The sequence below is a fragment of the Phyllobates terribilis genome, unplaced genomic scaffold, assembly GCF_046119375.1.
Source record: "Phyllobates terribilis strain yellow unplaced genomic scaffold, ASM4611937v1 Scaffold_745__1_contigs__length_728145, whole genome shotgun sequence".
NCBI classification, from domain to species: domain Eukaryota; kingdom Metazoa; phylum Chordata; class Amphibia; order Anura; family Dendrobatidae; genus Phyllobates; species Phyllobates terribilis.
The window spans coordinates 201,574-273,662 of record NW_027363505.1 but is presented as its reverse complement, the minus strand read 5'-3'; the positions used below and the strand labels follow the sequence as shown (position 1 = coordinate 273,662).

At 48.8% G+C, this 72,089-nt stretch overlaps 1 pseudogene; it reads left to right on the top strand.

Annotated features, from left to right (window-relative positions):
• Positions 1–35,709: 35,709 nt before the first annotated feature.
• On the top strand, positions 35,710–56,661 carry LOC141238510 (mitochondrial fission regulator 2-like; annotated as a pseudogene).
• Positions 56,662–72,089: the final 15,428 nt, after the last annotated feature.

Genomic DNA, 72,089 nt, shown 5'->3' with positions numbered 1-72,089 from the left:
AGGCCCCTCAAGGAATTTATCTAGATGTGTGGTAAGCACATTGAACCCCCACAATAAACACTATTTTATAGAAAAAATAATTGTTTTTGCATCACTCTATTCTGAGAGCTATAACTTTTTTATGCTTTTTCCTGATGAAGCTGTTTGGTAACTTGCTTTTTGCCGGACAAAATGGCATTTTCAGCCGGTTCCTGACTGTAGGGCATTTTTTGTGAGATAGTAACATAGTAACATCGTTTTTAAGGTTGAAAGAAGATTACGTCCATCTGGTTCAACCCATAGTCTAACATGTTGATCCAGAGGAAGGCAAAAAAAAAAACCCATGTGGCAAACACTAAGCTCCACATTGGGGGAAAAAATTCCTTCCTGACCCCATACGACAATCAGACTAGTTCCCTGGATCAACGCCCTATCAAGGAATCTAGTATATATAACCTGTAATATTATACTTATCAAGAAAGGCATCCATGCCCTTCTTAAATTTTAGTAGTGAATCACTCATTACAACATCATGCGGCAGATGGTGGCACTTGTAAGCTGAAATATGTGCCGAATTCATTAGGTGGCACACACGCTGTTTTACACACTGTATTGTGTGTTGTATATGTGCATGAGGCCTAAGTATGAAGCAGTAAAATGTCTATGTAGAGTAGCAGTAGGGTGGGCCCTGTGGAATCAATCTCCCCTCTGGGCCCGAGGAACTCCAGTCCGACCCTGCTCATAAGTGAGTAGTTCCTTCAGGGGTTTTATCTGAATTGCCTTTTTTTGGGACTTACATGGAAACTCCGACATAAGTGCTCAGCGCAGAACGCAAGATAAATGTGACCTGAGTCTTATTTCGATTTTTGGGAGGTAGAATGAACAAATAGACAGCAGTACAAGAACAGTTCATATTTTTATTTTTGCACCGTTCACTATCCGATAAGTGATAAGGCAGCTTAATTCTTTTGGTCGGTGCGATTACAGTGATACCAGATATATATAGTTTTTTATGTTTTGCTGCTGTCACACAGTAAATATGTTTTTTATTAAAAAATGTTTTTTTTCTTCTCCTTATTCTGAGAGCTATAACTTTTTTATTTTTTGGCAAACAGTTTTATGAAGACTTATTTTTTGCATGACGAATTGCAGATTTTTTTGGTACCATTTTGGGGCACATAGTAATTTTTGATCGCTTTTTAATCAGACTTTTCAGACACAGAATGAACAAAAACCAACAATTCAGTTATTGTCTTTAGATATTTTTTTGCATGGTTCACTGTGCAGTAAAAGTGATAAGACAGATTTGTTTGTCGGGTCGGTATGATTACAGTGATACCAGATGTATATCATTTTTTTTATGCTTCGCTTCGCTAGTTTTACACACTAAAAACTAAATTTGACAAAAAATAATTTATTTTTGCATCATCATATTCTGAGAGCTGTCATTTTTTTATTTTTTTGCCAAATGAGCCATATTAGGGATTGCTTTTTTAGGGACTATTTGACATTTTCATTTATACCATATTTTTTTTATATATGAGTTTTTGATCGCTTTTAATTCAATCTTTTGTGTGTCAGTATGATGAAAAAGCAACAATTTTGGCATGTTTTTTTGTTTTTTTTTACGGCGTTCGCCACACAGAATAAAAAACTTGACAGTTTTATAGATTTATGTTTACATCTTTTGTTTATTTTTGCTTTATTACAAAGGCTGCATTTTTAGTGGTGAATTGGCTTTTTGTGATTTGTCAGCGTTTCTTTTGTTATTTTTTAAAAACTTTTTAACATGCTTTATTTAACTTTTTTTATTTTTTTCACTGTGGGACATGTATAATTGATACTTTGATCTCTGCAGTGAGACCTTTCAGTTTCTCACTGACTCAGCCTGTTAGGCTGGGGTCACACAAGCATATAAAAAAATCAGTCCGATTTTCATCCAGAAAAATGGTTTAATTTTTTCCTCACTTGTCATCCATGTGCAGTCCGTATACAATCCATTTTTTTACTCAGAAGATTTTAATCTTTTACAGGACCATTTACAGCTTGCTATGTTACAGAATTGCAGTGTATCCGTAAAAATCCGATGCCACTCTAATGGTCTGAATGGCATCCAATATTTTTTCTTGCACCCATCCGATTTTGAAGTGAAATCACATCATGCTGCAATTTTTTGCTCACTCTGAATACAGCTCAGAAAAAAAACCTCAGATCTGCACTACCTCATTGAATAACAGCCTCCTCAGGACTGGGAAATTTTTTGTAACAAAATATGTAGTTTTATACTGTGAAAATTATTAACATTGTATACAGTGGGGAAAATAAGTATTTGATACACTGATGATTTTGCAAGTTTTCCTACCTAAAAAGAATGGAGAGGTCTGTAATTTTTATCGCAGGTACACTTCAACTGTGAGAGATTGAATCTAAAAAAAATCCAGAAAATCACATTGTATGATTTTTACATAATTAATTTGCTTTTTATTGCATGAAATAAGTATTTGATACAATAGAAAAGCAGAACTTAATATTTGGTACAGGTACAGCTGTGGGGGTCGTGATGACATTCCACTCGTCCTCCAGTCACTCCAAATTAAGGCTATGAGCATGGGTCAACCATTCAAAGAATGAGTCAGACAACAAGCTGGTTCAAACTCAGAGCACGCTCAAAAGACTACTACAGACAATGTTCTCAGCAATGTTCTGTGTTTATTCCTACATACACAAACCTAAATACACTACATAATGGGGAGGGAAAAGGGGTTGTCCGGGGCGGGGTAAGCCATGAAAGTCCAGTGTCTGGCCACTCCTGATTGGTCCACATCTCCTTATCTCAGTCTCTGGGCAGATATTGCAGCCGTCAGCTTATAATCTTGTTTCGTTTCTCTGAAATAAGTCTTGGCAACACTGGAACTGTTTTAGTTTAAGTTTCGATTTAAGTAATACGTAGCAAGGAAAGCTTATTGTTATAAGACACAAAATGGTGGTTAGTACATTAGCAAAAAAGCGTATAAAAGTTACAAAAGTATAAAAGTTACAAAAATATATATTCTCTTTTACCCCGACATTCCCCCCTAAACACTAAGCTTTCCCTTGCTTCGGGGCCTTTGAGACTGTCCATGTGTGGGGAGAGGGGAGGTGGATTTCTTCACCCAATCATCTTAGAAGCTGCCCCCTTATGGGACGCCCCCAGACAATCGAGCCCTATCCTGGATGACACATGGAGTTCTCCCAACTGTCCCTAAACTAAATCTCTCAATTGAACTTTGTCATGGGGGGGCTGGTCAGGCTTGTTCAAAGGAGTGTATTTCTCCATATCTTCTCTTGATTCAGAAAGGTCCCGGAGGTTGGGACAGCATTGGTTATATTTTTCCTGTATAAGGGGACTATGCAGCACAGGACCACCAGGCCCAATACTAGTAGACCTCCCATTACTAGACAAACTTGTTGGAGGAATCCCTTGAGCCCTCCCAACCAACCTGAGAAAAAGGAGGTATCTACCCCTGTGTGGTAGCTGTCCACCCTGGGACAGACAGTAAGCATATGGAAAGGATATAGAAGAAGGTAGTCATCTTTTATAGACTCGTTCTGTCTCTCTTGCAGTGGGAGGCGTGAATCCAGGTGCTCTTGCCCTCAAGCTTCAGAGCCGTCGGGGTGGTGAGAAGCACAGTGTACGGTCCCTCGAACCGCGGCTGGAGGCAGTCTTTCCGGACAAACTTCTTCACATACACTAGATCGCCTGGGATGAAATCATGTACTGCATCACCTATAGATTCTGGGAGAGAGGCAGATACTGGAGAGCGGGTGTTAGTCAATTCTCTAGACAAGGCAATCACAAATTTTACCACTCTATCATGTGTTTCAGACAACTCTTGGGGCCTAATCTCTCCTATCTTGTGTGGGGTCCCAAACAAAATTTTATAGGGAGTCAGCCCATGTTTGGCCTGAGGAGTGTGTGTGATATGATACAATACTATGGGGAGTAGGTCGGGCCAGGGGAGGGGATGATCTTAGGTCATTTTCAAGAGCTGGATCTTGAGTGTGGAATTCATCCTTTCCACTTTGCCTGAACTGGCAGGATGGTATGGAGTGTGGAGGCCCAAATCTGTTCCCAACATGTTCCAGAGTTCTTCGTAGATATTTGCTGTGAAAGCTGGTCCTTGATCCGATTCTATGACTTGGGGAACTCCAAATCTGCAGGCAATTTCGGTGATCAGTTTCTTGGCTGTGACTTTAGCAGTCATGTTGACAACCGGGTAGGCCTCGGGCCAGGCTGAGAACATATCCACGGCTACCAAAACGTACTCCTATTTTCCTGCTTTAGGCATTTGGATATGGTCGACTTGTATTCTCTGCCAAGGGTAGTCTGGTTTAGCCAGGTGTTGGAGAGGGACCCGTGCCGTACACGTTGGGTTGCAGGTAGCGCAGACAGAGCAGGATTTTGAGTATGCAGTCACAGTGGAAGAGATTCCGGGTGCAAAGTACAGTTTCTTGATACATGCCAAGGCTTGATTCTTTCCTCTGTGTGTAGGCCCGTGAGCCCATGCTGCCACAGCTGAGTACATGCGTCTAGGCAAGCAAGGCTTCCCATCCACTTGGTAAAGAGTCGAGTTGACCTTTGAATCTTTGCGACCTGCCAGCACAGCTCCTGCCGCTTTCCATTGCTTGACTTCTTCAGTGGGGGTCTTCCTTTGTTCCTCACACAATTTTTCTTCAGGCATCCTGACCCCCCTGGATTCCACTCGTGTCTCCGCTGGACTTGTATGATCTTCCGCCGGCTGTTCTTTGGCTCTTGCTCTAGTGAGCGCCACAGCTATGGTTTGCAGGGTCTCCCCCATCTCTTCTTCCTTTTCCTGCCACTTTGATGACACATTCTCCACTGCTGCAGTCTTGGCTGCTTGGTCAGCTAGGTGGTTGCCCCTGGCTTCCCTGGAATCTAGTCTTCCATGGGCCTTGACCTTGATAACAGCAACCTGAATGGGTAGCTCCAGGGCCTTCATTAGGGCCTTAATCCATGAGACATGTTTCACTGGTGTACCTGCAGCTGTGATGAATCCTCTAGACTTCCACAAGAGTCCAGAATCATTGCAAATTCCATGTCCATACCTGGAATCGGTATATATATATTCGCCTTTGTTCCTGCTGCCAGGTGGCAGACCTCTGTGAGAGCCACAAGTTCAGCTTCTTGTGCAGACATGTATGGTGGTAGAGCTTCAGCCTTGAGGACTGTTAGGTCTGTTGTGACAGCATATCCCGTGTGGAACTTCCCTTGAGGGTCTGCGAAACGGGATCCATCAGTCCATAGGTGCAAGGCAGGGTCTGCGAGCGGATGTGCCACCATATTCTCTGGAGCAGAAGTCTCTTCCTGCAAAATTTTTATACAATCATGAGGTTCCACCAATGGACCTTCACCCTCTTCACCTTCCCCCCTAGAAGGTGGAAGCAAAGTGGCAGGATTGATAGTCAGACATCTGGTAAATGTTATATTGGAGGGCAACAATAGGGAACACTGCAGCCGCAGGTGTCTTTGGTTGGTTAGATGTTTCGGAGATGTTTGTTGCAGAACAGCTGAGAGATCATGACCGGCCTGTATAACTAGATCATGTCCAAGGACGATATCAGCTGATTTGTCAAGGAGGATGTGAGCAGCGTGGACCGCCTTAAGGCACGTGGGGGCAGTTCGGGCGACAGGGTCCAGGCGGGCTGAGTAGTAGCCCAAAGGCCAATACTTATGATCATAGCGTTGTGCTAGAACTCCAGAGGCATGACCTTCCGATTCCGAGACAAAAAGGTGAAATGGCTGAGTATAGTCTGGTAAGCCCAAGGCCGGGGCAGAGAAAACAGCCTGTTTAAGGCTGTCAAAATATAGTCTGTGTTGAAGAGAAACACGTGGATCTTCAGCATGAAGCCAAACTGAGCCTTCATCCTTGAGACAGTCTGACATCTCTGGCAAATTTGCTTCAGTGCCACAGAGTAAAAGATCATCCACATACTGTAGAAGGGTGACCTGAGGGTTCTCTTGAACCCATGGCTCCAGAATAGACTTCATAGAATGAGTGAATTGGTTAGGAGAGTTCTGGGCTCTGCGGAGTCCTGGTCCATGTAAGCTGTGCTCCTTGAAAGGTGAAGGCAGAAAGAAACCACGAATCTTCATGTAAGGGTATACTGAAGAAGGCGTTGGCCAGATCTAACTCCGTAAACAAGGTGGCCGTTGGAGGCAGCTGAGACAAGAGGGTGTTTGGGTTGGGTACCACTGGAGTTTCTAAAATGGTAGCTGCATTGACGGCTCTGAGATCCTGAACCAACCGGTATCTTGGAGGCTTTCCCGGAGCGGTTTTCTTTTTTACAGGAAAGAGGGGTGTATTGCATGGAGATACACATCTGACAAGGACTCCTGATTCCAGGAGGGAAACAATTTGGGTACCCAAGCTTTGTTCTTGTGCAGCCTTGAGGGGGTATTGTGGCAACCGTGGGTACCTGTGTCCAGGCTTGAGGTGTACTCGGACCGGGGGAACCTGCAGGAGGCCGACGTCCTCCGGCCCACAGAGAGTGAGGGAACTGTGAGGTATCAAGAAAAGTGTGAGGTTGTATGGTCATCATCATGAGAGGGAAGGCTTTAAGAACACAGCGGTCTTCAGTCCCTTGTTCGGAATGAGGGTCCCGCAAAAGAAGCTCCATACCATGGTTTCCGAAGGTAATTGTTGCCTTCATCCGCTCTAAGAGATTGGCTCCCAACAGGTTGACAGGGCAAGTTTCAGAGACCAAGAATCTTGTGAGTACTCCGGTGAACGGTCCTGCAGACACAGGGACTGTGAGTGGAGAGGAAATATGTTGGCCTTCCACCCCAACACAGGTGAGGGTATCCGGCGATAGGGATACAGAAGGAGGGAGCTGTGCAGAGGAAATGACAGATGTGGCCGCCCCAGTGTCCACCAGGAACTCCAGTGGTTGATGGTCCACCTGTAAAGTGACAGTCCCACAGGCGGCCGTGAGATGCGTAGCCGGGAAAGTGGACACTGGTTGACCGAGCTGTCATTGGCGTGGATGAGATGGTTCACGGGAAGGTCCCTGGTTGTGTGGACCGTCACGGAACGACCGGTCATGGTACTGTCTGCGGGTTGGACAGTCTCTGAGGATGTGGTCAAGGCTACCACACTCCCAACACAACATTCGTCCTCCAGAATCACGAGATTGTCTTCTGTTTCTAGATGGTCCCTTGTCATCTCTTCTGTCTTGTTTTCTATATGTGGGAGGAGTATCATCACCTGTGCCTTTAACCATTACCCACTTGATTCCATGTTGGTTGCCAGGAGGTGGGTAGCTTTCTTGAGCTTGATATACCATGGCAGGAGCGGTTTTCTTCTTTGGCTTAGTATCCTTTTCCATTTTTAGCATTGATTTTTGGAAAGCTTTAACGATGTCCACCGAGTCGTTGAAAGAAGAAGAACGAATCTCGGGCCGTACTCTCAGGACTTCATCTCTGAGAGCGTCTTGTAGGCCATCTACTAGGGCCTGAACCAACAGGGCGGCCTGCGTCTTGACGTGAGGACTGTATCCGAGATCCTCAAAATGCATGCTGAGTCTTGCAGCATATCTTTCCACAGATTCATCAGGGTCTTGTTGAACATCTTGTACAGACCCAGCTTGATCTGACAAGCGATCCTGAGCCCAGGTTTTTAACTGTTTCATGTATTCTAGGCCGGATTCATACGTACTAAGAGATCCTGCTTTTGTGGAATCCATGGCCTTTTGAAAGCTCTCCGTTTTCGGCTAAGTGAGCCTGGCATTCTGCAGCCAGAGTAGAACCAGCAGCAAGGGCAATTTTACGAGCCAATCCTCCAACATGGCTCATACGGGTGTTTGCAGGGTTGATTATGGCCCCCACCCGATGTGTAAGGATGTCACCATAGCCTATTGACAGAGTGACGGGGCGTCCTGATGGGTCTACTAGGTTTCGGGAGCGGCAGGGGTCCCAGACTTCTGAGGGGCTGGGGGGGTGGTGCTCTTTCAGCAGTTGCTTGGAGCAAGGGTCGGAGTATGGGCAATGAATGTGGGGTGGAGGATGCCATAGGAGACGTATGGGGTAAAGGAGGGGGGGCTGGAGTATCTTGAGCCCATGCCTCATTTGGCTCCGTATCGTCTTGAGTAACAGTATGTTGGCGGAGGGAGAGCAGTCTGGCCTGAAATTCTGGGGAGTTGAGGAGGATATCCCCAGGGTTGTGGGTGACTCCCATAGGAAACAGGGGAAGCGTCTCAGCATCGTGGACTGGAGCAGAGGGTGTCACATTAACTTCAGATGGGTGCTCTGGGACTGCGGGCTTTTCCACCTGTGCTGGTGGCTGGTAATATGCACCGGACGGATCTAGTAGTGGATATAGGCCGGATTGGGGCTTTCCGGGCCTCCCACAACAAGTAAGAGGTGTAGCAAGATGGCCGTGGGAGGGAGGAGTTAGAGTGGAAGTGGGATTGTTCTTGGGGGCAGGGAAAGGTGTAGTAAGATGGCCGTTGGAGGAAGGAGGGGGGAGTGGGGGTGGGATTGTTCTTGGGGGCAGGGAAAGGTGTAGTGACAGGCATCAACGGGGTTACGGCCAATTTAGGGTCACATAACAAATCACATTCTGCAGCTTTCATGTATCCGAACAAAGGCTCGGCATTCTCTGTTCCCCCCTGCACCATCTACTCTAAGATGTGTCTGAGCCTGGTGCAGAAGTCCTCACCCAGCTTTCCCAATTTCTGTGTAACACATTCTTTCTACACTGAAAACTAAAGCCTGCCTGTACTGGATAAGCTTATCATGTTATACAAATTCCTAACATTCTTCTTGCCTTCTTGCCTTCCCGTAACTCCACTAATTGGCTTAACTCCCACAGCAGCATTCCGCAACTTACGAGATCTTTCAAATTTGAATATACGCAACATTTTCTTATAGAATGCAATGATCTGTCGCGACTCAGATCACTGGTGCAGCCGACAGGTCGCCACCCGTCAGTGTAGAGTACTCCTCAATACACTGATAAGACAGAGAGACCCCTCATCTATCCCTTTTTCCTAACCTTGAATGGCGACTTTACAGTACGACTCACCACGGCACCCTGACTGACAGCAGAACCCCTCCTTATGAGGTTTCTCTGTATAAGACGAAGAGTACACCTCAATTCGTCACAGATCCTGACAGCAGAACCCCTCCTTATGAGGTTTCTCTGTATAAGACGAAGAGTACACCTCAATTCGTCACAGATCCTGACAGCAGAACACCTCCTTATGAGGTTTCTCTGTATAAGACGAAGAGTACACCTCAATTCGTCACAGATCCTGACAGCAGAACACCTCCTTATGAGGTTTCTCTGTATAAGACGAAGAGTACACCTCAATCCGTCATGGACCCTGACAGCAGAACACCTCCTTATGAGGTTTCTCTGTATAAGACGAAGAGTACACCTCAATTCGTCACAGATTCTGACAGCAGAACACCTCCTTATGAGGTTTCTCTGTATAAGACGAAGAGTACACCTCAATTCGTCACAGATTCTTTCTCCCTTACACTACAATTCAGGAATGCTTTGAAACCTCGATTATCAGTCACGGGAGGCAGCTATCTAAGAAAAGTACAGTGACCGGGGGAGGAGGAGGTGGTGTTCACACGAGCACGCGCAGGCATGCGACGTCACTCGTTTTAACACTTGCTGGTTCAGGACGTGGTGCGGGACGCCTGAGGTCTCACCACTCGACCGGTCACCCACCCAGATCCAACCTGACAGCCCCACAGAAACCGCTGCGGCTGACACACAGGCAAGTGAAACACATATATTATATATATCTCAACTTACCATGTTCGATGGAGGTTGATCAGGCCTCAAATTCAGCCACCGCGGTCACCACCAGGGAAGTCAGCAATATGGGTCCGGGAGGGCGGCGTACCGCTAGCCACGCCGCACGTTGAGCGCCATTTGTGGGGGTCATGATGACATTCCACTCGTCCTCCAGTCACTCCAAATTAAGGCTATGAGCATGGGTCAACCATTCAAAGAATGAGTCAGACAACAAGCTGGTTCAAACTCAGAGCACGCTCAAAAGACTACTACAGACAACGCTCTCAGCAATGTTCTGTGTTTATTCCTACATACACAAACCTAAATACACTACATAATGGGGAGGGAAAAGGGGTTGTCCGGGGCGGGGTAAGCCATGAAAGTCCAGTGTCTGGCCACTCCTGATTGGTCCACATCTCCTTATCTCATTCTCTGGGCAGATATTGCAGCCGTCAGCTTATAATCTTGTTTCGTTTCTCTGAAATAAGTCTTGGCAACACTGGAACTGTCTTAGTTTAAGTTTCGATTTAAGTAATACGTAGCAAGGAAAGCTTATTGTTATAAGACACAAAATGGTGGTTAGTACATTAGCAAAAAAGCGTATAAAAGTTACAAAAGTATAAAAGTTACAAAAATATATATTCTCTTTTACCCCGACACAGCAATTACATCTTCAATGCTCTTACTGAGGGAAGGACGTTGTTGGCCAAAATCTCGCAATAATGACCCCATCCATCCTCCCTTCAATACAGTGCAGTTATCCTGTCCTCTTTGCAGAAAAGCACCCTCAAAGTAGGATGTTTCCCCCACCATGCTTCACGGTTGGGCCGGTGTTCCTGGGATTCTACTCATCCTTCTTCTTCCCCAAACACGGCGAATGGAGTTGATACTAAAAAGTTCTATTTTGGTCTCATCTGACCACATGACCTTCTCCAATGCCTCCTCTGGATCATCCACAAGGTCATTAGCGAACTTCAAACGGGCTTGGACATGTGCCTGTGTGAGCAGGGGGACCTTTCATGCCCTGCAGGATTTTAATCTATGATGGCGTAGTGTGTTACTAACGGTAATGTTGGAGACTTTGGTCCAAGCTCTCTTCAGTTCATTGACCAGGTCCTCCCGTGTAGTTCTGGGCTGATTCCTAACCTTTTTCAGTATCATCCTTACCCATGAGGTGAGATCTTGCATGGAGCCCCAGACTGAGGAAGATTGACAGCCATCTTATGTTTCTGACATTTTCTAATAATTGAGCCAACAATTGTTGCCTTCTCAACAAGCTGCTTGCTTATTGTCCTGTAGCCCATCCCAGCCTTTTGTAGGTCTACAATTTTGTCCCTGGTGTCCTTAGACAGCTCTTTGGTCTTTGCCATGGTGGAGAGATTGGAGTGTAATTGATTGAGTGTGTGGATAGGTGTCTTTTATACAGGTAATGAGTTCAAACACATGCAATTAATACAGGTAATGAGTGCAGAGTAGGAGGGCTTCTTAAATAAAAACTAACCGGTCTGTGAGAGCCAGAATTCTTGTTGGTTGGTAGGTAATCAAATACTTATTTCATGCAATAAAATCCAATTTATTTATGTAAAAATCATACAATGTGATTTTCTGGATTTTTTTTAGATTCTTTGTCTCACAGGTGAAGTGTACCTGCGATAAAAATTACAGGCCTCTCCATTTTTTGTAGGTGGGAAAACTTGCAAAATTGACAGTGTATCAAATACTCATTTCCCCCACTGTATATCTAGTAACATACAAAATAGAGGATCAAAACCACCATTAGGATATGTGCATATGATGTCTTTTCGAGGCGGGCGACATTATCAAGTTTGTCAGAAGGAAGATGCTCAAGGGCACGCTGACTTTTTTTCCCTGAACTGTATTTAGAGTCTTTTGGTCACTTCCTGATTGCTTATGAGATGTTTTTGGCCACTAACATTTTTTTTTACTGAGATTTTCTGGCTATTTCTTTTTAACTTCATTCAATAACTGAAAATGCCTGAAGAATGGTGAGCCCACTTCTGTTAACCGCTTGAAGTCTTTGGAAAATTGAAGCTGTATAAAGCACTTAAATACCTGAATATACAGTTAGGTCCATATATATTTGGACAGAGACAACATTTTTCTAATTTTGGTTCTAGACATTACCACAATGAATTTTAATCAAAGCAATTCAGATACAGTTGAAGTTCAGACTTTCAGCTTTCATTTGAGGGTATCCACATTAAAATTGGATGAAAAGTTTAGGCGTTTCAGCTCCTTAACATGTGCCACCCTGTTTTTAAAGGGACCAAAAGTAATTGGACAATTGACTCCAAGGCTATTTCATGGACAGGTGTGGGCAATCCCTTCGTTATGTCATTCTCAATTAAGCAGATAAAAGGCCTGGAGTTGATTTGAGGTGTGGTGCTTGCATTTGGAAGGTTTTGCTGTGACGTAAACATGTGGTCAAAGGAGCTCTCCATGCAGGTGAAACAAGCCATCCTTAAGCTGCAAAAACAGAAAAAACCCATCCGAGAAATTGCTACAATATTAGGAGTGGCAAAATCTACAGTTTGGTACATCCTGAGAAAGAAAGAAAGCACTGGTGAACTCATCAATGCAAAAAGACCTGGGCGCCCACGGAAGACAACAGTGGTGGATGATCGCAGAATAATCTCCATGGTGAAGAGAAACCCCTTCACAATAGCCAACCAAGTGAACAACACTCTCCAGGAGGTAGGCGTATCAATATCCAAATCTACCATAAAGAGAAGACTGCGTGAAAGTAAATACAGAGGGTTCACTGCACGGTGCAAGCCACTCATAAGCATCAAGAATAAAAAGGAGTAACAGGGGAAAATATGGGGAAATAGCAGATATTAGTCTGTAACTGACAGTTTACAGTTTAACTAGATGTAGCAGAGTCAAACCAGTAACAAACGACAGTTTTTTCATTTAGCTGACTTGTATCCTCTACAAGGCAGTTGCCAGCTGGTGCTGGTGACGCTGTCTTCAGGCGTCCCCGCCCAAACAATGCTCCGTCTTCTAGCGGCAGCGGGCGGTCTCCGGTTTTACCCGCTGAGCCCATAGTCCATAACACGGCACCTCACGTGCTCAGCTCCACGGACCCTGCGTCTCTTCTCCCTACAGTTAGATTGACTCCTCCGGTCCACTGCACTCGGATCCCTTGCTCCAAGTCCTTAGTCAGGAGCCTGGACCCTCTCACACTGCTCTGCTCCGCAGGACTCAGCTCTGCTTTCCCACGCAAACGTCCTCGTCTCTCCCTCTCTCTCGTCACACCAGGAGTCCCTCTGTCACCAGACCTCCCAGCTCTCTTTCTCGACACACCCCCAGCTTCCCTGTCACATGACTCCTCTGCTTGCAGTCTGTCTTCCCCCTGCAACACGAGGTACGGCCCCGGCAGTTCCGGATCCCTTGCTCTGAAAGTACTTACACCCCAGTCTTCCCCCTTACACATACACTATATAAAAAGACACATATGCATGTTTTTCTCAATATCTGACATGAAATCAGAATAAACCTTTCCCATTTTAGGTCCATTAGGATTACCATAATTTTTAATATTTGCCAAATGACAGAATAATGAGAGAGAGAGAATGTTTTAAGGCATTTTTACTACTTGCTGCAAAATCAAAAGTTTACATACATTTCATTAAAATTTGGTACCATTACCCTTAAACTGAATGACTTGGGTCAAACATTTGGGATATCTTTCCACAAGCTCCTCACAATAGTTGGTCGGAATTTGGGCCCATTCCTCCTGACTAGTGATGGGCGAGCACTAAAATGCTCGGGTGCTCGTTGCTCGGGTCGAGCACATTGGAATACTCGGGTGCTCGACCACAGCAACGAGCCCAATGTAAGTCTATGGGAAACTCGAGCATTTTTCAGGCGCCTCCCCCCGGCAGTCTGCAGAGGGCCTAAAAATTGCCCAAATCGATGGGAACAGTGCTCAAATGACATGGGAACAGCATGCGGAAGACCCCTGGAAGCATTTCTGACTCCCAGGTCACTGCTGTCACCAACGTTATCAGAGGTATTACACCACTTTTACAGACTCACAATAAAACATACAAAAACGAAACCAAAATGGATTTTCCTGGGAAATATGTTAAGGAACATGCTTTCCATTGTAATGACTTGTATTGTATATAAAGAAAAATGAATAGCCAAAAACAAAAATACTCCTCCACACCTTGGGCTATGTTCACACTTAGCGTTTTTGATGCGTTTTTGCACTTTTGCATTGCTTTCAACCGTGGCAAATGCATTCACCAGGAAATGTCATTTTAACATTTTACAACCTTATCTGGCCATGTGGTGTGTGAGACATGATCAGACACATCGTGTTTCATTTATGAAGGAGGGACTCTGAAAGTCACAAAGCCTATTTTATAGGGCCATCAGGCGGCCTTTACTATTCTTAAAGGGCCAGCAGTCGGCCCTCATTATTCTTAGAGAGCCATCAGCCGGCTATGTTTTATTGTTCCCATTACTAAAGAGTGGGTCTCTTATACTGTTATTGCGTATGCAGTGAGTGGCAGGGCTGCCCAAAATTTGGACGCACCCCAATACCCCCTTGAAGAGACTTAGAGGAGGACCTCCTGAAAACAATGTTCCCATTATTAGGAAGTAGGTCTCCCATTGTGTTTGCCTATGCAGTGAAAGCAAGGGTTGCCAAAAATTTGGAGGCACTCCAATGCCCCTTGGAAGAGACGTGGAGGTCAGAGGGCCTCCTGAAAACAATGTTCCCATTATTAGGAAGTAGGTCTCCCATTATGTTTGCCTATGTAGTGAATGCAAGGGTTACCAAAAATTTGGAGGCACTCCAATGCCCCTTGGAAGAGACGTAGAGGTGGGCCTCTTGAAAAAAAATGTTCCTATTATTAGAAAGTGGGCCTCCCATTGTGTTTGCCTATGCAGTGAATGCAAGGGCTGCTAAAAACTAGGAGGCACTCCAATACCCCTTGGAAGACACATGGAGGAGGGCCTCATAAAAAATGTCCTCATTAGAAAGGAGCGGGCCTCCTATACTTGTAATGCCCATGCCCTAAGTGTATGGGCTGACAAACATTTACCCCTAGGGGGTATACATGAACATACTGTATAAAAACTACATGCATCATAAACACCCTTTAAAAAAATTACCTGGTGATATGGTGGTGGAGGATGAGGATGAGGAGAAGGAGGAGGACAAGAGCAAATAGACAAAATCAGGAAGCGTATACCCATGTGTGGGTGTGAAGAGGTGCATGGGAATACACCTCCCAAAAAAAGACACTGGATTTGAGTTTATGTTACGCTGCTATCATTGAGAAGTCTTGCCCAATCCAACCCTTGTTCATTTTTATAAGAGTCAGCCTGTCAGCATTTTCAGTTGACAGGCGGATGCACTTATCAGTTATAATTCCACCAGCGGCACTAAAAACCCGCTCTGATAAAACGCTGGCAGCAGGGCAGGCCAGGACCTCCAAGGCATAGAGAGCCAGTTCATTCCACGTATCCAGCTTGGATACCCAATAATTATAAGGCACAGAGGAATCACGGAGGAAGTTGGTACGGTCGGCAAGGTACTCCCTCAGCATCTTCCCAAACTTTGCACTCCTTGTGAGAGTACCCCGCGCCTCAGGGCCTGTGCGATGGGAGGGGCTGAGAAAATTCTCCCAGAACTTTGACAGTGTTCCCCTGCCTCTGCTGGATTGAAGTTGTGTTTCTCTTGCCTGTACTCCTTGGTTGTCCAACGAACTGTGACCTCTGCCACCAGCGTTTTCAGATGGGAATTTTTTTAATAGTTCCGCAGCAAGGGCCTTCTGGTACTGCCCCATTTTTGTAGACCAGTCAGCCTCAGAAATAAGAGATATAAAGTTCTCCTTGTAGCGTGGGTCTAGAAGTGTCACCAACAAGTAATGACTGTCGCCCAAAATTTTGAAAACGCGAGGGTCATGGGAAAGGCAGCGTAACATAAACTTAGCCATACGTGCCAGACTGCTAACAGGCAAGAGGATGACTGACCATGCTCTCCTCTTCCTCCTCCTCTCTGTCCTCTGGCCATCCACACTGAACAGATGGGATGACAGTTATGCAGGTAGTACCGTCTATAGCTCATGAAACTAGCTCCTGTTGTTCCTCCTCCTCTTCCTCATTGTCACCCAATCCACATTGGGATGAGTTGAGGCTTGGCTGTGTGTAATCACCCTGTATGGTTCCTTGCTTCATCTCATCGTGCTCCACCTGCAATGCATCCTCTTTGATTGTGAGAAAAGAGCGTTTCAGAAGACAGAGAAGCGGGATGGTGATGCTAATTGTTATGCACACGCCCGGGCTGACTGGCGTGTGCGTGATTTAGTGATTCCACTGTGCCATGAACCGGAGAGTGCCTGGAGGGGCGTAACTAAGTATCAACCCGATCCGACCAAGGTCGCACGACGGCTACGATGCCATGCGCCAGAGAGGAACCGAGAAGAGGGACCAGGCGTGACTCCAGGTCAGACCCCTGACACGGCTGTTTACGCCCACACCGGGGAATACAGGAACAGGCAGGTTAGGCTGGCATACAGACAGGTGGGTATTGGCAGGCACTGCTGGAGTGCAGACAGGAGGATACTGGCAGGCACGGCTGGTATGCAGACAGGAGGGTACTGACAAGTACAGCTGGCGTACAGACGGGGAGGTACTAGCAGGTTGGAGCACAGGCTGGATAGGGTCCAGTACAGACTGGGATTCAGGAACAGAACTGAAGATGCGGTAGACAAGCAGAGCAGAGAGGAACCGCCGGAGAGGTGGGCAAGGCGGAGCAGAGAGGTACCGCCGAAGCAGTGAGCAAGGCGGAGCAGACAGGAGCCGCCTGAGTGGTGAGCAAGGCAGAGCAGGCAGGAACCGCCGGAGCGGTGAGCAAGACAGAGCAAGGAGAAACTGCCAGAGTGGTGAGCAAGACAGAGCAGGGAGAAACCGCCGGAGCGGTGAGCAAGACAGAGCGGGCAGAAACCGCTGGAGCGGGGAGCAAGACAGAGCGGGCAGAAACCGCCAGAGCGGTGAGCAAGGCAGAGCAGGCAGGAACCGCCGGAGCGGTGAGCAAGGCAGAGCAGGCAGGAACCGCTGGAGCAGTGAGCAAGGCAGAGCAGGCAGGAACCGCCGGAGCGGTAAACAAGACGGAGCAGGCAGGAACCGCCGGAGCGGTGAGCAAGGCAGAGCAGGCAGGAACCGCCGGAGCGGTGAGCAAGGCAGAGTGGGCAGAAACCGCCGGAGCGGTGAGCAAGACAGAGCGGGCAGAAACCGCTGGAGCGGGGAGCAAGACAGAGCGGGCAGAAACCGCCAGAGCGGTGAGCAAGGCAGAGCAGGCAGGAACCGCCGGAGCGGTGAGCAAGGCAGAGCAGGCAGGAACCGCTGGAGCAGTGAGCAAGGCAGAGCAGGCAGGAACCGCCGGAGCGGTAAACAAGACGGAGCAGGCAGGAATCACCGGAGCGGTGAGCAAGGCAGAGCAGGCAGGAACCGCCGGAGCGGTGAGCAAGGCAGAGTGGGCAGAAACCGCCGGAGCGGTGAGCAAGGCAGAGCGGGCAGGAACCACCGGAGCGGTGAACAAGGCACAGCAGAGATAAACCGCTGGAGCGGTGAGCAAAGGCAGAGCAGAGCAGACAGGGCACTGTTCACACGGAACAGACTGGAAGAGAAAGGCAGAACCAGATACACACAAGATACTTGCAATGAAGTAGCGAGTGTACTCTAAACTCACAAACGGAAGTACAGCGACAATGAGTAAGAGTTAGGTGCAGGTTCAGACTCTGCAGAAAAAGGGAAGGTATGAACATAAAGACAGGTAACAGGCTAGGAGAGTGTTTAGACAGGAACTGAGTGTTCAGACAGGAACTGACACTGCAGCGAGATACAGGAGCGAGTCTGGGTATGCGGCCCCCAGAAAAGGCGGAACGAACAGGATAGGAGCGAGTTCAGACTGGCCTGGAAATACAGCCTCCAGGAAGGCGGACAGACAGGCAAGAAAACACAGATAACAGATCTAGGTATGCGGCCCCTAGAAGGCGGGACGAACAGGCTAGGAGCGTGTTCAGACAGGCCTGGAAATACAGCCTCCAGGAAGGCAGACAGACAGGCAAGAGAAACAGAACAGGACCTGGCACATTCAGAGTCAAGGAGCACACTGAATGATAGAGTTGCTCAGGCACCAGCTTCCAGGTGAAGCTGGTTTAAATATCCAGTGACAGACAGCAATAGGCTGAGGACGCATTAGGGGTGTGCCCACAGCAGCTACAAGAAACAGGAAGTAACCGGGCCGCCGCCCTAAGCAGTCAGAACAGAGACAAACAGACAGCATGAATAGAAGCCAGGCTAGCAGACTGGACTGAAGATTGAGTTTGCGATCTTGCACAGTGAGAGATGGTGCAGCATGCAAGCCCACCACCAGGTATGTTACACTAATTATGGCGTCATCGCCGCTCACCATCTTGGTGAAGTTCTCAAAGTTTTGGAGGATGGTACATATGTCTGACATCCATGTCCACTCCTGAGGTCTTATGTGTGGAGTCTGAACTGAATACCGATGGCCTTGTTGATGCTGGTACTCAATATCTGCCCTCTTCTGCTCACAAATCCTTCCCAACATCTGCAGTGTTGAGTTCCAATGCGTGGGGACATCACACAGCAGTCTGTGAGCCGGAAGCTGCAAACGCTGCTGAAGCACGTCAAGTGCAGCGGAAGCTGTAGCTGACTTTCTAAAATGGGCACACAGGTGGCGTATTTTGACAAGCAGATCCGGCAGCTCCGGGTAGGATTTGAGAAATCGCTGAACCACGAGATTAAGCACATGGGCCAGGCATGGTACGTGTGTGAGCTCGCCTCGCCTCAGAGCGCCATCAGGTTCCGGCCATTGTCACAAGACCATGCTTGGCTGTAGGTTCAGTGGTGTGAGCCACAGATCTGCCTGCTCTTTCAGAGCTGTCCACAACTCTTCAGCATTGTGGGGTTTGTCACCTACGCATATTAGCTTTGGCACAGCCTGTTGCCGCTTGGCCGAGGCAGTGCTGCAGTGCTTCCAGCTTGTGACTGATGTAGTCATTTCAGAGATGGAGGCTGAAGAGGAGGAGGTGCAGGAGCTGTAGACTGTTGGGGCAACCCTGATTGATCTAGGGCCCGCGATCCTTGACGTCGGGAGGACGTGTTAAATTCCAAGATCCGACTGCGTCCCGGCTTCCACTATGTTTACCCAGTGTGCCATCAGCGAGATATACCGTCCCTGCCCACAAGCACTTGTCCACGTGTCTGTGGTTAGGTGGACTTTCCCAGTAACTGCGTTGTTGAAGGCACGGCTAATGTTTTGGGACACGTGCTTGTGTAATGCGGGGACAGCACACCGGGAGAAATAGTGGCGATTGGGCACCGAGTACCGAGGAATGGCTGCCGCCATCAGGTTGCGGAATGCTTCCATCTCCACGAGCCTAAAAGGCAACATTTCAAGCGCAAGCAGTCGTGAAATGTTGGAATTTACTAGTGTGGCCTGTGGGGCATTGGCTGCATATTTGCGCTTACGTTCCAAGCACTGGGGTATGGACTACTGAATGCTGTGCTTGAACAAGGACGTCGACGTGCTTCCTGATGCTGCTACTTGAGAGTGTGCAACGACAGGTGCAGGGCAGGAGGCATCTTGGCATGCGCCATGGAGAGGGGATTGGGGTGCATGCACAACAGCGGAAGAAGCAGTGGTGTCACCTGCAGACACTGTTTCTAGACCCTGGTGTTCAGCTCACTTAGTGGGGTGCTTTGCTGCCATGTGCCTGAACATGCTGGTGATGGTCAGGCTTCTAGTTATGCTACAAAACCAAAAAGATCTATTTTGGAGAGAGAAATTTGAATGTTAAGGAGAAAAGATTTTTTTCCCCCCTATACAGAGATATTAATATGCCCCCCCCTACCATTCAGGGCTGCTCATGACTGTTGCTTTAGCGCTGATGGACGCCCAGCACTTTGCGACGCAGTGAGGTGGCCACTCTGTGTGTTTGCGTGGTGCTGAGCCTCCCACAGCCTGTTGCCTGCTCATTCAGGCTTTCTGATGCGCCCTCTGAACCTTAACACACCTGTCTCTGTGTGCATATGCCTCCGTCCCGGCGGCGTCTCCGACGGGCCGCGTTGCTGTGTAATGTGGGAGGTACTCCAGCCCCTTCCTGGCCGCGTGTGACGCGCGGGCGTCCGCGTCATCGCCAGGGGCGGGACATTACAACGTACCGAATTCCGATTGGTACATTCTGGTACATAAGGTGTCCCCTCTCCTCATGATAACCACGCCTCCTGACGAAGCCACTTCCGGGAAAAACGCGCGTCGAGGCTGCTTTACACCCCCAGCATTCTCTCCCACGCTGCCTTAGATCCCATTGACATGACTCAAGGTAATGGAAGCTTAATGCCTGTATTCATGATTTACTGACACGTACATTTCATAGCGTAACTATTATGATTTATTGCTCATTTGATTGCATGTAACCGCTCTGGTATCTACCTGTATGTATTTTATATACAGGGCTATCAGTCTTATGCTAGATATTTTCTCAGCTTCCCTCATAGGATTTGTAACCATTATCACCAGATATGGTCAGTGTTAGGATTTTCATCCATTGGCAGCATATTTACATTTTGGGGTGTTAGTCTCTTTGCTACATTATCCACCCTACTCCACTACTCTCTAGCTGTCTTCTCCCACCTTCCCTTGTTGCCCTCATTTTGTCCTTCACTATTGTAATTTTTATGATATTAATATTTTTTCAATAAAGTACAGTATATATTTATCATTTAAATCCCTCATGTGTGTCTGTTTGGAGAGTACTTATAAGTAGACTAAAATCATTACCTGTATAGGGGGGAAAAAAATCTTTTCTCTTTCACATTCGAATTTCTCTCTCCAAAATAGATCTTTTTGGTTTTACTTCTACTATAGGGATTTGCTGACCATGTATTATATGTTAGGCAGATAGGCTTACTAGTTTTGCTACCCCTGCTGATGCTGGCCTGGCAGGTGGTGCAAATGGCCTTTTTGGAGTTATCGGCAGAGTGTTTAAAAAACAACCAGACTCAGGAAGACCTAACAGTTGTACTGGCAACTTCCTTCGTGTTGGTGTTACGGGGCACGGTTGCCTGCCTCTGTCTGTGGCCACCACACTGCTTCTTCCTGCCTGTTGGGGTGCTCTGCCTCCCTCCCCCTGTGTGCTGCTGTCCTCGCTCTGCATGTCCTCCTACCAGCTAGGGTCAGTTACTATATCATCCACCACCTCGTGTTCCACTTCTGCACCCTGGTCTTCTTCTTAACTTTCTGTCAGTTGTGTCTCATCATCATCCACCTCTTGCGACACTTTCCCACCATCCCCATGGCTGCTCAAACATTTGGGCATCGCTACATCCGATCTCCTCTTGCCCTGCTTCAAGTGGACCGGGCGAGAGGCCCGAATCTTTAAATGGAAAAGTGAACAGCTCTTCGGAGTCTCCAAGTGTGGGATCAGTTGTCTCTGGGCACTCGGCATGGTGGGAGGAAGGAGGATTAGGGTGAGGAATATGCAGTCCAGACTCACGGCTACTGAGAGTTGGCCGTGTGGAAGACAGGGTGGTGGTGGTGGTGGCAAAGTGACTGGAAGCATTATCCGCTATCCAACAAACAACCTTTTGACACTGCTCTTGGTTCAATAGTGGTGTGCTGCGGTCCCCTAAGAATTGGGACGAGAAGGTCAGGCGAGAAGATGTGGGTGTTTGTTGTGGCACAATTTCAGTTTGCCCACGGCCTCGGCTTCAGCGTCTGCATGCATCATCACCATCATGTCCAGTTCCCTGTCCCTTGCCAAGTGCCTTGTCCATTTTAAATGGAGGACAATATCTTCTGACTCACCCAGGGGGATATGGGGGACTCGGTACCCGGGCCTTTACCTTCTTGGGATGTCACGGCAGTCGACACACAGGCCCGTACACTGGAGTCACTCTTTAAAAAGGGGGTTGTTGCTTGAAGGGATGAATAATAGTTTGGTCTCGTGACGTCACTTGTGGTTCCTGGTAATGAGTACCAGCGCTGCTGCAGACCTCTGGAGCAGATGTTAGGGCAGCTGGGTTGGTGCGGCTCTCCACAGGCAGAGCTCAGCTCCACGGCAGTGTAGGTGCAGATGGTAATGCTGGGCGTTGTAGTGCAGGAGTGATAACATAGCAGCAATAACTGATTGAGACAGTGGGGTGCAGTCGTCCGAGTTTACTCACAGTTATCAAGTTCCTCAGGTTGCCTGTACAGGTGACAGCCTCCCACGTCGCGCTGCGTTCACCAGGCAGGGGTCCAGCACTCCCTCAAGTATCTCAAGGGCACTTAATGGGACCCCTTTCTGTATGTTCCTTTCTTAGCCGACTTCCCGTGCTGGGTCTCTCCCTCCTGCCCTGTTCCCCGCCACACAAAGTACCGATCAGGTACCTTGGGATCCCTCTGGCAACTTGAAGTTCCCGGACCTTACTTGATGCCCTTTTCGGTGGCTTAGGTGCGGATGTGGCAACTGCACCTTGAAAGTGCAGAAGCCTCCGGTTTTCTAGCTGAGACTTAAAGTAACTTGGCTAGCCCAGGGACCGGTTTCCTTCTTGTGGCCTGATCCCTCTACCGCCTGGCAGATTCGGGCATACGGGTGACGGTCCGGCACTCACCGTACCCAGTGGGACCCCTTTTGCTCCTGGAGCCTTTCTCTCTTGCTCCCACTCCTCTCTCAGTCTTGGCCATGACAGGCCAGACCTGCCTCCCGAGTGGAGCTCCTGAAAAGCCTCCGCTCCCGACGTCCTCACACTCCCTCTCTCTTCGTTCAACTCTCTAAAAATATGGCTTCCCTATATATATATGCCTCTTCTTCAAGTGCTCCCCTGATCTGCGTCCTCCACCCACACCCACTACATGGTTCCCCATCAGTTTGGTCCCCCCCACTCCAGCCAGGGGCAGCAGAAAGCAGTGCATATTGCCCTTCCAGATGGTCTGGAGTAGTGTAGTGTTGGGTGCAGGTGTTAGGGTCCCGGGCAGCACTCCATCCTTACCTGAGAGAAGGAGATGCCATACCTCTGGGTGAAGTGCAGTACCGCTGTGGCGACTGAACCCTCAGGGGCGCCACACTTCCACACTCACTACAAATGGCTGAATTTGGAGCGAAGTTTTATGTAATCCGTGTGACGGAGAAACCACAGTTTTAAATACCTGGCCTGTAGGTAACTATTTTTAACAGCAAACTGTTGTAAATTGCTTCACTGACAGACTGAAACAAATTTTTAATGGAGGCCAGAAATGGCAGTATTGTCTGAAAACGTATATGTGATCCGTGTGACGGAGAAAACACAGTTTTAAATACCTGGCATGTAGTTAACTATTTTGAACAGCAAACTGTTGTCAATTTCTTCCCTGACACACTGAAACAAAATTTTAATGGAGGCCAGAAATGGCAGTATTGTCAGCACAATTATATGTGATCCGTGTGACGGACAAACCACAGTTTTAAATAGCTGGATTTTTAGCGCTGTAATATGGAAAGGAACTGGCTGTATTCTGCAGTGCCAACACGCAAATGGCGCAGAACAACGGTGTTCTCTGGATTGCTTTTTAAGCAAATAATGAGGATTAAGATGCCCCAAAAAATTATTCCTGGCCCCTGAGACCTGGGCCTATTTCTAGAAATATCTAACAGCAACAGCAGACAAAACTGCCGAGATGCTCGGGCGAGCACCGAGCAGTAGCGAGCATGCTCACTCATCACTGCTCCTGACAAAACTGGTGTAACTGATCAAGGTTTGTAGGTCGCTTTGCCTGCACCTGCCTTTTCAGCTTTGCCCATAAATTTTCCATAGTATTGAGATCAGGGCTTGGGAAGCCTTAAAGCCACAGCTGTGGCAGAACAAATCTGATGGAATCTGCTAGACCCGGCAAAAGGTAAAAGCGGTGCGTTATATGGACATTAATATAGTTACTTTGCTGAAGGCTGTAACTGGAGCCAAGTGGACCTGGCTGCCACTTGAAAGGCTCTTGGTTGTTATGTGTGTAAACATGCCGGTGAGCCACTGAGATGGACTGTGTGATAAGCAGTTATGAAGTGTAATAAACTGCTGGATTTCATGTTACTGGAAAACGTTGCATATGTGCTTTAATTGACCCGCTGAAGCGAGTGTCCCCCAGCGTGATGACTAGCGCTGCCTTACATGTGGTTGGAGAATGCGGCAACTGCAGCCCGGTTGCTAGGGGCAACTGCAGCCCGGTTGCTAGGGGTAACGGCACAGGACGACGAGTGTGGATACAAGCATCTTGTTGTGGCTCGGCTGGGTCACGAAGATTAAAGCATCTTGTTGTAATTCAGCGGGGTTACAAAAATTGTCCTCGCACTCAAACCTGGTTTGCTGTGGCTGGGCGGGGTCACGAAGATTAAAGCATCTGGCTGTAACTCGGCAGGGTTACAAAAATTGTCCTCGCACTCAAACCTGGTTTGCTGTGGCTCAGCAGGACCATGAAAATTTTCCGGGGAGAGCAGTGTGAAGTGTCTAGTGTGAACAGTGTACCGTGATGACCATGAATGGTTCAGTACCTCTAGACGGAATGGAGAAGGGGTTAGATGACCGTCTGCAAATGGTTTGGAGCGAAATGGAGTGTCCTGAAGCAATGCAGGAACAGATAAAGATGGCTGTGAAGGGAGCAGCAAATGAGACTGAAGCTATTGAGCAATTAAAGTGCCTGTTAAAATCGCAGCCGCAGGCATTTGAGAAACGACAGCAGGTCATGGTGCAGGAAGGGCAGGAGCTGTTGGCCCTTTACAGAAAGGCGACAACGGACCATTATGTGAGTTCTTCTGGGGCGCCATTATTGTCCCAGAGTGCCCGGGGAGGTGGTAAGAGATGTTGTGAATTGGGTCCTAAGACTATTGCTGATTTTTTTTGTAAAAATCCCCCTACAGGTGTGGGTGTCCAAAAAGGGGGGGAGTTTCAAAAAGGGGCGGATTTTCAAAAGAGCATGGAGTATAGAAAACTAAAATTTGTTACTGGTTGTGGGTTGGTACCGCCTAAAAATGACAATTTAACCATTGATAACGGGGTAGCTTCAGTAGAAGGGGTTGACGTCAAGGTGGGAGGTGACTTGTTGGCCCACAACTCCATGGGGAGTGACACAGACCCCACAACTGACGGTGACACTATGAAAGTAGAAAGAGAGTTCAGTCAGGAGGGGCTAGATGAGGGGAGAGAGTCCCACTCTCGTCGTCGATGGCACAAAGGCCACAAAAAAGTTGCTCCTGTAGATTTTGCTGAAAGGGCAAATAAAGAAAATGCAAGGCTGTGTGCCTTTATTCCGAGTTTGGATCCTCTTTTAGAAGAAGAGGAGGTGACGTTGCCAGTAGCAACCTCCGATACAGTACTGAGACAGAAGGATCAGGATCCGACAGCCCTGAAAGAGGAGGCGGCCAGTCATGACCAAGAGCTGGAGCCTATCAGGCAGCAGTGTCAGCGTGACATGCTGCAACGAAGGGAAAACCTGGAGAACGTGTCCTCAGACCAGCTGAGCCTGGAGTCTGAACAGCAGAAAATAAACAAGGTTGTAAGGAACTTGCAGCGAGAACTGGAAGAAAGCCGCGAGGAAATCAACAAATGGAAAGAAAGGTTTCAGAGAAATAAAGAGGAGGTTTCTCAATTGGAGCTTGACAAAGCGGAGTGTGAAGATGAGTTGTGAGAGGTGAAAGATCGCTTCTCCCTGGTATGGTTAGAGCTGAGGCAAGTGAAGCAAAAGCTGGATTAGGGTCTACACCAGAAGGATAGGGAGCTGTCTGCCCTAAAAGAGGCGCTGCAGGATGAAGTTTCTGGACGTGATCAAAACCTAGAACGACTGCGCGAACAGTTCAACCAGAAGCTGTGTGAATCCAAGAAGGAGTGTAGTGAACTCAGTAAGGAACTGCAACAAATTAAGAGAGACTATGAGGATCTCCTCAAGGTTAAGAAAAAACTAGAGGAGGATAAGGCTGATGCAGAGCACATGCGCCAAGTGGTTGAGACCACTCTACAGGACACCCGTGATGAAAATGATGATCTCCGCAGAAAGACCCTAGGTCTGGTAGCTCAGGTGAAGGAGCTGCAGACGTTCTCTGATAATCTCCAGAGGGCAGAGACGTGCCTTAAGGAAAGAATCAGCAAGATGGAAGCTGAGCGGAAAAAGATGGAGGAGTCCATCGAAGAAGGGAGGTATGAAGCAAATGCCTCTTCAGATAATGCGAGCTTGGGTGATTCGGTGGATGTGAGAGCCAAGATCAAGGAACTCAAGGAGTTGCTACAAGCCCATTGGAAGCAAGAGAAGCTTGAGAGACTGGCTGTCGAGAGCCGAGTGGGCGCATTGGAGACAGAGAGCTCTGAGAAAATTCTGCTGATAAAGGAGCAGTTGAAGCCGGAAGAGCTTCAGAGATTGGTTGCAGAGAGGCGAGTGGCTGAGCTAGAGGAAGAAGAGGTCAAGACGAAAATTCTTGAATTTGTAGCTGTGAGTCAGCTCAGGGGAAGCATACAGGGTGAAGAAGCTGAAAGTCAGTTCCCCCTGAAACCTGAGCCGGTTGATCGACTGAAAACCACTGGTGAAACAGAAATGTCTCGGTACAAGTGCCTCATAGATGTACCCGAGGATTTGAGAGAAGAATGCACCAGTGAGTCCGTGCATGAAGAGTTTAAGAAGGCCATGGGAGCCTGTAAGGTATACTCGACCTCAGAAGCTAAACAGCTGTTGGTCCTGTCCACAACCGAAGTCACAATGAAGAGGGTGGCTATCCTAAGTAACATGCACTGGCGATGTATTCGCACAAAGCGGTTTGTCCGGTTGAAGACGAAACAAGCCATTAGACAACTGGAGCTTATGAGTAAAGCTCAAAGTCTGCATGAAGAGGTCATCCGGGTGCCTCATGCTCTGGTAAGAAAGCTCATTGTGGGAAATGGCCGAGCCATGCAGATGATGGTAAAGAAGTCCGGTGTGATGAAAGTAAGCAGTCCACGTGATCGACAGGACTCGGTACCAGATGAAGACGGCATGGTGTCATTCTCCGCTGTAGGAACAGAAGAAAGTCTTTTATATATTCGCATACTGTTGGAGTACCGAGTGACCTACCTGCGAGAGGTAGAACAGTTGAATCTCGCTAGACTGCGAGTGGAAAGACAGAATCGCCTGAGCAGCAGAAGATGGCAGCCGTCTAGAAATTGTGAGACCAGACAGAGAAAGGACCCTTCAAATAATAGAACGGCTACAGTAGAAGTTAGAGACTTTCCAAGATGTCCTGAGGATAGTGGGCGTGGGTTTAGAGGTAGTGAGACTTCCAGTAACTCAGGTCTGAGTGGCCCATACAAACGACCCAATAGAGTACGGGACAGTAGGGAGTCGAACCGGACCTTAGATACCAGGGTATGTGAGTCACACTGCTGTATTGACCGCTGGGAGCGGGGGAGGTCTGACAAGGTTACGACCGACCGCTGGGAGTGGGGAAGGTCTGACAAGGTTACGACTGACCGCTGGGAGCGGGGGGAGGTCTGACAAGGTTACGACTGACCATTGGGAGCGGGGGAGGTCTGACAAGGTTACGACCCAGAAATTTGACTTGACGAAGGCAGTGACAATGACAGAAGGTAGGTCCCTAAGGAATGGGCTAATGTTGATGATTAGTGTTCCAGGGGCTGAGCAGCGCAATTGTCAAGTACTTGGTCTCTGTGTGAACTGTGGGTTATAATGTGATTGTGTATATTATGTGTTCAACCCCACAAGTTTGAACAGAGGGGGGATATGTAATGCAGCGGCTTGCGGCATTACTGTAATGGTCCAGGGTGTGTTCTGGCTGACCATGTACCTCTCCCTCAGGTGACTGATCACATGACTGTGACATCATCACAGGTCCTGTGCACACAGAAGGACTGATCACATGATTGTGACATCAGCACAGGACCTGTGTGCACTGGAGGATATATAAATCTTGGTGCTTTTGAAACAGGGTGTGAAAGGCATGAGGCCTGTTCCCCGTGTGTGGGACACCATTAGAGTGTGAGGCCTAGTGAAGCCGGGTGAAGCCTGAAAGGCAAAGGCAGGATCCTTGTGTATAAGAGATGCCAGTAGCCTTGGAGGGCAAGAGGCTTGGAAGACAAGAGTCCTGAAAGGCAGAGGCTGGTTTCCTTGTGTGTGCAAAGAGATGCCAGTAGCCTTGGAAGGTAAGAGGGCTGGAGACCCCCATCTGGGAAGCCGTAAAGCCACAGCTGTGGCAGAACAAATCTGATGGAAACCGCTAGACCCGGCAAAAGGTAAAAGTGGTGCGTTATATGGACATTGATATAGTTACTTGGCTGAAGGCTGTAACTGGAGCCAAGTGGGCCTGTCTGCCACTTGAAAGGCTCTTGGATGTTATGTGTGTAAACATGCCAGTGAGCCACTGAGATGGACTGTGTGATAAGCAGTTATGAAGTGTAATAAACTGCTGGATTTCATGTTACTGGAAAACGTTGCATGTGTGCTTTAATTGACCCGGTGAAGCGAGGGTCCCCCAGCGTGATGACTAGCACTGCCTTACAATATATATATGTAAGTATGTGTAGACACTGGTTAGGCTACTACTGTAACGGCTTGAGTATATATGACACTGATCAATTATCATTATGGCCTCTGTCAGGTAATTACATAGATGATGCTCAGTGACAATAGTAAATGGCCCAGTAATACAATATGGGAGAAGAAAGATGACACTCACCATAAGGGTCTTGGTATTTTTGTTGGCTAAAAAATAGCAGCTGACCTGTTACAGGAGAGCGTGGGTGCATGCAGGTGCCGACCATTTCCTGTTATTGTGCTGCTTCGTTTGGTGTGACTAATAAGACAAATAAATATACCAAGATACTTCTTACTTCTGGTGAGCTCTGATTGTCTTCTCCCATATTGTATGAGCTCAGTCTAACCCCACCTGCACCCAGAGCTGTGGAGTCGGAGTCGTGATAAAATGGACCGACTCCGACTCCTAAAATATATAACAAATTGGGTGTAGTAGTTCAATGCAGTTTGTGGAGAATATTATTTCATAAGGATTTGGGAAAGTTATGAAATGTCCTATAAATGTCTGTCCTATTCTTGATCTAAGGGTCTAGACTTTTAGCTGAGATGAATCTGTGCTACAGTAAATTTATCTCTTAAACATGAGCCATGTATGAGGGTGTTGGAGTCAGAGTTGGAGTCGGTGTCATGGAAATTGAGGAGTCGGAGGTTTGGCTTACCGACTCCACAGCCCTGCCTGCACCACTGATTTACAGCTTTCTGTCTACACTGTGCATATGTAGCACCCTGAGGATCCGGCTGCTACAGGAGTATTGCACCTCAGCCAGAGGTGTGATATTCCACTCCCGGGTAAGGATGGAGTGTGGGACTGAGCTCAGTTAGACTGCATGCACTACATACATCCCATTTCCGGGGGGCAGGCCGACGGTACTCCCACTTAGAAATGTGCAGGTACGACCGTGTCTGTCCCTGGCTGGAGTGGGAGGGGGTTGGTATATCCCTGTAGTGTAGGGGCAGATAGGGGGAGCAGTCTGGGTAGAGCTAGGAGCTCATTGGGTGCTGGTCACCTGAGCTCACACATAGAGGGCTATATAAGGAGGGCACCAACTAGAATCAGGGTCAGTTGTAGAGGAGCCTGTCAGTGAGTGACAGAGAACAAGTCGGCAGAGAGGAACAGCTGAAGGAAGAGCAGCCCTGAAGAAAGAAAGAGAGAGAGGAGCAGTGAAGAAGGACCCAGAGGGGGAAAACAGAAGGGACCCAAGAACCCAAATTAGAGCACCGGGTGAGGAGTCAGCACAAGGGTACCGGAACCCAAACTGGTGGGGGCAGAAAACACATCCCTAGCCAGAGACCGGAGGCTGTGGGCAGCATCTGCCACGGCCACCCACTACATCCACCCTGAAGGCATACCACATGGAGGGTCAGGGAACCTAAGGCCAAGGGTTGCCCAACAGAAGGCCCGAGGGAGCTGGACCTAGGTGGATCACTAGTGGGGACGGCGGAAGAAAGGACAGAGGGAGAGCTCAGGGCCACGCTCCGGACTTGCTTGGGGGTTGGCTGGATCCAGGACCTGGTGGACGCAGCACGGCTCGGGTGGTCACTTGAAGCTGGAGTGACCAGGAACAGCAGCAGTGAGTAAAATACCCTAAACTGCATAACCCGACTCTGTCTTCAATTGCCGTCTGCACTGCACCACCACAACCCCCATCCTCTACACCTGTCCCCCTGAGGCTATACCCCTCCCGTTGGGGGTTATCCTACCAAGCTGCACCACACAATCAGCCTCAGCGGACCCTGCTGCAGCGGCGGCCACAGTGACCGCAACACAACGGGTGGCGTAGTCGACATGAAGAACATTACAACATCTGTAGGACTGTCACATAACCCTGAGTTTGACACCCTGGGCACGGGCCGGGTCACAGCCGCTCGGAGACTACAACCCCCATCTGATCCGGTGCCGGGTATTCCCCTCACAAGGAATATGTCCCAGGGGGCGCGTCAACTTTGGCGTAGTCGGCAGGATTACGTGCCCGCAACAACCGGGTACTGCGTGCCTGAGGGAAAGAACACCGTTACCTCAAAGAGAAGTTTCCTGCCGGTTCCGGAGGGTCCACGCCATCGGACTCCATCACCAGTCGTTTCCCGCCGGTTGTCCGCCATTTCCAACTTGTTCCCGCCATCTGCCGAGTTTCCCGCCACTGGGAGACAGTTCCCGCCAATTCCAGCTTTTTCCCGCCTTGGAAGAGCAGCGGACGCCATTATGGGCGTGCCAAAGGAGGGCAGGAGGACACTTCCCATCGTGGGCCGGGACCGAAAATGGCGCCAAAGGTGGAAACCGCCCCCACCAACAGAGACTGTGATGCTAGAGGTGTCTGTCAGCGTGAAAGAACTGCCCCTGGAGCTGACAGTCACCGAGTTGCCCCGGGACCGCCCTCGAAGTAGGAGGAGACCAAACAAAAGAGCAACGATGGGTGTCGCCTGGAGCAGTCTGGAGCAAGCACACCCGGAGTTAAGGAGTATGGAGAGAGAGCACCCGGAGTCGAGTAGAGGAAGAGTTGACCCAGGAATGGAGCGGCGGCAGAGCAGCACCGGCCCGATGGCCAGGAGCCTGCAAAAGGAAGAAGGAGGAGAGCAGAGCAGCACCGGCCCGCTGGCCAGGAGCCTGCCAGGAGAAGAACAGTGCAGCACCGACCCGATGGTCAGGAGCCTGTTAGAGTCCACCACCCCGCTAGGCTTAGCGGAGATCCTGGCGCAGCTCCCCCGAGACCGGGAGTGCGCACAAAATGCCCTGGAGAGTCTCGCAAGGAGGATGGCCCGGGTGCAGCGTGAAATCCTGGCGGAGTGGAGCCGGGAGATGGCCCAGCCAACTAAGACCCGTCCGCAGAGCACGCTGCCCTGGAAGAAGAAGCCGACCGCCTCCAAGGATGGCGCGGGAGGACCCAAGGCCGGAGACGGCGCAGAGGAGGGAGCAAGACGCATGGCAGCAGGTAAGGGGGACGCCTATACCCCATACCGGAAGACCGCTTACCTGCCCCAGCTCCCCGTCGCAGAGCCCGAAGGTCCCCCTGCCGTGCCCGAGACCGCCATGACACCGCCACCGACTAGGCCCCGACCGGAAGCCGCCGTCGCGACCCCTGTGACGTCACGCGTCGTGACCCGGAGCGTGACGAAGCAGGAAGAGCCCCCGGCCTGGTCGCAAGGCCTAGCGTTTCAGGGCGCCGCGTCACCAACAGCGCCATCTACCTCCGCGGAGTCCCCGGCCTGGTCGCAAGGCCTAGCGTTTCAGGGCGCCGCGTCACAAACAGCGCCATCTACATCCGCGGAGCCTCCGGCCTGGTCGCAAGGCCAGGTAGCCCAGGGCGCCGCCGTGCTAACGGTGCCCATAACCTTCCAGATGCCCCCGGCCTGGCCGCAAGGCCTGGGTAACCTGGGCGCTCCCACCATCGCGCCTGCACCCGTGAAACCAAGGGTGCCACATCTGGGAGAGGACCCCTTCAGCCAGCACACATGGCCGGACGGGCGGCCTTTCATCTGGCCCGAAGAATTCTTGGAGCTGGAGCGGCAAAAGAAACTAGGTCCCTTGTGTGAGCCCCTGATTCCGGCTCCACAGCCCGTGACTCGGGTCTCGCCTCCCCTGGAAGAGGCTCAATTTGCGTGGGACCCCAAGGGAGATGATTTAATGGGGTTCACCGAAAAGAGCCGGGCGGCCGCAGAAGAGCGCAACGAAATCTGCCGTCAGCAGCTCGCTCAATTCGCCAAGGAGCGGGAGGAGAGGCGGGTCAGAGAGCAATGGGCCCAGACCCGAAGCGCGGAGCAAAAGAGCCGGACCAGGAGGGACCCCCGTGCAGCGGATCGTCCCCGTACCATCGGGACGGTCATAAAGTTCAACGCGCAGCATGGGTGGGGCTTCATAAAGGACCGCAACACCATGGGGGACGTCTTCGTTACCCGACGGGACGTCGAGTCCCACTTGCCGGAGGGTCACAAAGGCCGTGACCTTTACGTCGGTGACGAGGTCACGTTCACCCGGCACAAGTGTGCCAAGGGACCGTACGCCCTCCACGTACACCGCCTGACGGAGGAGGAGTTGCGGTGTAGGGAGGAAGAGCCAGAAGACCCGGATGGGTTCAAGGCTAGGAGGTACTACGATTGAGAGCGGTAGTACGAAAGACTGTAAATAGTTACCCGTCGGGGTACCCAAGTAACCGTGGCTGCTGTGTAGTTTAGTCCCCGTTGGGACCAGTGAACAGTTTAACCCGTGTGCCCCCTATCCAAACCAGGCTGAGGACTGTGAGCAGCCACCCCTTTCCCTTTACCTGGCCGGGGACTGAGAACGGCCAAATTCCCTGTAAATAGTTGCGCTTCCTAAGGCGCCCCCTACTGGTTTTATGAGAAACCATCTTAAACAAAGAACTGTCGCACTTTACCTGGTCATGAGTTGCACGGTGGCCAGAGGAAGAAGAAGGAAAGAGACGACGAGAATGTTATAACGTTGTTTATATGAAAAAATTTATATATATATATTTATATAGTATTTTATATGGTTATATTGAAAAAAAAAAAATGTATGTTTTGGTGTTTTGTGTCTTACAGCCCGAGGACGTGCTGTGATTTACCAGGGGGGAATGTAGCACCCTGAGGATCCGGCTGCTACAGGAGTATTGCACCTCAGCCAGAGGTGTGATATTCCACTCCCGGGTAAGGATGGAGTGTGGGACTGAGCTCAGTTAGACTGCATGCACTACATACATCCCATTTCCGGGGGGGAAGGCCGACGGTACTCCCACTTAGAAATGTGCAGGTACGACCGTGTCTGTCCCTGGCTGGAGTGGGAGGGGGTTGGTATATCCCTGTAGTGTAGGGGCAGATAGGGGGAGCAGTCTGGGTAGAGCTAGGAGCTCATTGGGTGCTGGTCACCTGAGCTCACACATAGAGGGCTATATAAGGAGGGCACCAACTAGAATCAGGGTCAGTTGTAGAGGAGCCTGTCAGTGAGTGACAGAGAACAAGTCGGCAGAGAGGAACAGCTGAAGGAAGAGCAGCCCTGAAGAAAGAAAGAGAGAGAGGAGCAGTGAAGAAGGACCCAGAGGGGGAAAACAGAAGGGACCCAAGAGCCCAAATTAGAGCACCGGGTGAGGAGTCAGCACAGGGTACCGGAACCCAAACTGGTGGGGGCAGAAAACACATCCCTAGCCAGAGACCGGAGGCTGTGGGCAGCATCTGCCACGGCCACCCACTACATCCACCCTGAAGGCATACCACATGGAGGGTCAGGGAACCTAAGGCCAAGGGTTGCCCAACAGAAGGCCCGAGGGAGCTGGACCTAGGTGGATCACTAGTGGGGACGGCGGAAGAAAGGACAGAGGGAGAGCTCAGGGCCACGCTCCGGACTTGCTTGGGGGTTGGCTGGATCCAGGACCTGGTGGACGCAGCACGGCTCGGGTGGTCACTTGAAGCTGGAGTGACCAGGAACAGCAGCAGTGAGTAAAATACCCTAAACTGCATAACCCGACTCTGTCTTCAATTGCCGTCTGCACTGCACCACCACAACCCCCATCCTCTACACCTGTCCCCCTGAGGCTATACCCCTCCCGTTGGGGGTTATCCTACCAAGCTGCACCACACAATCAGCCTCAGCGGACCCTGCTGCAGCGGCGGCCACAGTGACCGCAACACAACGGGTGGCGTAGTCGACATGAAGAACATTACAACATCTGTAGGACTGTCACATAACCCTGAGTTTGACACCCTGGGCACGGGCCGGGTCACAGCCGCTCGGAGACTACAACCCCCATCTGATCCGGTGCCGGGTATTCCCCTCACAAGGAATATGTCCCAGGGGGCGCGTCACATAGACAACGCTGACAGTGGAGAGGGACATGGTTAGCCTGAGCTCATGAATATTAAGGACTGCATAGCAGGAGCTGATCATTGAGAGGACTAGCAGAGCTGCAGCAGATAACACAATTGTAGCACCCCGAGGACTCGGCTGCTACAGGGGTATTGCACCTCGATCCAGAGGTGTGGTATTCCACTCCCGGGTAAGGATGGAGTGTGGAACTGGGCTCAGTTAGCTGCATGCACCACACTCACCCCATTTCCGGGGGACAGACCAACGGTACTCCCACCAGATAGATGTGCAGGTACGACAGCTTCTGTCCCCGGCTGGAGTGGGGAGGGGGGAGGAACATCCTAGTGGTGTAGGAGCAGATAGGGGAGGGACTCTGGGCATAGGTAGGAGCCCATTGGGTGCTTGTCACCTGGGCTCAGGTGTCAGAGGGAGTATATAAGGTGGGCACCATCTTAGGACAAGGTCTTTTTGGTCTGCTCTGTGCAGAGAGGAGCTCAGCCAGAGAGGGCTGACAGGGAGCTGTGGCTCAGTCTGGGCCCAGCTCCAGAGCCAGGCCTGGAGAGGAGGCCTGAAGCAGAGAGAGAGAGAAAGGAGAAGAAGGAGGAACAGAAACACCAGGAGAGGCCCAGAGATGCAAGAGAAGAGGGAACCCTGAGATCCCACGAGTTAACGGGTGAAGGGTTGGCAGAACAGGGTACCGGATCCCAAACTGGTGGAGGCCAATTATCCTCAGCCAGGAACCGGAGGTCGTGGACAAGTTTTGGCGCGACCCCTCGCCATATCCACCAGGAAGGCATACCACGTATAGGGTCAGGGAAGCCGGGAAAGGTTTCACCACCAGAAGGCTCGAGGGAGCTGGACAAAGGTGGATCCCTGGTGGGGACGGCCAGTAGGAAGGAAGAGAGGGGAGCTCAGGACCACGCTCTGGAACTGCCTGGGAGTTGGCCGAGTCCCGCACCTGGTGGACGCAGCACGGCTCGGGTGGTCACTCTTGGCCGAAGTGATCTGAATACCAACTGTGAGTAAAGCTGTGAAAACTGCAATGCACGTCTCTGAGCTTCCTTGTCACACCACTACCACTATCATCATTCCCTGCTTCACCAGCTGCCCTGAGGCTATACCTCTCCCGTTGGGGGTTATACCATCCACGCTGCACAACCACACCACCGGCCTCAGCGGTCTGCCCTGCAGCGGCGGCTTCATAGCTGCAATCAACGGGTGGCGTAGTCGAACTCTATAACATCTTAATGCCGAGCACTGCCTCTTAGTTTGACCACCCTGGGCACGGACCGGGTCACCGCCACGAGGACTACTACCCCTGTCAGATCCGGCTCCGGGTATCCCCCGCATGCGCAACGCAGCACAACATGGCCCAGGGGGCGCGTCACAATGATTTATCAAAACTACAGCAAGGAGCCCAGTAACATCACTGGATTCGGGGTCTCGGCCCCCACATCATGCTGCTCTCAGATGAGGTAGCATAAACCTGGTGACAGATTCCCTTTAGTAACATCAGACACGATCTTCCATCCAACAAGTCAATGGACCCGAATAATTCAGACTCAGGATTTCTGACTATGATGTTGGCCAGGAGAGTGTGTGAAAAGAGTCTCCTTCCTGCAGACGATCATGCCTTTCAGCTTTGGAAGATGAGCTGCTGCAGCAGAGAGTACAGATTGCTGCCATTGTTGCCCTACAACCGTCACAAGCCGCACAGTCTCGTAAGCCATTGTTTTTGTAATCCTTATAAATCACTTAATGGGTTAAACAGGTCAAGCTTTTGCTATGTATTTGGTATGATTTGATCTCGTTTTTGTTTCTCAGATACAGAATCAATGTGCTCATTTAGCTGCCCAGGTAATGCCCTCTCACCCCCATCTTCAGCTTCTCCACCACTTTCCGCACAGTTTTTGCAATTTACAACCCCAGTAGCTCCGCTGCCCCCTCCTCCTCCTCCTCCTCCTCCTCCACCACCCCCAGTCCCATCTTCCCAACTAAAATCTGCACTTGATATTATAAGAGAACGTAAAGCTTCTCACAAATGCAGCCCGACGGAAAGTGAGGCTTCAGAGAAAGGCAGTGTGGATCAGCTCCCCAGTATGATGGATGTGTTAAAAGGCATGAATTCCATCAAGCTTCGGGCGGTCGAAAGGTCATTTTATAGATTTTCTTTAAATATATATTTTTTATTACAGACATGCGTGAAATAGAATGAAGGAGAAAACTGTAAAAAAAAAAAAAATCTGTCACTGAGCCTGCATCTTTCCCTGCACATGACTGCTGATCTCATGAGCTGTCATGTGCCTTTAACAGCCGCAGTCGGATCCGAGATCCACCCGCAGCTGTTAACCAGTTAAATACCGCTGTCAATCACTAGCAGTGGCATTTAATACACACCTGCCAGAAGCTCGTCACAAGACACACCCATAGGCGTCCCTGTCATGTGATTGCGGGGTGCCAATGTGTTGTCATGACAGCCGGGGGTCTGCAGAAGACCCCTGGCTGTCATTGTAGATCCCCTGTGGCCGGCATTCATAGGAGATTGTGATTTCTGCTATACATAGCAGTGCTGAAGCCCTGCTATGTGTAGCACAGGTAATCAGATGATTGCAGCTTCAAGTCTCCTAAGAGGACTATTGCTGCCAGTAAAAAGTAAAAAAAGTTTTAAAAAACATAAAGGTTTAAATCACGCCCTTTTGCCCTATTGAAAATAAAACCATTAAAAAAATATACGCATATTTGGTATCGCTGTATTCAGAAATCTCCGATCTATCAAAATATAAAGTAAATTAATCAGATCGGTAAACGGCGTAACGACAAAAAAAATCTAAACTCCAGAATTATGTTTTTCTTTTTTTGCCTCCGCAAACATAACAGGCGATCAAAACATTGTATCTACCTCAAAATTATATAAATAAAAACGTCCGCTGAGGGCGCAAAAAATAAGCCCTAACCTGGCCCTAGACCCGAAAAATGGAGATGCTACGGGTCTCGGAAAATGGCGACATAAGCGATTTTTTTTAATTTTTTTTTTACAAACTTCTGATTTTTTTTTTCACCACTCACATATAAAAGAACCAATACATGTTTGGTATCTATGAACTCGTACTGACCTGGGAATCATAATGGCTGGTCAGCTTTAGCATTTAGTGAACATGGTAAATAAAAAAAAAAAATTACAATTGTGGAAATGCACTTTTTTGCAATTTCACCGCACTTGGAATTTTTTTCCCGTTTTCCAGTACACGATATGGTAAAATAAATGATGTCAATCAAAAGAACAACTTGTCCCGCAAAAAAAAAAGGTACCGTACAGACCAAAAGTTTGGACACACCTTCTCATTTAAAGATTTTTCTGTATTTTCATGACTATGAAAATTGTACATTCACACTGAAGACATCAAAACTATGAATTAACACATGTGGAATTATATACTTAACAAAAAAGTGTGAAACAACTGAAAATATGTCTTATATTCTAGGTTTTTCAAAGTAGCCACCTTTTGCTTTGATAACTGCTTTGCACACTCTTGGCATTCTCTTGATGAGCTTCAAGAGGTAGTCACCGGAAATGGTCTTCCAACAATCTTGAAGGAATTCCCAGAGATGATTAGCACTTGTTGGCCCTTTTGCCTTCACTCTGCGGTCCAGCTCACCCCAAACCATCTTGATTGGGTTCAAGTCTGGTGACTGTGGAGGCCAGGTCATCTGGTGTAGCACCCCATCACTCTCCTTCTTGGTCAAATAGCCCTTACACAGCCTGGAGGTGTGTTTGGGTTCATCGTCATGTTGAAAAATAAATGATGGTCCAACTAAACGCAAACCAGATGGAATAGCATGCCGCTGTAAGATGCTGTGATAGCCATGCTTGTTCAGTATGCCTTCAATTTTGAATAAATCCCCAACAGTGTCACCAGCAAAGCACCCCCACACCATCACACCTCCTCATCCATGCTTCACGGTGGGAACCAGGCATGTAGAGTCCATTCTTTCACCTTTTCTGCGTCGCACAAAAACACGGTGGTTGGAACCAAAGATCTCAAATTTGGACTCATCAGACCAAAGCTCAGATTTCCACTGGTCTAATGTCCATTCCTTGTGTTCTTTAGCCCAAACAAGTCTCTTCTGCTTGTTGCCTGTCCTTAGCAGTGATTTCCTAGCAGCTATTTTACCATGAAGGCCTGCTGCCCAAAGTCTCCTCTTAACAGTTGTTGAAGAGAAGTGTCTGCTGCTAGAACTCTGTGTGGCATTGACCGGGTCTCTAATCTGAGCTGCTGTTAACCTGTGATTTCTGAGGCTGGTGACTCGGATAAACTTATCCTCAGAAGCAGAGGTGACTCTTGGTCTTCCTTTCCTGGGGAAGTCCTCATGCGAGCCAGTTTCTTTAAACCAGACAATGTGAACTGAGGTCTAAGATGGCAGACATACAAGAAACAGAGGCATGTTCACACTAGCAAAAAAGAAGCAAGACAAAAATATATCTCATACCCTACCATAATTATATATAAATGTAAAGCAAAATTGCATAATAAATATAGGGTACTTAGTGAACTATTTTTGATCAAAAAAAGTATACAAGCCGTCCCACCAGCGGCAAGGTGACCCTAAATTGGGACGGTACCTATACTGCCTATATTAAAAACCTTACTGTATATCAAAGTTGAAGTAATGCATATAAAAGGGTAGACAAATAGGACCGGGTCCCAACTCCAGACCACCTAGGCCCGTGGTAAGCTACATATATACCAATCAGCTCAACAAAGGGCATGCCACACCCTTAAATTGCACAGAATGCAAACAAGTCAAAAAACCAGACAATGTGAACTGAGGTCTAAGATGGCAGACATACAAGAAACAGAGGCATGTTCACACTAGCAAAAAAGAAGCAAGACAAAAATATATCTCATACCCTACCATAATTATATATAAATGTAAAGCAAAATTGCATAATAAATATAGGGTACTTAGTGAACTATTTTTGATCAAAAAAAGTATACAAGCCGTCCCACCAGCGGCAAGGTGACCCTAAATTGGGACGGTACCTATACTGCCTATATTAAAAACCTTACTGTATATCAAAGTTGAAGTAATGCATATAAAAGGGTAGACAAATAGGACCGGGTCCCAACTCCAGACCACCTAGGCCCGTGGTAAGCTACATATATACCAATCAGCTCAACAAAGGGCATGCCACACCCTTAAATTGCACAGAATGCAAACAAGTCAAAAAACCAGACAATGTGAACTGAGGTCTAAGATGGCAGACATACAAGAAACAGAGGCATGTTCACACTAGCAAAAAAGAAGCAAGACAAAAATATATCTCATACCCTACCATAATTATATATAAATGTAAAGCAAAATTGCATAATAAATATAGGGTACTTAGTGAACTATTTTTGATCAAAAAAAGTATACAAGCCGTCCCACCAGCGGCAAGGTGACCCTAAATTGGGACGGTACCTATACTGCCTATATTAAAAACCTTACTGTATATCAAAGTTGAAGTAATGCATATAAAAGGGTAGACAAATAGGACCGGGTCCCAACTCCAGACCACCTAGGCCCGTGGTAAGCTACATATATACCAATCAGCTCAACAAAGGGCATGCCACACCCTTAAATTGCACAGAATGCAAACAAGTCAAAAAACCAGACAATGTGAACTGAGGTCTAAGATGGCAGACATACAAGAAACAGAGGCATGTTCACACTAGCAAAAAAGAAGCAAGACAAAAATATATCTCATACCCTACCATAATTATATATAAATGTAAAGCAAAATTGCATAATAAATATAGGGTACTTAGTGAACTATTTTTGATCAAAAAAAGTATACAAGCCGTCCCACCAGCGGCAAGGTGACCCTAAATTGGGACGGTACCTATACTGCCTATATTAAAAACCTTACTGTATATCAAAGTTGAAGTAATGCATATAAAAGGGTAGACAAATAGGACCGGGTCCCAACTCCAGACCACCTAGGCCCGTGGTAAGCTACATATATACCAATCAGCTCAACAAAGGGCATGCCACACCCTTAAATTGCACAGAATGCAAACAAGTCAAAAAACCAGACAATGTGAACTGAGGTCTAAGATGGCAGACATACAAGAAACAGAGGCATGTTCACACTAGCAAAAAAGAAGCAAGACAAAAATATATCTCATACCCTACCATAATTATATATAAATGTAAAGCAAAATTGCATAATAAATATAGGGTACTTAGTGAACTATTTTTGATCAAAAAAAGTATACAAGCCGTCCCACCAGCGGCAAGGTGACCCTAAATTGGGACGGTACCTATACTGCCTATATTAAAAACCTTACTGTATATCAAAGTTGAAGTAATGCATATAAAAGGGTAGACAAATAGGACCGGGTCCCAACTCCAGACCACCTAGGCCCGTGGTAAGCTACATATATACCAATCAGCTCAACAAAGGGCATGCCACACCCTTAAATTGCACAGAATGCAAACAAGTCAAAAAACCAGACAATGTGAACTGAGGTCTAAGATGGCAGACATACAAGAAACAGAGGCATGTTCACATTAGCAAAAAAGAACCTTGCGGCAAGGTTTTTAATATAGGCAGTATAGGTACCGTCCCAATTTAGGGTCACCTTGCCGCTGGTGGGACGGCTTGTATACTTTTTTTGATCAAAAATAGTTCACTAAGTACCCTATATTTATTATGCAATTTTGCTTTACATTTATATATAATTATGGTAGGGTATGAGATATATTTTTGTCTTGCTTCTTTTTTGCTAGTGTGAACATGCCTCTGTTTCTTGTATGTCTGCCATCTTAGACCTCAGTTCACATTGTCTGGTTTTTTGACTTGTTTGCATTCTGTGCAATTTAAGGGTGTGGCATGCCCTTTGTTGAGCTGATTGGTATATATGTAGCTTACCACGGGCCTAGGTGGTCTGGAGTTGGGACCCGGTCCTATTTGTCTACCCTTTTATATGCATTACTTCAACTTTGATATACAGTAAAGTTTTTAATATAGGCAGTATAGGTACCGTCCCAATTTAGGGTCACCTTGCCGCTGGTGGGACGGCTTGTATACTTTTTTTGATCAAAAATAGTTCACTAAGTACCCTATATTTATTATGCAATTTTGCTTTACATTTATATATAATTATGGTAGGGTATGAGATATATTTTTGTCTTGCTTCTTTTTTGCTAGTGTGAACATGCCTCTGTTTCTTGTATGTCTGCCATCTTAGACCTCAGTTCACATTGTCTGGTTTTTTGACTTGTTTGCATTCTGTGCAATTTAAGGGTGTGGCATGCCCTTTGTTGAGCTGATTGGTATATATGTAGCTTACCACGGGCCTAGGTGGTCTGGAGTTGGGACCCGGTCCTATTTGTCTACCCTTTTATATGCATTACTTCAACTTTGATATACAGTAAGGTTTTTAATATAGGCAGTATAGGTACCGTCCCAATTTAGGGTCACCTTGCCGCTGGTGGGACGGCTTGTATACTTTTTTTGATCAAAAATAGTTCACTAAGTACCCTATATTTATTATGCAATTTTGCTTTACATTTATATATAATTATGGTAGGGTATGAGATATATTTTTGTCTTGCTTCTTTTTTGCTAGTGTGAACATGCCTCTGTTTCTTGTATGTCTGCCATCTTAGACCTCAGTTCACATTGTCTGGTTTTTTGACTTGTTTGCATTCTGTGCAATTTAAGGGTGTGGCATGCCCTTTGTTGAGCTGATTGGTATATATGTAGCTTACCACGGGCCTAGGTGGTCTGGAGTTGGGACCCGGTCCTATTTGTCTACCCTTTTATATGCATTACTTCAACTTTGATATACAGTAAGGTTTTTAATATAGGCAGTATAGGTACCGTCCCAATTTAGGGTCACCTTGCCGCTGGTGGGACGGCTTGTATACTTTTTTTGATCAAAAATAGTTCACTAAGTACCCTATATTTATTATGCAATTTTGCTTTACATTTATATATAATTATGGTAGGGTATGAGATATATTTTTGTCTTGCTTCTTTTTTGCTAGTGTGAACATGCCTCTGTTTCTTGTATGTCTGCCATCTTAGACCTCAGTTCACATTGTCTGGTTTTTTGACTTGTTTGCATTCTGTGCAATTTAAGGGTGTGGCATGCCCTTTGTTGAGCTGATTGGTATATATGTAGCTTACCGCGGGCCTAGGTGGTCTGGAGTTGGGACCCGGTCCTATTTGTCTACCCTTTTAGATGCATTACTTCAACTTTGATATACAGTAAGGTTTTTAATATAGGCAGTATAGGTACCGTCCCAATTTAGGGTCACCTTGCCGCTGGTGGGACGGCTTGTATACTTTTTTTGATCAAAAATAGTTCACTAAGTACCCTATATTTATTATGCAATTTTGCTTTACATTTATATATAATTATGGTAGGGTATGAGATATATTTTTGTCTTGCTTCTTTTTTGCTAGTGTGAACATGCCTCTGTTTCTTGTATGTCTGCCATCTTAGACCTCAGTTCACATTGTCTGGTTTTTTGACTTGTTTGCATTCTGTGCAATTTAAGGGTGTGGCATGCCCTTTGTTGAGCTGATTGGTATATATGTAGCTTACCACGGGCCTAGGTGGTCTGGAGTTGGGACCCGGTCCTATTTGTCTACCCTTTTATATGCATTACTTCAACTTTGATATACAGTAAGGTTTTTAATATAGGCAGTATAGGTACCGTCCCAATTTAGGGTCACCTTGCCGCTGGTGGGACGGCTTGTATACTTTTTTTGATCAAAAATAGTTCACTAAGTACCCTATATTTATTATGCAATTTTGCTTTACATTTATATATAATTATGGTAGGGTATGAGATATATTTTTGTCTTGCTTCTTTTTTGCTAGTGTGAACATGCCTCTGTTTCTTGTATGTCTGCCATCTTAGACCTCAGTTCACATTGTCTGGTTTTTTGACTTGTTTGCATTCTGTGCAATTTAAGGGTGTGGCATGCCCTTTGTTGAGCTGATTGGTATATATGTAGCTTACCACGGGCCTAGGTGGTCTGGAGTTGGGACCCGGTCCTATTTGTCTACCCTTTTATATGCATTACTTCAACTTTGATATACAGTAAGGTTTTTAATATAGGCAGTATAGGTACCGTCCCAATTTAGGGTCACCTTGCCGCTGGTGGGACGGCTTGTATACTTTTTTTGATCAAAAATAGTTCACTAAGTACCCTATATTTATTATGCAATTTTGCTTTACATTTATATATAATTATGGTAGGGTATGAGATATATTTTTGTCTTGCTTCTTTTTTGCGAGCCAGTTTCTTTGTAGCGATTGATGGTTTTTGCAACTGCACTTGGGGACACTTTCAAAGTTTGCCCAATTTTTCGGACTGACTGACCTTCATTTCTTAAAGTAATGATGGCCACTCGTTTTTCTTTACTTAGCTGCTTTTTTCTTGCCATAATAAAAATTCTAACAGTCTATTCAGTAGGACTATCAGCTATGTATCCACCAGACTTCTTCACAACACAACTGATGGTCCCAACCCCATTTATAAGGCAAGAAATCCCACTGATTAAACCTGACAGGGCACACCTGTGAAGTGAAAACCATTGACGGTGACTACCTCTTGAAGCTCATCAAGAGAATGCCAAGAGTTTGCAGAGCAGTCATCAAAGCAAAAGGTGGCTACTTTGAAGAACCTAGAATATAAGACATATTTTCAGTTGGTTCACACTTTTTTGTTAGGTATATAATTTCACATGTGTTAATTCATAGTTTTGATGCCTTCAGTGTGAATGTACAATTTTCATAGTCATGAAAAAACAGAAAAATCTTTAAATGAGAAGGTGTGTCAATCTTTTGGTCTGTACTGTATATTGACAAAAAATAAAAAACTTGGCTCTGGGAATAAGAGTAGAAAAAAATGAAAGGGCAAAAACAGAAAATTGCAAGGTCATGAATGGGGTTAACAATGCTGTACCCTTCTCTGGAAGTCCCACATATAATGAATGTAGCAGTGGCGTGAATGCTTGAGAAGGCTCAAATATAATGTGTCTCTTCCAAGCCCCATTCATGGTGGGGGTCTTCCATGCGGACCTCCTGCGATCAGCAGGCTTATCCTGTGGATATGACTAGCCCAGGGGAATGGGGATGACTCGGTACCCGGGCCTTTAGCCTGGCCTTTAGGGATGTCACGGTGGTCGGCTCCCGGGCCCGTACTCTGGGCCTCTCTTTTAAAAGGGTTGGTGTTGTAAAAGAAAGAGTTTGTGACGCCACCTGTGGCTTCTGGTGAGGATCACCAGTGCTGCGCAGTCCACTGAGGCAGGTGATAAGGCAGCTTGATGGTATAGCTCCCCACAGGTAGAGCTGGGCCTCAGGGCAGTATAGGAACGGGGATGCAGGACAAAGAGACTCCGCCGGGCCAGATCAAGAACAGGGATGGACACAATAGTCACTTCAGTACCTTTTACTGGTGGAATTTCAGGCACTCCCAGGAGCACTGTAGGGTGAAGGTTGTATGTCCAGATCCTCCCCAATGAGCAGGTTTTGGGCCTCCTGGTTCTGGCTTCTGCGTAGTAAGTTTCTGACCTGCCTGGAGCTAGGCCTAACTTTGTCTCTGTCCTGCGCTGGCTGACCTTGTGGTAGGGCCTTCTCTTGGAGAGCACGCTCACGACCTACGGGGCCTATGTGTCTCCTGGCTCTGGTACGTATCAGCACTTTAGCGATCCTGGGACCTGTAGTTCTCCAGGGATTCCAGTTTATCTTACTGGGTCGTGGAGATCCCGGCAAGCTTCGGTAACTACTTCTTCTTCGGGGTGAGCTAGTTAAGCTCCTCTGCCCCCTATGAACTAACTCTCTACTCTTCGCCTTCGGCCTACTCGGACCCTCAATAGGCTACTCACACTAACGGCAGCGTGCCGCGTTTCACCGATCTTATGGCGCCGACACACCTACAGCTCACCTCACTGAGCTACACGTGAGTCTAGAACGTGCTCCACTGCAGACTGACCTCTCTCAGGCTTTTGCACTGCAGGAACTCTCACAACAGGTTTGCTTTCTGTCGTCTCCAGTCTAGACTAACTGCTGCCTGGCTCCACCTTCCCTTATATATCTCCCTAAGGAGCTCCCTCTGGTGGTCTGAGGTGGAAGTTGGAGATGTGTGAATGGTTATGGGGGCCTCTTGTGGAGGAATCCTTCAGTACACCCTCCTGGGTCTGTGATACCAAGCACAGCTGGGCTTCACATTCCCCCCTAGTTAAACTCAGCACTCCCGGGCTGAAGTACATTTTATAACAACAGTAACAATAGGAAACATAAGCAATACTAGAACACTCTTCCCTTTATGGGAGGCACGGATCTTAAACGTTGCAGAAACAATACAAATACAGAGTGTCCTCAGAATCCAAGTCTCCTATGGTGAGGTTCCCATACAGGATGTCCATCTCACAAGGTAGAGTACTTTGGTAGTTTTGAGGGACCTGTCCTAAACCCTCTACGCAGGCCCTGGGGTGGCTGCAGGGCATGAAGATCAGAGTTGGACCTCCAAAAGAGCCACTCCAGATAGGTTTTCCTTCTGAGGTCACCTGAAAGGGGCACTCCAGGGAGCGCAATTATATACAATAAGAGTTTTTGGGCTGCACACAGTCCTCAGCCATGCAGTTCATTATGCAAATAAAGAATTAATAGGAAAAAGCACAAATTGATAAGCATGCATGAAAACAAACAGTTACGCAATACATTACAATTTAATACTCAATACCCCAGGGGTAACTATCTACATTCTCTGAAATTTTGCTACTTTACTCAGTGTACCTAGCAGGAGGTTTACCTCTTGTGCTGCGTACTGATCTGCATAGTGCTGTGGTTAGTGGAGTGTCAGTATCTGTATCCTCAGTTACCCTACCAGTTTTACATGTAACCATGTTGTAAAATTGCCTTAACCTCTCTCTTGGACTGGCAAGTCTACCATTGGCTGGGCCCTCTTGCTCCGCTCCTGCCGGGGATCCTTCATCCGGGGATACTTCTTGAGCTGGCTCTTCTGCAGCACTTACAGGTTCAACTTGCTGTGGAGGGTTTTCTGGCTGTTCATAGAATTGGAGTACTGGAATGATTACTGCACCTCCTATTTGAGGCCAATCCGCTGGGAAGTCTCCAAGGTCAGTGTGTATCACTGTTTCTTTAGGTTCTTCCTGGGTTGTGAAAGACACTTCTTCCTGAGTCTTTAGTAGATGTAGACACAACTTCAGGTGGTCCCTAGATATTGTCGCAGTTGTTCTTCCTCCATCTTTGCTGATCAAACACGTCTTCCTGTTGTCAAACCTTGAATTCAACACAGTGTAGGGTTCTCTCTCCCACTGGTCATCAAGCTTGTGTTTCCTCCGCTTCCTTTTCAATACCACTTCTCCTGGTGTGAAGGGTTCTGCTGGTGCACTTCTGTTGTATTGTGCCTCTTGTTTATCCCTCACCCGAGTGAGACTGTCTTCGACACAGGCTTGGACTCTCCTGTACTGCTCCTGTCTGGTCGTGTCCCAGTCCTCAGTGGTCACATCAGCTTCAGGTTCTACCACACCAAGCTTCAGGTCCATGGGCAACTTCCCTGGTCTTGCACGCATGAGATATGCCGGAGTGCAATTGGTGGAACTTACTGGTATGTGATTATACAGATCCACTAGGTCAGGTAGTAGGTCTGGCCACTGGCTTCTCTCTTCTAGTGGTATGGTCTTCAGTAGATCGATGATGATGTTATTCATCTTTTCACAGAGACCGTTAGTTTGGGGGTGGTACGGTGTAGTCCTGATCTTTTTATACCCGTACAGATGGCAGAACTCTTTGAACAATTCAGCCTCAAAGGCCGTGCCTTGGTCAGTCAGTACCTGTCCAGGCTATCCATGGGACCTGCAGAAGTACGCTTGGAACGTCTTAGCTGCTGTCTCTGCTGTCAGGTCTTTGATAGGGGAGACCACCAGGACCCTGGAGTAGTGATCCACCATGGTCAGGGCATAGGAGTATCCTGACCGACTGGGTGACAACTTGACATGGTCCAGGGCCACGATCTCCAGAGGGCGAGTCGTCTTGATGGGTTGCAGGGGTGCCTTCTGGCTGCTGTAGTCTTTTCTTCTGAGGCTACAGGGTCCACAGTCTCTGCACCACCTCTCAATGAAGCTGCGCATCCCCACCCAGTAGAATCGACACTTCAACAGGGTCTCTAGCTTTTTCTAGCCAAAGTGCCCCGCCTGATCGTGGTAGGTCTCCAACACCATCTGGATGTCCGTCTTGGGGACCACTATCTGCCACACCATCTCGAGGGTTTTGGGATTGACGTACCTCCGGCACAACTTCTCACGGTAGATAAACAGCCGGCTTCTCTCATTCCACAGCTGCTTTGCTTGGAGAGCCGCATCCTTCTCCAGGGAGGAACCTTCTTGGGTTATCAGCTCCTTGATACGGCTGACAACCGGGTCGCTGTCCTGGGTCTCTTTCCAGCTGTGGTGAGGCAAAGGGTTTAACGTCTTACCGCGTTGCTTCCTGGAGGCTCGTAGCTCGTGGGCCATCCCATTCCGGTGGAAGGCAGGTAGTTCAACCTCTTCCAGGTCATCCACTTCTTCTTCTGTGTCTGACTGGTGAGGCATCCTGGACAGGGCATCGGCGTTGGCGTTCTTGCGGCCCGCCCGGTACTTTATGGTGAATTGGTAGTTTGACAGCCGAGCCATCCATCGCTATTCCATGGCTCCCAGCTTGGCTGTTTGAAGATGAGTTAAGGGGGTATTGTCAGTGTAGGCAGTAAACTTGCTGGAGGCTAGGTAGTGCTTGAACTTTTCTGTGATGGCCCAGACCAAGGCCAGGAACTCCAACTTGAAGCTGCTATAGTTCTCTGGGTTCCTCTCGGTCGGGCGGAGCTTCCTGCTTGCATACGCGATGACTTTCTCCTGGCCATTCTGCTTCTGACTTAAGACAGTGCCCAGGCCTTCATTGCTGGCATCTGTATACAGCAGGAATGTTTGGCTGTAGTCAGCGTAGGCTAGGATCTCATCACCTGTCAGGATCTCCTTCATCTCTTGAAATGATTCAGCCTGTTCTTTACCCCAGTGGAATGGAGGGTTTTTGCTTTTGGGGGACTGCCCTACCAGGAGGTCTTGCAGAGGAGCTGCCTTCTTAGTGTAGTCCTTTACAAACCTCCGGTAGTATCCGACTAGTCCCAAGAACTGACGCACCTCCTTGAGGTTCTTCGGCTCCGGCCACTTCTGGATGGCAGTAACTTTCTCCGGGTCTGGTGCTACCCCTTCCGGACTGACAATGTGCCCCAGGTACTGTACCTTTCTCTTGAGCAGGTGGCACTTTGAGGGCTTCAACTTCATCCCGTACCGGGACAGTGACTCAAATACCTCTGCCAGGTGTTTCAGGTGGTCCTCGTACGTTCTGGAGTACACAATTACGTCATCCAGGTAAAGTAACACAGTCTCGAAGATGCGGTGTCCCAGGCAGCACTCCATCAGTCTCTGGAACGTTCCGGGGGCATTTTAGAGTCAAAACGGCATGCTGTTGAACTCGCAGAGTCCCATCGGGGTGGTGAAGGCCGTCTTCTCCCGATTCTCCTCAGCCACAGCGACCTGCCAGTAACCACTAGTGAGGTCAAGGGTAGAAAAGTAATTTGCAGACTTTAAGGCAGCTAGGGACTCTTCTATGCGTGGTAAAGGGTATGCATCTTTATGTGTAATGCGATTTACTTGACGGTAATCTACACACATTCTCATGCTCCCATCCTTTTTCCTAACCAGCACTAGGGGAGCCGCCCAGGGACTACAACTATCCCTAATTACTCCCGCCTTCCTCATGTCATGCAGCATTTCTTTTGCCTTCTGGTAGTGAGCTGGGGGTATAGGCCTATAACGTTCTTTAATTGGGGAATGGTTGCCTGTGGAGATATGATGTTGAACCCCCTTAACCCTCCCAAAGTCAAGTGGATGTTTACTGAACACCTGCGAGTATTCTTGAACCACCCGGTGTACACCCTGTTTTTGATGGGCAGGAGTGGTGTCTGTCCCAACATGGAGCTGTTGACACCAATCCTCCACCTGGGTTGCAGGGTCATTATCTTCCACTTCTTCTGGTGAAGTTAAGGACTCCGCCACATGGATACAGTTGTTGTTGACAGCATGTAGTTTAGCAACAGTGGCATAACGTGGCAGTTTGACCTCATCTTCCCCTAGGTTAAGAAGACGGACAGGCACCCTCCCATTACGTACATCTACCACCCCCCTGGCGGTTAAGAGCGTGGGTCTGTGCTCAGAGCAAAGGGGTTCTACTACCGCCTGGTAGCTCTGTCCTCTAAGACCTATGGCAGCTCTACACCAGATGAGCATTTCACTCATTGGGGGAACAACAATGGGTATAGGGTCTGTTACCCTCACGTTACCGATTTCACCATCTGTTAATTGTACTTGCTGTTGATACATCAAGACGCGGATTTCTCTCTGCAGCGCCCTCCTCTGTCTCGGTCTGGCAGTGTCAGCGATCTCTTGGAGCAAGAACACAACCTCTCCCAAACAGTTACCAACAACATTAGTGCCTAGTACCATATATGGGTTGCTGTCATCAGGGTTAGTCTCCACTACAATAAGTCCCTGGTCCTTCAGCTCCACTCTCCCCACCTTACAGTCACATTCTTAACCCCGAGTAGGTTAAGGGGGAGTCCATTTGATGCATATACAGACAAATTTGGAGCTGGCGGACGCAGATCGTCCATGGACCAGTACCTCTTGTAGAGGACTTCAGGTATGATGGTTACCTGAGATCCTGTGTCCAGCAGGGCATGCATCGGGATCCCGTCCAATACAATGGACAGGAAAGGTCTTCCTCCGACGAACCTGTTGTACCAGTCTGATGGACCTGGTGAGTCTACTCCTGGGTGGCGGCCTTCGGACCCAGGGTTTTCTCGTTTAAGGGACAATTCAGGGCGATGTGTCCTGTCTTATGGCATCGGTAACAGATCGGTTCCCTTGGTGGACGGCGTTGGTCACTGGTCCTCGGCGAGGGTGGTGTTGGCCTCCTCCTCCTCCGCATCCAGGGGACATCCTCAGGGCTATCAGCTAGCAGGATCTTCCCTCCTCCCTCAGGCTCCGTCCGCAGCTGCAGGGCACTCAGCACGGTGGTCAGGGTTTTACTCAACTGACGCACCTCTGAGCGCAGACTGTCCAGGTCTTTAGGGGACGTTGTTGGAACCTTAGCTTCAGCAGTCACTGGAGAAAAGGTGGGCGTTGCAGGCTCTGGGGTTGCCCCACCCTGGTAACATTGGATGGCATTTGTCTCCAGGGGCTGTAGTCCTTTTATAGCCATGTCCTTTAGATTGTCAAAGGTGGCATCTGGATGATCCAGGGACCACCAACGCACAGTCCTGCTCTCCTCTGGAGACTTCAGTCCCCGGACAAACTGTTCCTTCAGCATTTTGTTCTCATTCTCAAAGCTGGTCGGACTAACCTGGTTCAGAGCCCGCAGGGCCCCTTGAAGATGCCAGGCGTAGTCACGAACATAGTCCTCTGGTTGTTGGGAGCAGCTGTAGAACCTCATCCGGAGGTCCGCCTCAGTAAGGTCCTCAAAGACAGTATGTAGTTTTTGGAATATTGCGGACACTATCCCCGGTCTGCGGCCGACCATGTTTCCACTTCCCGCTCCGCAGCACCGGTCAGCTGTCCTAATACAACGGCAGCTCTTTGTTTGCCGGTCATAGAGTACATGTCCAAAATACCACATATCTTCCGCTTAAATCCAGACAGGGTATCTGGTTTGCCGTTGTACTGGCGGAGCCACTTTTCTCCAGGAATGTACGGTAAAGTCATAGGAATAACAGGTGTTACAGGCGCTGCTGGTGGAGCGGCGGCTTCGGCCTGCCCATTATCGGGGACGTTGACCGGTAGGTCGGCGTTCTGCTGTTCGACGGACATCTTAGCGCCCCCCTAGTTAACCGTGGCCTACCTTCTGGTTTTTCTTCCGGTAGGCCGCAGCTCCGCAGGTGACGGTTGTCTTCAGGACCTTGCGTCGCTTGCATCCTACGTCAGAGCGTTCAGCGACGCTCCGTACAGGACCTGGCGCTTCCTGATTTGACATCAAGGCGTGGGGTGTGTCCGGGACTTCATGCTCTTTTGCAGGTACGCCCCTTATTTTCCCGCGGTTACGCCCTTCTTCTCGCTCAACGGCCCAACAATGGCGGCTATCTTCACCACAACTTTTCGTACACAGTTCAAAATAAAGGCGCACAGTACCCGGTGGCAACGGGCAAAACACGGTGTCGTTGCAGTGGGCACGTGATCCTGTTTGCGACGCCAGGAAAGAGATGACTAGCCCAGGGGAATGGGGATGACTCGGTACCCGGGCCTTTAGGGATGTCGCGGTGGTCGGCTCCCGGGCCCGTACTCTGAGCCTCTCTTTTAAAAGGGTTGGTCTTGTAAAAGAAAGAGTTCGTGACGCCACCTGTGGCTTCTGGTGAGGATCACCAGCGCTGCGCAGTCCACTGAGGCTGGTGATAAGGCAGCTTGATGGTATAGCTCCCCACAGGTAGAGCTGGGCCTCAGGGCAGTATAGGAACGGGGATGCAGGACAAAGAGACTCCGCCGGGCCAGATCAAGAACAGGGACGGACACAATAGTCACTTCAGTACCTTTTACTGGTGGAATTTCAGGCACTCCCCGGAGCACTGTAGGGTGAAGGGTGTATGTCCGGATCCTCCCCAATGAGCAGGTTTTGGGCCTCCTGGTTCTGGCTTCTGCGTAGTAAGTTTCTGACCTGCCTGGAGCTAGGCCTAACTTTGTCTCTGTCCTGCGCTGGCTGACCTTGTGGTAGGGCCTTCTCTTGGAGTGCACGCTCCCAACCTACGGGGCCTATGTGTCTCCTGGCTCTGGTACATATCAGCACTTTAGCGCTCCTGGGACCTGTAGTTCTCCAGGGATTCCAGTTTATCTTACTGGGTCGTGGAGATCCTGGCAAGCTTCGGACCCGGTGTCCGGTAACTACTTCTTCTTCGGGGTGAGCTAGTTAAGCTCCTCTGCCCCCTATGAACTAACTCTCTACTCTTCGCCTTCGGCCTACTCGGACCCTCAATAGGCTACTCACACTAACGGCAGCGTGCCGCGTTTCACCGATCTTATGGCGCCGGCACACCTAAAGCTCACCTCACTGAGCTACACGTGAGTCTAGAACGTGCTCCACTGCAGACTGACCTCTCTCAGGCTTTTGCACTGCAGGAACTCTCACAACAGGTTTGCTTTCTGTCGTCTCCAGTCTAGACTAACTGCTGCCTGGCTCCACCTTCCCTTATATATCTCCCTAAGGAGCTCCCTCTGGTGGTCTGAGGTGGAAGGTGGAGATGTGTGAATGGTTATGGGGGCCTCTTGTGGAGGAATCCTTCAATACACCCTCCTGGGTCTGTGATACCAAGCACAGCTGGGCTTCACAGATAGGTGATAACTTGCAAAGTTAAAATTAACTTATGCAAACATGATTTCAATAATTATATTAGGTTTAACATTTCAGAGTAGTCTGTCCCTAATCATAAATATGCTGTATTAGCCCCACTAATAGGATCTTAGACAAGTCTTTTCAGAAAATGGATAGCAGGTGATTGATTCATTTTTTTAGAAAAAGTCTGTAAAAAAAAATCTTATTAGACATAGCAGCAATGAACGAAAAGTGGTTTGTATGAAGAGCTAAGTTATAGCCTGTCAGCCCGTCTGTTACAGAATGGCAGTGATGTTTATTTTCACTGCTTTTTCACTTTAGATCCCCTGGTGGGAAACCCTCAACCAGGAAAGACAAGAAGAGATGTTCACTTAATGATCCCACAGACCCTGCAGCCATTATAGCCAAAGCCTTGAAGCAGAAGTTTGCGCACAGAAATGGTGATGACGCTGTCAATAAAGAAAATAGATCTCATGAGGAGTCTCCGTTCTCCAGTCCTGAAGCCCCAATGGTACTGTTTGTAAATCTTACATGACTGACCAACCAAAAATCAGGCTTATGAAAGATCGTGAATGGAAGGTTTGTTGCTGGATCTTTAAACGGTTTATCCAGGACTATTTTATCTTTTTACTATAAGCCTAAAAACTAACAGGCAGGTTGTTACTAACAGTGGCAACTACCTGCCTGTTGTATCCGGTGCCGGCTCGGAGAGGTCACCGACCACTGTCGCCGGCGATTCAGCTGCTCCAAGTCAACAGAGCAGCTCTTCTTCTTCCAGGCTGCTCTGTTGATGGGGCGTGGCTACCGACGTTAGGCAACTTGTGAGTCGGCTGCCAATCAGCATGACGTCAGCAGTCACGATCCATCAAGAGACCAGAGCAGAAGAGAAGCCGCTGCTCTGTAGACATGATATTAGCAGAAGCCGCTGAATTGCTGTGACCGCTCTGTGTCAGCAGAGATCTGTGCAGGGCACAACAGACTGGTAGTTAGCAACTACCTACCTGTTAGTTCTTAGGTCAATAGTTAAAAAAATGTAATAGTCCTAGATAACCCCTTTTAACATTATATACTTGGCAGCAATTATCTATCGTGTGACGTGGCCATAAGACTAAGTCAACTGTATAACATGGTCCTTGACTGTATAACATGGTCTATTACTGACCAGTGATAAGAAAGTATAAAAGCACGGACAACCCCATTTATTTGAAATATGGTTCCTAATGTTGGCGGCACTAGCTACAGATATAGACCCTAATTGCTCTATAGGGGTTGTCCATCAATAAAGACAATTTTTTTAAATACTTAAATGCATGCATTTTTAGCTAAAAATAATTTTTTGGAATTGGATTTGATTAAAAATTTTGCACCGTTTGCCTTTTGTAGTCTCTATCTTGCACTGTCTAAGAATCCATCAGTGAGCTTATTATAACAGTTCAATAGGAGAGAACTGTTATAACAAGAGAAGGAGAGTACCTTTTTTTATGTCTTTTTCTGACATCATCTCAGCTGGTTTAAGACCACTGACCACATCAAAGTTGAATGTGCAGGGAAACAAATAGTCTGTAAAAGCCAAATGGTGCAATATATTTAATGAAACCAAAATGCACAAAATATATCTTTAAGTCCACAAAGATGCAACATGCACCAATTGGCAGAACGGGGAATTTTTATCCCCAATGGAGAACTTTTATCCCTGTTACAAAATATGTGCCGCAGGTCAGATGCATGACCGCTGGGAGTCTACCGGAAAAAGCCGAGCAGCTACCTAGGGAATGAATGGAGCAGCTGTCAAGCATGTGCCTTTGCTGAAGCATTCGTCATCGAAACCAATTTTTTACACTGTTGATACTACATAGTAAAAAAAACATAGTTCTTATAGATGCTATATAACCCTTTTAAGGCAACCCACATACTCTAAAATCTAGACCTTTCGGCTGCGTGCCCACGATGCGTTTTTCATGCGTTTCCACTGCGGAATTTCCGCAGTGGAAACTCATTAAAAACGCTTGGTAATCTGCACCACATGGTCCTCAATGGCATTCCGCAATGTCAATGCACATGCTGCGGATTATTCCGCAGCGTTTCTGCGGCGCTCAAAAATCCGCAGCATGTTCATTAATTTTGCGGAAGCGCAGCGGAATTGCCGCCATTGACTTGCATTGAGACGCATATAATCCGTGTCTATACGTTTGTACATGTGGATTATATGCGTTTCTATGTGCGGATGGTACCCAGTTCTGGAGGAGAGAAGACTCTCATCCAGACCTGGGTACCATTGTACCTGTGAAAAAAAGAATAAAATAATAAATAAAGTTTATATTTACCTTCTCGCGGGCCGGCCGGCAGCGCTTATCTTCCAGGACCTGAGATGACGTCGCGATCATGTGACCGCAGGCTGTCTCGCGATATGCCGGCAACCCGGAAGGACCGCGACAACACACGCGGCAGCACATGCGGCAGGGGATCGGTAAGTATAGCTTTATTTTTTACAGTCACACTATATAAATCCATGCTGTTTGCATGGATTTATATAGTGTGACCTAGTTGTCAAGCACTTTCCAAGTGATGCTATCGGGGCTCGGTTAGCTGCATGCATCACACACACCCCATTTCCGAGGGACAGCTCAACGGTGCTCCCATTAGTACAGTAATGCAGGCACGACAAATCATGTCCCTGGCTGGAGTGGGGAGGGGGAAGCACACCCAGTGATGTAGGAGCAGGGGGGGATGGTTTCTGGGCATAGGTAGGAGCCCATTGGTTGGAAGTCACCTGGGCTCATACACAGAGAGGGAGGTATATAAGGTGTCTTCATCTTAGTCGAGTAGAGTCAGTTCAGTCAGGAGGAGAAGAGAAAAGGAGTTCAACCAGGAGGGCTGACAGGGAGCTGTGGCTCAGTCTGGGCCCAGCTCCACGAGGCAGGCCTAGAGTGAAGGCCAGAGCCAGAAGAAAGGACAGAAACAGAAAGGAACAGAAAGGAAAGTAAGAAGGAACAGAACACCAAGAGAGGCCCAGAGACACGAAGGCAGAAGGAAACCTAAGGACCCAGGAGATTACAGGTGACGGGTTGGCAGAACAGGGTACCGGATCCCAAGTTGGTGGAGGCGACTAATCCTTAACCAAGAACCGGTGGTCGCAATCATTTAGTGGTGCGACCCCTTACTACACCTACTAGAAAGGCACACCACATAGGGTCAGGGAAGTGGGTACCCAGCCCTCCCAGGAGAAGATCAGAGGCAGCTGGACAAAAGTAGTGTCATTGGTGGGGCACGGCTGACGAAAGGATAGAAGGGAGTCCTGTGCCACACTCTGGAATTACCTGGGGGTTGACCGAGCCCCCTGCCTGGTGGAAGCAGCACGGCTCGGGCGGTCCTACCTGTGCACAAGTGAACTGGATGAGAACTGTGAGTAAAAAGCTTGAACTGCAACGCCTTGTCTCTGTGCTTTCTCACCGTATGCAGCACTACTGGTACTGGGACGCCCGTGCACCATAACCCCCACCGTCTACTACACTGCCCTGGGGCTTCACTCTTCCTGTCGGGAGTCACGCTACCTCAGCTGCATACACCATCAGCCCCAGCGGTCTGCCTTGCAGCGGCGGTTCGCACTGACCGCAATCCACGGGTGGCGTAGTCGGACATTATCCCATAAAAGCCCCCACAAAAGACCGCCATTGGCCTGACCACACTGAGCCACGGGCCCGGGTCACCGCCACGGAGACTACAACCCCCAGAAGCCCGGTTCCGGGTGTCCCTCGGCCCAGGGGGCGAGTCAAATGCACGATCTGCATGCATTTTTTCTGGCAAGGGAGATGCAGAAACGCTGCAGAAATTTTCTGCTTCATTTCTGCATCGTGGGCACATACCCTTATTGGGTAGAAGTGTTTTAACTAATTGAATCGTTGACTGATCCTTCACGATTTTCCCAGTGTATATATGAATGTATATCTGGTTCTAACTTTTCCTATGTTCTTCACTTGTAGTTTGGGCGCCACCTGCTTAAGCCTATTGGGAAAAGAACACAGAAGGAAATTACAAGAAAGCAAGTTCATGTCTGAGTTGATGTTCATACCCCTGATGAAGCCATAATCACTTGGCGTAACACGTAGGTTATTTATATCCTTCCTTTTTCTTTGAGCAGCTTTATTCTTGGCTAGTGTTGAGCGATACCTTCCGATATCGGGAAATATCGGATTGGATTGGATCGGACCGATACCGAAAAAGTATCGGATATCGCCGATTCCGATACCGGAAACCAATGCAAGTCAATGGGACAGAAATATCGGAATGAAAATAAACCCTTTCTTTCCTTGTAGGTTAATTCTACATGAAGGAAAACAACTAAGAATAATGTAGAATGTATTGGGGGAGGTGGGGGAGACAATAAAGGCATAGAGGTTTAGCCCTATCAAATGGAATAGCAGGAATTAATTTTTTTTTTTAAGACGTTCTGAGTTACGGAAATATTGACTATGTTAAGTATTTTTATATTTTGTCAGATATTTATGTTTCACTACTTCCATGCTCTTCACCTTCTTTTTTACTTCTCCCACACTTTCTCCTTCATCATCCTCAGCATCTTTTTCATCCACTTCTTCTTCACCTTCTTCATCTTCTTCTTCTTCACCTTCTTCGTATTATTCTTTTTTTTTACATTCATCATATTCTACTTTTTCATCTTCTTCATCTTCTTCTTCTTCATCATATTCTTATTTGTGGCAGGCATTCCTCTAGTTGTTATCTATAAAAGGTTGGACATTACACCTTTCGTTCTGCCCGTCACAAAAGATTTACAACAGGATTTGTCCGCGTTCAGTTTGGCCTGCAGCAGCAGGTCTTTTCCAGGGGCATCACGAGGAGGAACGGACTCACCCCCATACACTGCTTAGTCATCTTCTGCTTATAATTTAGATATTATCTTTTGCTCTGATTTTTAGTCTTATGCTTAATGTTCTTCCGCTTTTTGTTCTGCAGCTTCTTGTATTTCTGCTTCTTGGTTTTCTGTCTCTTGTTCTTCTGTATCTTGGTGCTTGTCTTCTCTTCTTTGTCCTCTTGGTCAACTTCTTCAGGGTCATCTTCTTGGTCTTCTTCGGGGTGGTCTTCAGGGTCGTCGTCTTCGGGGGTCCTCGTCTTCGGGGTCCTCGTCTTCTTCGGGTTGGTCTTCTGGGTCCTCATCTTCGGGGTCCTCGTCTTCTTCGGGGTGGTCTTCAGGGACCTCGTCTTCTTCGGGGTGGTCTTCAGGGCCCTCGTCTTCTTCGGGGTGGTCTTCAGGGTCCTCGTCTTCAGGGTCGTCGTCTTCGGGGTCCTCGTCTTCTTAGGGTTGGTCTTCAGGGTCCTCGTCTTCAGGGTCCTCGTCAGGGAGATCTAGAGTGATTACCAAGAACCATTTCAAAAAGCTTGAACTTGGAAATGTAGCAGAAGGTACAAGAAAGCTGAGGAACTACCGAGGACCAGCTGACGGTACTGGAACCCGGATGGGTAGCAGAAGGTACAAGAGCCAATGAAACTGCCGAAGACCAGCTGACGGTACTGGAACTCGGTTACTAAGCAGGAGGTACCTGTGCCAGAAAGCACTACCAAGGACCAGCAGACGTTGGTGGAACTTGGATACCGAGAAGGAGGCACCTAATCCAAAGGCACTGTCGAGAACCAGTTGACGGTACTGGAACCCGGATGGGTAGTAGAAGGTACAAGAGCAAATGGAACTACCGAGGACCAGCTGACGGTACTGGAACCCGGATGGGTAGCAGAAGGTACAAGAGCCAATGGAACTGCCGAAGACCAGCTGACGGTACTGGAACTCGGTTACTAAGCAGGAGGTACCTGTGCCAGAAAGCACTACCAAGGACCAGCAGACATTGGTGGAACTTGGATACCGAGAAGGAGGCACCTAATCCAAAGGCACTGCCGAGAACCAGCTGACGGTACTGGAACCCGGATGGGTAGCAGAAGGTACCCATGTAAAAAAAAATTCAAGGCCGCGAACCGGCCGCAGTTACCACAACCCACAGTCCTACAGGGGGTGCTTGTCCTATTGGCACTATGGAACCAGCCTTCATTGCCAGATCCCGCAGCCCACATAGGAGTCACCTAAACTGCAGGCACCATAGAGTCGGCTAACCCGACCGCAACACGACAGGACAACGCATTGGAGGCAAAGTGACGTTGACACTACCCGGAAACAGCTGGCGTGCTGGAACCAGGCTGGGCAGGAGGGAGTACCCATGCCAAAGTCACTGCCGATAACCAGCTGACGGTACTGGAACCCGGATGGGTAGCAGAAGGTACAAGAGCCAATGGAACTGCCGAAGACCAGCTGACGGTACTGGAACTCGGTTACTAAGCAGGAGGTACCTGTGCCAGAAAGCACTACCAAGGACCAGCAGACGTTGATGGAACTTGGATACCGAGAAGGAGGCACCTAATCCAAAGGCACTGCCGAGAACCAGCTGACGGTACTGGAACCCGGATGGGTAGCAGAAGGTACCCATGTAAAAAAAAGTTCAAGGCCGCGAGCCGGCCGCAGTTACCAAAACCCACAGTCCTACAGGGGGTGCTTGTCCTATTGGCACTATGGAACCAGCCTTCATTGCCAGATCCCGCAGCCCACATAGGAGTCACCTAAACTGCAGGCACCATAGAGTCGGCTAACCCGACCGCAATACGACAGGACAACGCATTGGAGGCAAAGTGACGTTGACACTACCCGGAAACAGCTGGCGTGCTGGAACCAGGCTGGGCAGGAGGGAGTACCCATGCCAAAGTCACTGCCGAGAACCAGCTGACGGTACTGGAACCCGGATGGGTAGTAGAAGGTACAAGAGCAAATGGAACTACCGAGGACCAGCTGACGGTACTGGAACCCGGATGGGTAGCAGAAGGTACAAGAGCCAATGGAACTGCCGAAGACCAGCTGACGGTACTGGAACTCGGTTACTAAGCAGGAGGTACCTGTGCCAGAAAGCACTACCAAGGACCAGCAGACGTTGGTGGAACTTGGATACAGAGAAGGAGGCACCTAATCCAAAGGCACTGTCGAGAACCAGTTGACGGTACTGGAACCCGGATGGGTAGTAGAAGGTACAAGAGCAAATGGAACTACCGAGGACCAGCTGACGGTACTGGAACCCGGATGGGTAGCAGAAGGTACAAGAGCCAATGGAACTGCCGAAGACCAGCTGACGGTACTGGAACTCGGTTACTAAGCAGGAGGTACCTGTGCCAGAAAGCACTACCAAGGACCAGCAGACATTGGTGGAACTTGGATACCGAGAAGGAGGCACCTAATCCAAAGGCACTGCCGAGAACCAGCTGACGGTACTGGAACCCTGATGGGTAGCAGAAGGTACCCATGTAAAAAAAAATTCAAAGCCGCGAACCGGCCGCAGTTACCACAACCCACAGTCCTACAGGGGGTGCTTGTCCTATTGGCACTATGGAACCAGCCTTCATTGCCAGATCCCGCAGCCCACATAGGAGTCACCTAAACTGCAGGCACCATAGAGTCGGCTAACCCGACCGCAACACGACAGGACAACGCATTGGAGGCAAAGTGACGTTGACACTACCCGGAAACAGCTGGCGTGCTGGAACCAGGCTGGGCAGGAGGGAGTACCCATGCCAAAGTCACTGCCGATAACCAGCTGACGGTACTGGAACCCGGATGGGTAGCAGAAGGTACAAGAGCCAATGGAACTGCCGAAGACCAGCTGACGGTACTGGAACTCGGTTACTAAGCAGGAGGTACCTGTGCCAGAAAGCACTACCAAGGACCAGCAGACGTTGATGGAACTTGGATACCGAGAAGGAGGCACCTAATCCAAAGGCACTGCCGAGAACCAGCTGACGGTACTGGAACCCGGATGGGTAGCAGAAGGTACCCATGTAAAAAAAAGTTCAAGGCCGCGAGCCGGCCGCAGTTACCAAAACCCACAGGCCTACAGGGGGTGCTTGTCCTATTGGCACTATGGAACCAGCCTTCATTGCCAGATCCCGCAGCCCACATAGGAGTCACCTAAACTGCAGGCACCATAGAGTCGGCTAACCCGACCGCAATACGACAGGACAACGCATTGGAGGCAAAGTGACGTTGACACTACCCGGAAACAGCTGGCGTGCTGGAACCAGGCTGGGCAGGAGGGAGTACCCATGCCAAAGTCACTGCCGAGAACCAGCTGACGGTACTGGAACCCGGATGGGTAGTAGAAGGTACAAGAGCAAATGGAACTACCGAGGACCAGCTGACGGTACTGGAACCCGGATGGGTAGCAGAAGGTACAAGAGCCAATGGAACTGCCGAAGACCAGCTGACGGTACTGGAACTCGGTTACTAAGCAGGAGGTACCTGTGCCAGAAAGCACTACCAAGGACCAGCAGACGTTGGTGGAACTTGGATACCGAGAAGGAGGCACCTAATCCAAAGGCACTGCCGAGAACCAGCTGACGGTACTGGAACCCGGATGGGTAGTAGAAGGTACAAGAGCAAATGGAACTACCGAGGACCAGCTGACGGTACTGGAACCCGGATGGGTAGCAGAAGGTACAAGAGCCAATGGAACTGCCGAAGACCAGCTGACGGTACTGGAACTCGGTTACTAAGCAGGAGGTACCTGTGCCAGAAAGCACTACCAAGGACCAGCAGACGTTGGTGGAACTTGGATACCGAGAAGGAGGCACCTAATCCAAAGGCACTGCCGAGAACCAGCTGACGGTACTGGAACCCGGATGGGTAGTAGAAGGTACAAGAGCAAATGGAACTACCGAGGACCAGCTGACGGTACTGGAACCCGGATGGGTAGCAGAAGGTACAAGAGCCAATGGAACTGCCGAAGACCAGCTGACGGTACTGGAACTCGGTTACTAAGCAGGAGGTACCTGTGCCAGAAAGCACTACCAAGGACCAGCAGACGTTGGTGGAACTTGGATACCGAGAAGGAGGCACCTAATCCAAAGGCACTGCCGAGAACCAGCTGGCGGTGCTGGAACCCAGGGTAAATACTAAAAACAGAGTGGAGCCAGAGGTGTAATTGGAGCAAGTTTTAAATCAGTAGTAAAGTGGATGTGGACAAAGCAGGAGAATTTGCCGGACACACAGCAGGGGAACAGCTGACGTTACTGAACCCCAATAACACTGGAGCAAGCGTTGACTGTGCAGACGGCACTTCTGAGCAGCAACTAGCGGTATTGGAGCCCAGGGTAAATACTAAAAACAGAGGAGCCAGAGGTGTAATTGGAGCAACTTTAAAATCTGTAGTAGTGAGAATGTGGACAGAGCAGGAGAAATTGCCGTCCGCACAGCAGGGGAACAGCTGACGTTACTGAACCTCAATAACACGGCAGCAAGTGTTGACTGTGCAGACGGCACTTCCGAGCGCCAACTGGCGGTGTTGGAGCTCAGGGATAATACTGAAAACAGAGGAGCCAGAGGTGTAATTGGAGCAACTTTAAAATCTGTAGTAGTGAGAATGTGGACAGAGCAGGAGAAATTGCCGTCCGCACAGCAGGGGAACAGCTGACGTTACTGAACCCCAATGACACGGCAGCAAGTGTTGACTGTGCAGACGGCACTTCCGAGCGCCAACTGGCGGTGTTGGAGCTCAGGGATAATACTGAAAACAGAGGAGCCAGAGGTGTAATTGGAGCAACTTTAAAATCTGTAGTAGTGAGAATGTGGACAGAGCAGGAGAAATTGCCGTCCGCACAGCAGGGGAACAGCTGACGTTACTGAACCCCAATAACACGGCAGCAAGTGTTGACTGTGCAGACGGCACTTCCGAGCGCCAACTGGCGGTGTTGGAGCTCAGGGATAATACTGAAAACAGAGGAGCCAGAGGTGTAATTGGAGCAACTTTAAAATCTGTAGTAGTGAGAATGTGGACAGAGCAGGAGAAATTGCCGTCCGCACAGCAGGGGAACAGCTGACGTTACTGAACCCCTATAACATGGCAGCAAGTGTTGACTGTGCAGACGGCACTTCCAAGCGCCAACTGGCGGTGTTGGAGCTCAGGGATAATACTGAAAACAGAGGAGCCAGAGGTGTAATTGGAGCAACTTTAAAATTTGTAGTAGTGAGAATGTGGACAGAGCAGGAGAAATTGCCGTCCGCACAGCAGGGGAACAGCTGACGTTACTGAACCCCTATAACATGGCAGCAAGTGTTGACTGTTCAGACGGCACTTCCGAGCGCCAACTGGCGGTGTTGGAGCTCAGGGATAATACTGAAAACAGAGGAGCCAGAGGTGTATTTGGAGGAGGTTTTAAATCAGTAGTACAGTGGATGTGGACAGAGCAGGAGAAATTGCCGTCCGCACAGCAGGGGAACAGCTGACGTTACTGAACCCCAATAACACGGCAGCAAGTGTTGACTGTGCAGACGGCACTTCCAAGCGCCAACTGGCGGTGTTGGAGCTCAGGGATTACAGTTCAGGTGGTAGAAACATGAACAGAACAGGAGACCTGGATACTGTTGCCAACTAATTATTTATTCTGGAAGAGGACTGGCAAATTCATGAGAGATCCAGGCCTTGTTCATTTTGAGAAAAGTAAGCCGGTCAACGTTATCGGAGGATAGTCGCATGCGACGGTCTGTTAGTACACCACCTGCGGCACTAAAGACGCGTTCCGATAATACACTAGCAGCAGGGCAAGCTAGTACCTCCAATGCATACTGACTAAGCTCTGGCCATGTATCCAGCTTACAGACCCAAAACTTGAAGGGAGAAGAGCCGTCTGGGAGTACACAAAGAGGGCAAGACATGTAGTCTGTCACCATCTGACGGAAACGTTGCCTCCTGCTGACTGGAGCCGTCTGTGATGGTGTAGACATTTGTGGCGGCGGGGACACAAAACTTTGCCACATTTCGGCCTTACTGGTCTTGCCTTGTGCTGAGGCGCTGCTTCTGCTCCCTCTTTGTGCAGAGCTTCCTCCACTGCCTCGACGCACTGAGCTGCTTTGTAAAGCACTAGCAGCACTGCTCTCGGTTGGAATGGAGAACATGATGGAATGCACCAGTGCGACTTGGTACTCCCGCATTTTACGCTCCTGGTTCAACGGTGTTATGAGGCTTTGTAAGTTGTCCCGGTAGCGAGGATCTAGGAGGGTGGACACCCAATAATCAGCCGTGTTGAGAATGTGGGCGATGCGGCGGTCGTTTCTCAGGCACTGCAGCATGAAATCAACCATGTGCTTGTCACGGGTGTGTCGCCACGAAGATCGTCACAATTACACAGCCTGACTTCTCGCAGCTGACTTTTTGGTGCTTTGTGTTTTTCGGCAGTGAGGGAGTTAATTCTCTCTCTCTCTGTGCTAGACGAGGTCCAGCCTCGCCCAGCTGCAATCAATGCTGCTGTATTGAGACTCCTTCAAATGCCTGCTGGTCTGTTAGGGAAGTGTCGGTGAAAGCATTTCATGCAGACTAACTGAGCGGATCGTGGTTTTTGGAGTTTCAGAGATAAGTGTATTTGGAGTGTTTTTTCCCTTCCTCGCTTTATCATTTATCTCCTTTCCCGTTGGTGTTCCCTCTGTTGTAGTTGTGTAGTTTTTGTATGCAAGGTGGTTTTGGTTTTTCCCTTGTACTGTCTCGTTCGTCTAAGTACTGTGTGTGGGCATATTATTACTTGTCCCCTTTTGTTGTGATCGGGGTCCTTCTCAGGACTAGATTACTTAGGTGCAGGGATCCTCAGGAGGTAGGGGTTACGTTGGCGGCCTGGACCTCTGTACCTTTAACAGTACCTCCAGGTTGAGGGATTAGTCAGGGCCCCAGCTTAGGGTCAGCTTAGGCCCCCTACCTCCAGTATACAGAGACAGCGTGACATTTTCACCGACCCCTTAGTTTTTCTCCAGCTACCATGGATCCAGTAGCCGGTCTAGCTCGGCAGTTGCAGAGTTTGTCCATGGAGCTGGCGGACGTTAGGTCCAAGGTTTTGTATCCTCAGGAGCAAGCCGGACCAGAACCTAAAGTAGCTCTCCCTGACAGGTTCACTGGGGGGCGGGACAAGTTTTATGTTTTCCGGGAGGCATGCAAGTTGTACTTTCGGCTGCGGCCTCGGTCATTGGGGAGTGAAGAACAAAGGGTGGGAATTGTCATCTCGCTCCTACAAGGGGACCCACAATCTTGGGCGTTCTCTCTTCCCCCGGGCTCCCCGACTCTCCAGTCAGTGGATAGGTTTTTCGCTGCTCTGGGACTCGTATATGATGACCCAGATCGGATCTCCCTTGCTGAGTCTAAGTTACGTAGGATCCAGCAGGGAGATCGTCCGGCGGAGGAATTCTGTTCGGAGTTCCGTAGGTGGGCCACGGACACCCAGTGGAATGACCCGGCTCTTAGGAGCCAGTTTTGTCAAGGTTTATCTGACAAATTACAGGATGTGTTGGCACAGTATGACTCTCCCGCGTCACTGGAAGCCGTTATGGCCCTTGCTATTCGCGTTGACAGACGGCTTCGGGAGAGGTGCGGGATAACTCTACCCCCTGTGATGACTCCACCTCCTACAAGGTCCCCTCATATGGTGGTTCCCCTGGTCAGTCCAGAGGAGCCTATGCAATTAGGAGGGACATCATTTCGGGGGAGGGGACCGGTGGTGCGCCATAAGACAGGAAGGTGTTTCTTCTGCGGGAGAAAGGGACATTTTATTGGTGGGTGTCCATCCCGTCCCTTGCAGAGTGAAGAGTCGTCGGAAAACTGTTGATCCCAGGTTGTGTGGTGGACGGCAATCTGGGAGTAGGTATTTCGTCCCTAGGTTCGTCTCAGTTTCTCGTACCGGCGGAGGTGGTGGTGGGTACGAGAACTGAGAGGATATCTGTTCTTCTGGATAGTGGGGCCGGGGCTAATCTGGTTGATGCTCGGTTTGCCCGGGTTCAAGGTATGCGATTGAGTGAGTTGGCTAAACCCATCCCCATATTCTCGATCGATGCCAAGCCTCTCGGTCAGGGAAGTTTTTTGCAAGCTGTGCATGACATAAAACTTCAAGTGGGGGCGATACATAAAGAACTGTTGTCTTGCTACGTGTTGGAGGGTCTTCCCACTCCTATAGTGTTGGGCCTTCCTTGGTTAACTAAGCATAACCCGGTTATTAATTGGCAAACCAGAGAGATAAGCCAATGGAGTAAATTCTGTAATAAAAACTGCATGAACACGGTCATCGGTGCGGTTACTCCTTGGGTCTTACCTCCATTTCTGGCGGACTTTGAGGATGTATTCTCTGAGAAAGGGTGTCAGGAACTACCTCCTCATCGCGAGTATGACTGTTCTGTAAAACTGCTCCCTGAGGCCAAGTTACCTAAAGCTAGGTTGTATAACCTTTCTGGTCCTGAGAGGCAGGCCATGAAGGATTATATTTCAGAAAGTCTGGCTAAGGGGCATATTAGACCTTCATCTTCACCGGTGGCTGCGGGGTTCTTCTTTGTTAAGAAGAAAGATGGAGGCCTACGCCCTTGCCTGGATTTCCGTGAACTTAATCGGATTGCGGTCCGAGATCCGTATCCGCTCCCACTTATTCCCGATCTCTTTAATCAGATCGTGGGCGCCAAATGGTTCTCTAAGTTGGATCTCAGGGGGGCGTACAATCTGATTAGGATGAAGGAGGGGGATGAGTGGAAGACGGCGTTTAACACTCCGGAGGGGCATTATGAGAACCTTGTCATGCCATTCGGTCTGACTAATGCCCCGGCGGTGTTCCAACACTTTGTTAATGACATTTTTCGCCGCCTGGTGGGACAGTTTGTTGTCATATATCTGGATGATATCTTAATTTACTCGCCGGATCTGGTGTCTCATCAGGAGCACGTTAGGCAGGTGTTACAGATCTTGCGGGATAATAAATTGTATGCCAAATGGGAAAAGTGTGTGTTCGCCGTACAGGAACTCCAGTTTTTAGGCTTCCTGGTTTCAGCGTCCGGTTTTCGTATGGACCCTGGGAAAGTGCGGGCAGTTCTTGAGTGGGATCGGCCAGAGAATCTTAAGGCACTACAACGTTTCTTGGGGTTTGCTAATTATTACCGGAAGTTCATTCGTAATTTCTCGTCCATAGTTAAGCCTCTCACAGACATGACTAAAAAGGGGACGGATTTTTCTAGGTGGTCTGACAAGACTTGTCAAGCATTCTCCTCCTTGAAAAAATGTTTTGCCTCGGCACCCATACTCATTCAACCTGATGCGTCACAGCCATTCATTGTAGAGGTAGACGCTTCCGAGGTAGGGGTGGGAGCAGTATTGTCACAAGGTTCGTCCCCTGGTAAGTGGCATCCATGCGCCTTTTTCTCTAAAAAATTGTCGTCCGCTGAGAGGAATTACGATGTCGGCAATAGGGAACTCTTGGCCATTAAGTTAGCTTTTGAGGAGTGGCGCCATTTTTTGGAGGGGGCAGTCCATCCGGTCACCGTCATCACCGATCACAAGAACCTGCTATATCTGGAGTCCGCGAAACGTCTGAATCCCAGACAAGCTAGGTGGTCATTGTTTTTTACCAGGTTTAATTTTGTCGTTACATATCGTCCTGGGTCAAAAAATGTAAAGGCGGATGCCTTATCTCGTAGTTTCCCTGGGGCCGGGAATACGGACGACCCGGTTCCTATCCTTCAGGAGGGGGTGGTGGTTTCGGCAGTATGCTCTGAGCTGGAGGAGGAGGTATTGGAGGCTCAGGGGGACGCCCCTGTTGGACCTCCGGGGAGACTGTTTGTTCCAGATCAGTTGCGACAAAAGGTGATCGAGGCACACCATAACTCAGTTTTTGCAGGACACTCGGGGAGTAGAGCAACTGTGGATCTCCTCTCGCGTCGGTTTTGGTGGCCTAACTTACATAAGGAGGTGGTAACTTTTGTCGCGTCCTGTGGGGTTTGTGCGCGCTCTAAGACCTCACATACCCGTCCGTCTGGGGCCCTCTTACCTTTGAAGATCCCGGAGCGTCCTTGGACTCATCTGTCTATGGACTTTATTACGGACCTCCCTCCATCTTCGGGTAAAACGGTCATACTCGTTGTAGTGGACAGGTTCAGCAAGATGGCACATTTTATCGCTCTTCCGGCTCTCCCTAATGCTAAAACTCTTGCGCAGGTGTTCATTGGGGAGATTGTGAGGCTTCACGGGGTACCCTCTGATGTGGTGTCTGATCGGGGGTCTCAGTTTGTGTCCAAGTTCTGGAAGGCGTTTTGTGCACGGCGGGGGATGCATTTGTCGTTCTCAGCGGCTTTTCATCCTCAGACCAATGGTCAGACGGAACGTATGAACCAGAGCTTGGAGACATATCTCCGGTGTTTTGTGTCAGAGAACCAGGAGGACTGGGCTTCTTTCTTACCTCTGGCAGAGTTTGCTCTTAATAATAGGCGGAGCGAGTCCACTGGTAAGTCCCCGTTTTTTGGGGCATATGGTTTTCACCCCCAGTTTTGTTCTTTCAGTAGGGGGGGCTCTTCGGGGGTTCCTGAGGAGGAACGATTTTCCTCATCACTCGCTTCAGTATGGAGAGGGGTGCTGAAGAATCTGAATACTATGGGGAACCGATACAAACGTATGGCTGATAGGAGGAGAGTGTCTGGTCCGGACCTAAGTGTGAACGATCGGGTATGGTTGTCTACCAGGAATATAAAACTTAAGGTTCCCTCCTGGAAACTGGGTCCCAGGTCCATCGGGCTGTACAGAATCAGTTCTATTATTAATCCGGTGGCATTCCGTCTTGACCTCCCCCCTACGTTTAAAATTCACAACGTGTTCCACAGATCGTTGCTTAAGAGGTATGTGGCGCCGGTGGTACCGTCACCTTTACCTCCCCCTCCAGTGGTGGTCAAGGGTAACTTGGAGTTCCAGGTATCGAGGGTCATCGATTCACGCTTTAATCGCCGGTCCCTTCAGTACCTGGTTCATTGGAAAGGGTATGGTCCTGAGGAGAGGATGTGGGTTCCTGCATCGGATATTAACGCAGACCGATTAGTTCGGGCCTTCCACACGACTCACCCGGATAAACCTGGCCCTGAGGGTCCGGAGGCCCCTCGTAGAAGGGGGGGTACTGTCACGGGTGTGTCGTCACGAAGATCGTCACGATTACACAGCCTGACTTCTCGCAGCTGACTTTTTGGTGCTTTGTGTTTTTCGGCAGTGAGGGAGTTAATTCTCTCTCTCTCTGTGCTAGACGAGGTCCAGCCTCGCCCAGCTGCAATCAATGCTGCTGTAGTGAGACTCCTTCAAATGCCTGCTGGTCTGTTAGGGAAGTGTCGGTGAAAGCATTTCATGCAGACTAACAGAGCGGATCGTGGTTTTTGGAGTTTCAGAGATAAGTGTATTTGGAGTGTTTTTTCCCTTCCTCGCTTTATCATTTATCTCCTTTCCCGTTGGTGTTCCCTCTGTTGTAGTTGTGTAGTTTTTGTATGCAAGGTGGTTTTGGTTTTTCCCTTGTACTGTCTCGTTCGTCTAAGTACTGTGTGTGGGCATATTATTACTTGTCCCCTTTTGTTGTGATCGGGGTCCTTCTCAGGACTAGATTACTTAGGTGCAGGGATCCTCAGGAGGTAGGGGTTACGTTGGCGGCCTGGACCTCTGTACCTTTAACAGTACCTCCAGGTTGAGGGATTAGTCAGGGCCCCAGCTTAGGGTCAGCTTAGGCCCCCTACCTCCAGTATACAGAGACAGCGTGACAGTGCTGCAGACTGCCAACTGGCCAAGAAACGCTGTCCCCTGCTTGAGGCGTGATCTCTGCCTGCTCTGCATCACCCCACCCTCGCTCTAGATACTGACTACTAGAGCATTGTGTACCTCCCTCCTCTGGACAGATGTCTTCCTCATCCATTGACTCCTCCTCATCCTCCTCACAGAGTGTCCCCTGCCTAGGCCTTTGTGAGGAACCACGTTGCGCAAACTGTAGAGAAGCAGATGGCATTTGTGACTCCTCATCCTCCACCTCTTCCAAAACCTCGTCCCTTAGTGCTTGCAGTGTTTTTTCAAGCAGGCAGATATGGGGGATAGTCATGCTGACTAGTGCATCATCTGCACTCACCATCCGCGTGGAATAATCGAAGGCATGCAAAACGTGGCAAATGTCCTTCATAGAGGCCCACTCAGTGGTGGTGAAGTGTGAACGGCGCGCACTGCGACTTGTTTGCGCCTGCTGCAGCTGGTACTCCATTACTGCTGCCTGCTGCTCACACAACCTCTCCAACATATGTAACGTTGAATTCCACCTGGTGGGTAGGTCACATATGATGCGATGTTCCGGAAGACGTAATCGGCGCTGCAGAGCTGCAATGCGTGATCTTGCATTGCTGGAACGCCGCAAGTGAGCGCACTCTATGCGGACCTTGTGAAGCAGTGCATCAAGATCCGGATAGTCCCTCAAAAAACTCTGCACGACCAAGTTGAGCATATGTGCCAGACATGGGATGTGAGTGAGGTTGCCTAGGCCCAGAGCTGCCACCAGATTTCGGCCATTGTCACACACTACCATGCCTGGCTGGAGATTCGCTGGCACAAACCACACGTCGCTCTGCTGCTTGATGGCATTCCAGAGCTCCTGCGCTGTGTGGCTTCGATTCCCCAAAGAAATTAATTTTAATACGGCCTGTTGACGTTTGGCCACGGCTGTGCTCATATTGGTCACCATAACAGATAACCGTTCACGGGTCGATGTGGAGGTAGACCGTGACGGCTCCTGCAGCGCTGATTCAGAGGAACTGGAGTATGAGGAGGAGTCAATGTGTACAGACTGGATTCCTGTAATCCTTGGAGTTGGCAGAACACGTACAGCGCCACACTCAAGATCTGTACCTGGCTCCACAACATTTACCCAATGGGCAGTGAGGGAAAGGTATCGTCTCTGTCCATGCTTACTGGTCCACGCATCGGTGGTCAGGTGGACCTTGCTACTGACGGCGTTTTGTAGCGCATGTTTAATTTTTCCCTCCACATGATGTTGCAAGGCAGGGACTGCTTGCCTGCTGAAATAAAATCGGCTGGGCACGTTGTATTGTGGGACTGCCAATGCCATAAAGTTACGGAATGTGTCAGTCTCCACCAGCCTGAATGATAGCATTTCAAGGGCCAGTAGTTTAGCAATGCCAGCATTCAGAGCCTGTGCTCGGGGGTGGTTTGCCGAGTATGGGCGCCTTTTCTCCCATGCCTGTGCTAACGATGGCTGCAGACTGGCCTGGGAGTGTGAGGATGACTGGGAAAGTGGTGCTGTGGGTGGAATTACACTGTGTCTCTGTACAACAGTGCCAGAGATTCTTCCATGGCGATCCTGTGAGGAAGCCGAACCAGCTGTGTGTGAGCTGGAGGAAGAGGCTACAACACGAGTTGAAGAGGTGGTAGGTGGCGCTGTAGGTTGGCCTAGGTCTTCAGTGTGTTTTTGTAACTCCACCATGTGCTTGGTCCGCACATGTTTCCACATATTTGTGGTATTGAGGTTGCTGACACTTTTCCCTCTTTTCACCTTCAGATTACACAGCTTGCATTTGACAAAGCAAATGTCATCTGCAACTGTGTCAAAAAAGGACCAGGCACTGCAAGTCTTGGGAGCGCCCGCTTTGGATTTTGGAAGAGCCATGCTCCTAATGGGTGCCGAAGTGGAGGCTACAGGCAACCAAGTCTGCCCCCTCCCTCTCCCTCCTTTTTGGGCTGTTCGGGGAATCTCTTCCTCAGAGCTGCTCCCACCACCTTCCTGTCCCTCACGCCATGATGGGTCAAGGACCTCATCATCTACACCACCCTCTTCAAACAACTGCTTCTCCTGAGTAGTCTCGACAGCACAGTACACACCAGAAAGTGGCACCTGAGTCTCATCATCAGATGCGTACTGAGGTGTGCTGCTGACCATAGGCACTGGCCCACCCGCCTCTTCAGATTCAGAGAGACAAAACGGTTGCGCATCACTGCATACTACCTCTTCTTCAAATTCTCGAATTCTGCTTGGCTGGCCCCCTCTTTCCAAGCCAAGAGATTCAGAGAACAGAAGTAGAGATGGCTCCTGTCCAGGGCTCTCTGACTGCCTGGGCAATTTGGCAGGTGGTGAAGAGACAGATGGGTGCTCTTCAGTGCTCAGGACCTGAGAGGATCTGGAACTAATCCGACAACGGCTTCAATTTGGTCCTCGCGCAGCAGTGGGGTACGGCTAGCTCCCACAAAGCTGCACATAAAGGACTGTTCCCTGGTAAAACTGGGGGATGCTGAGTCACTGGTGCCGGCAGCAGGCACAGAATCCCCACGTCCTCTCCCTGCAGGCACAGAATCCTCACGTCCTCTCCCTGCAGAAACTCCACGCCCACGCCCACGCCCACGACCACATGCCTTACTCCCTGCCTTCTTCATCTTGGTAGACTGATAAAGATAGGCAGAAAAGTACTAAGGGCTTAGTGTGCTTATTCCTGAACAGCTGCTAACAGGTATAAGAAACACTAATTTTATAAAGTGTGGACTAGACTTTAATATGAGCTAATGTGGCCTACACAACTGTAAAGTGGAGTGTTTGGTGAACTTTATTTAGGTTTTTTTGTCACAAAAAGACACTG